This window comes from Leptonotus elevatus, chromosome 19 (assembly GCF_054856555.1).
Source record: "Leptonotus elevatus isolate MCC_2025b chromosome 19, RoL_Lele_1.0, whole genome shotgun sequence".
NCBI classification, from domain to species: domain Eukaryota; kingdom Metazoa; phylum Chordata; class Actinopteri; order Syngnathiformes; family Syngnathidae; genus Leptonotus; species Leptonotus elevatus.
In genome coordinates, this window is record NC_141257.1 from 869,777 (window position 1) to 934,947 (window position 65,171).

Here is a 65,171-nt window from a genome sequence, read left to right on the forward strand (position 1 = left end):
AAAATATATTTTCTAATAGAAATACTGCATTTCCCTTACAAAAGAAATACCCTTTTGGAAAAAATACTGACTTCTTTATAATAAGAAAATGGTCAATTTCCTGCATAAAATACAAAATTTCTAAACTTTATTTATAGGGCACTTTAAAAATAACTGCAGTTAATTCTCATGAGTGTATTTGTTACTTTTTCTTATCCAACTGGACCCTTGAAGTAGTTTGTTCAAACTCAAATATTTCATGAAGATTGAAGGTCATCAAAAGTTTTTTGCTTTTTTGCTAGCTCAGCGCTTGCCCAAGACGGAGCCCGAGTGGGCGGGCACCAGCAACGGAGGGCGTAACCGCGGCGTGGACCTGACCTGACGTGGTGTGGCGTATGTGACTTGGCCACCAGGGGGCAGTAGAAGACAGACATTCAGGAGACACCACACAACCTAGTTTCGTCCGCCCATCTAAGCTGTTTTGATTTGTGTGTTAGCATTAAGCTAGCAGACACTGTAAGACTAAAGTTTTGTGGTTTGGTTCAAAGAGGGTTAGGGTTTTGAAGATGTTGGCTTCCACTCAAATATTTAATCTCAAGACGAAAACCGTAAAAAAAACAACAACTTGTAAGTCAAGGTACCACAACTTTCAAGCTTGTTTGCGCTACAGTCAAATTTAGCACACGTGACTCATAAATGAGCATTGGTTGCCCCCTGGTGGCTCCACGATGCACCTGCAAGGGCCCCCTTCCCTCCCCCAAAAGATGCTTGATTTACAAGATTCTTTTGAGTGTGTCTTTTGCGCTGCCGTCTTGGCTTGTTTGCAGACTTGCGGGCGGTGTGCAAAGTTTTGCCGAGCGCCAACTGGAAGCCACGACAACTTGCGATATCCTTAAAGCCATCAAAAGTCGTCGCTTGTCATTTGTGGCTTGGCCAACGTCAGAGGTGCCCAGTTTAGTTTGTCCCATATTTGTATGTGTATTTGAACCCACAATTTTTTCCCTCTCACTTTTTACACGCCTTGTTTGCACTAATGACTCACAAGCATTTCACCGTGTCCTAATAACAGCTCATGCCGTATAAATATATAAACACAATACTGTAAATAGCCTGTTGTCGACGTAGCAGTTGTGTAACTAAAACACAACAAAAATGTAATAACGATATGCGGGCGTGTCTCCTCATTGGCGGTCTTAAAAAGTGGATGTGGTGTTTATCAGCCTTCCTGTTTCAAAGTCATTGTCAGCCTTTGCTCAATAAGTGTCATCAGCTGATTTGCAAAATACTGCATTGGCACTTTTTTGCTTCAAACGATGCGGCATATGCCGCGGAGGAGGCGGGACTTCCGACTTCCTGCTTCAAACGATGCGGCATATGCCGCGGAGGAGGCGGGACTTCCGACTTCCTGGTTTCACACATCCGCTTTGTTTTCAATTCCAGTTTGCGCCGCGGGGGCCGCGTCCCATTTGTTGCGCTTCCGCCTTTTGTGCCCCTCGGTTGCGCCTTCCCATCGACGGGTGCGAGCGTGTCGTGCGTCGATCTCAGTTGTACGAAGCGTTTCAGAAAGTTTCGATGGGCGTGAGCGTTATAACCTCATTGTATATTATCATTTAAGTCCAACTATAATATCATAGTCACACCTTTTTTCCCTAAAAATACCAACCTAATTCATAACCCCCCCCCCCTCTTTTTCCTTCTTCTAAATGCTAACTTTTTCAAATAAAAATATTGAACTGTATTTCTCCTGGAAAAATGACTTTGTCCTTTCTTAAGTCATGTTGAGAAAAAGTCGTATTTTTGTCTTTAACCTGTTCTGTACTAAACCACTGTTTCTCGAACCCCTATCCAGCTTGTTTTCCATGTCTCTCCAGCCAACACAGCTGAAGATCGTTATCAGGCTTCATGCAGAGCTTGCTGATTAGCTGATGGTTTGAAACACCTGTGTTGGCCGTGGGAGACATGGAAAACATTCTGGATCGGGAGACTCGAGGACCGCTGGACTAAACTAATAAATACTGGAATACAATCATGTCATTTGAATGCAGTGAATGATCGTTCCAATGCTTTTATTGTTAAAAGTATACAATTCTAGGGTGGGGAAAATGTCTTGAAAAGCATCTGACTTACTTTTTGTTTTATTATTAAATGTCATTACACAATATGTGTATCTATATATATTAGATACATCTACATAACCCTTTTGAAGCATTTTTTAAATGTATTTATGTTCCTTATGGAAAATACTTTGTAAAGGAGATGACGTGTGTGAGCCAGTTTGACCTTGAGCCGTTTTGTCCAAAGCAAGCGAGGCAAGCGGCCTCATCGGTTGCCTGGCTGCACATTCGGCCTGCTCGCCGCGGCGCCCCCCAGCGGCGGGAAATGGCAACGCGCTCCTCCTGACATGGAAAAGAATGACGAGCGCCATGTCTGATCCTCCGCTGGCGGACTAGCGCGGACGGCGGCGACAAGACGCGCTCGGTCCCCGGTGGACGTCGACCGCCGCCAGCACCGGGGAGGGGCGGGCGGCGGGAAGGAGAGGGGGGGGGGGAGTAGGGGAGGTGTGTGCGTGGGGGGGGGGGGGGGTCGCTTCCCCCTCCGCCGGGATTGCGAGGCGCCATGGCCGACAGCGCGGGGATTCAGCAGGGCTCGCCGGCCATCGGCGCCGCGGGTTCGGCTCCGGCCGCTCCGGGCCCCGGCGGCGCCGAGAGCTCCGGCGCCGCCGGGGGCTCCGCGCGGATCGGCGTCAAGAAGGCGCAGCTTCGCTCGTCGCCTCGCCACAAGAAGCTGGAGAAGCTCGGGCTCTATTCGTCCTGCAAGGTGGGATCCGTGTTATGATGATGGTGATTGTGATTATTATGATCGCGAAGCCTCCCCCAAGGCGACTTGTCTTTGCGTTTGGCGCATTTTGTTGCCCGAACTCGTCGCTGCAAATGGATGGAAGCCATTACGCTTGCGCAACAGCGTAACAAACAAACAAACAAACATTTGAATGGTTTGGACTTCTCAACGCGGGCCTTCCTTCTTCGACTGCATTCTTCGTTGTTCAACGGGGGGGTGTAAACATTGGCAAGACGGGTTTGGGGGCGCTTCCCAACTGGACTGCGTTCCCGCGTCTCCGTTTATTACTCGCAAATAAGGAATAATATGCCCTTGAGTCGTCAGGAGTTTGATTAGTAGGCGCTTTTTTTTTTTTGCAGAAGCGGCCTTTGTTTTGACAGGCTGACAGCTGCTGGCGAGGCGAGGGAGGGGGCGGAGTTTGTTGTTGTTTCTACGAGCATGCGCACAACGTATCTCTGGCCTGACACTGACAGGCCGCAACATGTTGCGCAGCCACAAAATACAAACTTACTCAACTTGCTAATATCATGGCTGCTTGCATCGAGAAATAGTCAACTTACGAGAGTGTTTAGATTTAAAAATAAATAAAATAAAGTAGTAGTTTTTTGGGGGGAGTTTGTACTGGGATGTAAAAGTTGTTTTTATAAGGACAGAAAATTGCAATCAAGGAAACATTTGAGTGTAAATATGTCCTGGCCAATTATTATTAATTTTAGTACAAAAAAAGAGTGTATTTTTCAAAGGGGAAAAAAGTTACTTAAGACATGTAACATTTCTATGAGGAAATAGTTGCATGCAATTAAAAAAAAAAAATTGGAAGGAGGAAAAGTTGGAACAATGACAATAAAAAGAAAGTGTATTTATTAGCTAGGGGAAATGTTATTTGAGTAAAATAATCTGACAAGAACAATGTATATTTTTTTGCAGAGAATTTGTATATATTTTATTATTCAAGAAAAAGAAATCTAAGGATTTGGAGTAGTTTTTATTTTAGAGAGAGAAAAAACAAAACAAAAAAAAGTCCATTGACATTTTTTTGCATTTATCCCAAAACGTTGCAACGTGACTAGAATAGTCATTTTATTTTTATTTTTCCAGAAGAATTGACAAATGAATGAAGTGCTTATCCAAGAAAAAGAAAGTCTGAAAATTTTGCTTCATTTATTCAAGAAAAAAAAAGTCATCCTGTCGTTGATGCCCATTGAAATGCATGTTTTTGTTTTTACCCAAAAAATTCTTCAAAAAAACACCAATAAACCTTCAATATGTTTTCCACAAAATATGGGAGTATCTAGAGAATAAAAATCCGAGAATAAAACGTCCCCCAAAAATATAGCACAACTAATATCTGTGAACAGGAGTATCGTTCGCCGCCCAAGCGCGAGTATGCGGGGGTTCGACTGCAACTGCTCGTAGATTCCATTAGTGTGTCATGTTGTGTTTTTGCCAGCAGGCGGAGGGCACGTGCAAGTGCAACGGCTGGAAGAGTCTGAACCCGCCGGCCACGCCTCCGCGCAGTGAGCAGCAGCAGCAGCCCGTCGCCAGCAACCTCCGCCAGCCCTGCCGCAGCTGCTCGCACGCTTTGGGTGCGAGCAGCCTGACCCGACGCGTGGATGTGTCGCGTGGCTGCATTTGACGGGTTTGCTTCGCTCGGCAGGGGATCACGTGAGCCATCTGGAGCGCGTCCCCGAGGACGAGATCGACCGGCTGCTGGGCGTGGCGCTGGACGTGGAGTACCTGTACACGTGCGTGCACAAGGAGGAGGACGCCGACACCAAGCAGGTCTACTTCTCGCTCTTCAAAGTAAGACTCCGTTTGTCGTTAGAAGCGCTTGATGTGCGTCAGTGTTGTTGGGGCAGACATGTTTCATTTGTGTCATTTTTTTCAATTCCTTTACATTGGCCTCAATTCCATGCAGAGTTTCAGCCCAGTCCGCAAATAGACAGCAGCAGTTGTGCTACCCCCCCCCCCCAAAAAAAGTGAATTTTTCCAAAGAAAACAAACTGCATTTGAGGGAATTTTAAAATAAATTATATATAAATATTATTTTATTATTATTTCTAAAAATATATATTTTCATTGATTTTTTTTGCATAGAAATCTTAGCTATGTAATGAGAAAGTATGATTTAGTCAGACTTCTTCTTGTTGCTGTTAAAGTTTGTAATATTCATTCAAGAAAAACAAGGCAAAAAGACTTCATTCATTGAAAATTTGTTGACAGGAGAAAAAGCCATAAAACAAATATTTGTTTTATCTGAGGGGAAAAATGCAGATTTTCCAAGAATGATTATTTAAGTCATAAACGGACAATATAGAATTTTTTTTTTCTTGCTTAAAATGTGCCGGTATTTTATGAAAAGAGTCACATTTTTTTTAAATGTGATTAGAAATGCTTTTGAGCGTGTTTGTCTGCCAGCTCCTGCGGAAATGCATCCTCCAGATGGGCAAGCCGGCGCTGGAAGCACAGGAGAGCCCGCCTTTCGAGAGGCCCAGCATCGAGCAGGTAGCCGCCCGCCGATCGCCCGCCGATCGCCCGCCGATCGCCCGCCGATCGCCCTCCCCGCCCCGCCCCGCTTATTTTTGGTGCGCGCGTTGTGGCCGGCCGGCCGTCAGGGCGTCAACAGCTTTGTGCAGTACAAATTCAGCCACCTGCCGTCCAAAGAGCATCAGACCATCGCGGAGCTGGCCAAGATGTTCCTCAGCCAGATCAACTTCTGGCAGCTGGAGACGCCGTCGCAGAGACGCCAGCGGCTCGCCAGCGACGACGTGCAAGGCTACAAGGCCAACTACACCAGGTAGCCGCCGCCCGCCCGCGCCCGCCCGCGCTCGCGACCGGCTTGGCGGCAGAGCCCAAAAGTGCTGCTTTTGCAGGTGGCTGTGCTACTGCAACGTGCCTCAGTTCTGCGACAGCCTGCCGCGCCACCGCACCACGCAGATCTTCGGCCGCACGCTGCTGCGCTCCGTCTTCGCCGTCCTGCGCAAGCAGCTGCTGGAGCAGGCCAGGCAGGAGAAGGACAAGCTGCCGCCCGACAAGCGGACGCTCATCCTCACGCACTTTCCCAAGTCAGAGACACAAACCAGCAAAATGGCGCCGGCCCGCTTCCGCGTCCGTTTGGCCAACGTGGGTGGGCGTGTTGCGTTGTCAGGTTCTTGTCCATGCTGGAGGAGGAAGTCTACAGCCACGGCTCGCCCATCTGGAAACAAGACTTGCCGGCAGGGCCGCCCGGGGGGGAAATGGCCGCCCATACCGGTGAGTCGCTCAACGCTACGAAGATGTCGGGCAGCACCGCCGCCTCGCGCACGTCACGCAATTCAGTACATCCGCAACATGAAAAACACTCATAGAACACATTCCTTCAATCTTAATGGATTTTAAGCAATGTAACAAACCCAACAATGAAAAATGTCATTTATTCAAAAATAATAGTTGTGCAAAAAGTTCAGACGACAATAATGCATACCAAATCTAAATACATTTCAACATTCACAACTTGTGTACATTAAAAAAATATATTATTATTGGGTTGGGGAGGAGTTCTGGTGGGGGGTGTCGGGTCGGTGCTGGATTTCACCTTCCTTGGTTTTCTTTGGTCCTTCCTCGGGTCTCCTGGTGTTCGGTTTAGGTGAACGGTATGAGATTTTTTCTAATAGGTTTTTTGGTGAGCTAACAAATACACGCACGCACGCACGCACGCACGCACGCACATACATGGCCCTTGCCCACACACACACACAAAAATAAATAAAAAATAAATAAATAAAGAGCGATGATGATGACATTTCCGAATGAACAATACTGAGCTCTTAAAAAAAAATAATAATAATAATAAAAAATATATATATTTTTTTAATATTATGAATGCATATATTATTGAAATATTTATTCTAATCAATATTGCAGTCCACATTTATAGTATGGATATGCAACTCATTTTGCAAAATGAGTTAATGAAATTCATTTGATGTATTGCTCAGCCCTAATTTTAACAGCCTGCAATTGTCAAGCTGACATGTGACCTTGTCAACTTTTGTAGTAGCCTCAATCACCCTTGCAACATTCAAGACCAACAAGGATCACATTAAAAAAGAAAGATCAGCCAAAATGCTAACACAAAAGATTTATGGCGGCGCCACTTGCTGCCTTTGTTTGCGACAAGTTGGGCAAATTTCAACATTTAGCATCAATCAAAACAACGCTTGTCGTAAAACATACAAAGTTTTCCCCAGCAAACTGTTTTGTTAACCAGCCTGCGTGCGAGAATGCCCAATGGCCACCAGGTGGCGTAATAGCTTATTTCAAAATGAGTTTCAAGCTAAATTATTGCTACCGCCGTCATTTTGAAAAATATTGCTATAATGTAAGCTAGTCAGTACCTCATGATGGCACAATTTGCGAGAATGTTGTTAGCATTTAGCCTCCGAGCTGGAACGAACTTGCAAATACGCGACGACCTGCCCTACTTTATTCTCTTAGTCGTCAGAGCGCCCCCGGTGGCCAGGCCCTTATACTACAGCATCAGCCCAGCATCGTGCGTAGACCTCCCGAGCGGCGCCGCCAGTCCAGCCAGCAAACCGCCAACAGTTCTCGAGCCAAGTCCCGGTACGCTATCGAATTGCGCACCCTGAAGTCTTTTGGCCGGCGTTTCCTTCATTTTTCTTTTTCTGGCGGCAGCTGAGAAGCGCAAGCCCTCGGAGCCCCTCCCCCAAGAGGAGATGAAGAGGCCCAGGGTGATGGGCGACATCCCCATGGAGCTCATCAACGAGGTGATGGCCACCATGGCGGACCCCGCCGCCATCCCGGAGGTGAGCAGCAGCAAGAATCCTTTTGCAACAACGTTATTGCGATTTGGACTAGAAATCCCATTGACGGCGTTCAAGTGTTGTTGTTTTTTAAAATCATTTCTGCCGAAATTGCAACTCGTCTAGCATCGAATGCATTTTGTCGTTTGCGGATCAGACCAGCCTGCTGTCGGCGCGCGACGAGGCGGCGCGTCTGGAGGAGCGCCGGGGCGTGATCGAGTTCCACGTGATCGGCAACTCGTTGAACCAGAAGCCCAACAAGAGGATCCTCATGTGGCTGGTGGGCCTCCAGAACGTGTTCTCGCACCAGCTGCCGCGCATGCCCAAGGAGTACATCACGCGGCTCGTCTTCGACCCGTAAGCCGCCGCCGCCGCCGCCGCCGCCGCCGCCGCCGCCGCCGCCGCCGCCGCCGCCGCCGCCGCCGCCGCCTTCTCGCCGGATGTGTTGAGCGTTGCTTTTATTCGGACAGGAAGCACAAGACGCTGTCGCTGATCAAGGACGGCCGCGTGATCGGCGGAATCTGCTTCCGGATGTTCCCTTCTCAAGGCTTCACTGAAATCGTCTTCTGCGCCGTGACGTCCAACGAGCAAGTCAAGGTGAGACCACGCGCGCGCACGCGCGGACTCGCTCGCGCACGCACGCCATACTTGGATGCGCTGATTGCAGGGTTACGGCACCCACCTGATGAACCACCTGAAGGAATATCACATCAAGCACCGCATCCTCAACTTCCTCACCTACGCCGACGAGTACGCCATCGGCTACTTCAAGAAGCAGGTAGCCTAGCGACCGGCGCTCAGCGTGCTTCGTAACCAAGGGTCTCGCTAACGCGCCGGGACCTCTGCCAGGGTTTCTCCAAGGACATCAAGGTGGCCAAGGCCAAGTATGTGGGCTACATCAAGGACTACGAGGGCGCCACGCTCATGGGGTGCGAGCTCAACCCCAGCATTCCCTACACCGAGTTGTCCGTCATCATCAAGAAGCAAAAAGAGGTGCGTACAAGCAAGCGCGAGAGAGAGAGAGAGTGTGAGTTTCAAAGCAAAGTTAGCATTTAGTTTATAGCGAGCATTTTTGTCATTGGTGACGAGCATTTTTTGTACAACTGCTGGTCATATGACACGGACGCCATCTTGTTACCCTGCCGAAGCACAGTAGGCCAAATTCTCAGTTCTGGGCTAACAAAAAAATAATAATAATAAATAAAAAAAAAGGAGGAAAGCTATGTATAAAAATAAAAACACAGCTAAACGAAGCAAAGTGACGTCATTTTTTTTTTTTTAGAATCGTTACCTACAATGTCCTTTACGTGTGTAGTTGGCGGTTGGGGCGTTTTCCGGCCGGAAATACATTCCGGATAGTCTTCAGGCGCCGCACTGTCGCCATCTCCTGGTCAGTGTGCGAAATGCTTTCAGTGAGAAAATCGTGGCCATCCAAAACGAATACAACATACGCGAACACTCCGGGTGGCCAAACGGTCAGGCATGCCTCGTGATATGTTCTCTTCATTTAAAAGAAAAGAAAACATTGACAATCAAGCTGTGATTACTTTTTTAGCGATATTAAAAATCCTAGCTGTATTTCAATTTTGGTGTTCCATACGTTTGGCCTTTTCATCACTTTGGTCCAGATTCGTCTTGTCCTCATCAGACAAGCTTTGTTCCTAAACTATTGTGTCTCATTTCTGTACTTGTTTGCAAAAATAACAATAAATAGAAACATAATCTGGCCTTCCACTTTTTCTTTTTGCATCTTGTGATGTCATGTACATTTGTCACCTCTGCTGGTCGCAGCCAAAAAAGTGCACGGGTTTTAAATGGGGTAGGATTTCAAACTCTAATTTATTTATAATTTGGATTTCAAAATATGCTTCGTTTCAAATGAGCGTTTTAAACGGCGGTTAGGGTTTTCATTTAGGATCTTAAAAGTGTGCGCATTTGAGATGACAAAGAATTTGCGTGTGGCGCCGGTTCAGATCATCAAGAAGCTGATGGAGAGGCAGCAGGTCCAGATCCGCAAAGTCTACCCGGGCCTCTCGTGCTTCAAGGACGGCGTCAGGCAGATTCCCGTCCAAAGCATCCCCGGCATCCGTGCGTGCGTCCGTCCTTTGGCCCCCCCGCTTGCCGCCGTCCCCGGTTTGACTTCTCTCGTGTGCGCGTCCGCAGGTGAAACCGCATGGAAGCCGCTGGCCAAAGGGTGAGTAAGCGCATCTCGGGCGCCATTTGTGACCTCGGGATCGACCTTGCCGCCTCTCCTGCAGGAAGGACGTCCGAGACCCCGAGCAGCTGCACGGCGCGCTCAAGAACATCCTGCAGCACGTCAAGGTGACTCGCGTGCGTGTTGCTCACGTGTTACTCGCCGCTTGACTCGGCGCGGTCTCGTCTGTCAGGGTCACCAGAACGCTTGGCCCTTCATGGAACCCGTGAAGAAGACCGAGGCGCCGGGATACTACCAAGTTATCCGCTTCCCCATGGGTGAGTCAAATCCACGTTTAAAATAGCAACAGAAGTCCATCGTGGGAAAAAGAACAACAGCGCGTGCAGGAAGGCTTTAAAAAAGTTGAAGGAAAAAAACACACAAATCTTTTTTTATTCCAATGAAGTAAAGTCTAAAAAATGACCCTTTTTTTTCCCATGTAGGCATTAACTGTAAAAACAGGCCGTATAACAATGCAGAGACAAACAAATAACGTGTAGGCATTAAAAAACATGAGCCCCCCCCCAAATGATGTATAGTACGGCGTTTTTTTCTAAACATGGATTTTGTATTTTACAAATATGCTATACAGTAATATACTGGGAAAAAATATGTAGTCAGGCATGTAAAATAAAACCTCTTTTTTTTTATACACAAAATCATGTTTAAAAAATGTATTTTCAGAAATAATTACAGTAGGTTAAGATTTTTAAAAACAATGCGGTATTTTTAATTTGCATTTCTACATGGAATTATTTAGGGTAAGGCTCTTTTAATCAACTTGTGTAATGAGTTTTTAGATATACTTTTAAAAAACAGGACATTTGAAAGCAGAACATTTGAAGGAGCAACATGCATAGTACAAATTCGTTTTGCAAAAACAACATGCATGCGTGCTCGTTTTTACAAACGATTATCGCCGGCTAAATAAGCGCACAGAAAAGCATTTCATGTGCGCTTGGCGTTTTGTTGCCGTTTTGTTGCCTTGCCATAAACGTGTTCCCAACGCTCGCCAGACCTGAAGACGATGAGCGAGCGCCTGAAGAGCCGCTACTACGCCACCCGCAAGCTCTTCATGGCCGACATGCAGCGCGTCTTCACCAACTGCCGCGAGTACAACCCGCCCGAGAGCGAGTACTACAAGTGCGCCAACCTACTCGAGAAGTTCTTCTACACCAAGATCAAAGAGGCGGGCCTCGTCGACAAGTAGCGGCGCCATCCTGCCAATCAGGCGGCGGCGGCAGCAATGGCGGCGGCAACGGCGGCAACGGCGCCGCCCTCCCTTGCTCGACGCCAATGAAAAATGTACATATTTTCTTCCATGTCGGGCGCGACTATCAAAATTTGCACTTTTGCTTCTATGAGCTTTTTTCTTTCCCGACAACTCGACTGCTGTTTAACCAATTCAGTCTTAATTTATTTTTCTCTTACGATATAATTTGTGCTGCAGATAGAGATTGACAACTTTACACTTTGTGCAATACTGTGTCGTTTTTCCGTTTTGTATTAAGACAAAAAAAAAGCATTTTTGTAAGAGGCTCCTCTTTGTACAGTTGCTTTTAACGACGCAGTATTTAGTCGCTTTTATAGACGGAATAAAATGAAACGGCTCGCCGGGAACGCGCGTCTCTCCACTTTCTTTGAGACAAAAGCATTTTTTGTGTCGTCGTGAAGAAACCAGACGCTTTTTTCTCAAAAACAAAAGATTGCCAAAATAATTGATGGAATAATGGAGAGCAAATTCCGTTGGAAACGGATTTACTCATTTTGTTTTTAACTCTTTGACTGCCAGACGTTTTCAGAAAAGGGATCAGCCGATTTAAGCATTTTGACTGATCTTTCAAGGTCCACAGAAAATGTTCTGTTTGGACTATGGAAACACACAAGATTGGACTTTCATCTTTCATCAGAAAAAAAGAGTTTGTTTCTACCTTATTCCGTTCTTTAGTAATCAACAATAGAAAATGGTTAGTTTGACCCAATTTCGCCTGTTTTGGACCAAAATACGGAGAAATCAAGCTTTTAGTGAAACGATATTATTTCATGCATTCTAGTGAATTTGACACTTCTTTTTGTCCATGAATGATGCCACAAACACCTAAATAGTGCTTTACTTCTATAAAACACTACCACCAAGAATGAAAAAGTGTTTTTTGATAGCAAAATACGTTTATTTACATTCAACAGTGTAACAATTTGACAACAATTTGGCAAACTATTTACAAATGTGTGCAACTGTGGTGCTATTTACAAATATGTGGATGTTTCAACGACAGTTTTTCTTTGTGTAACACTCTCCTGCGTGCAAGAAGACGCAACAGCATTTGCATGATCCATTTTATCCACTCCATTCATGGTGGCATCGTAGTCCAGAAACAGTGTCTTCTCCGTGATCAGACTGTACCCGCTCCTCCGATGAATATGCATTGGACTCGGGATACTCTTCATTGTCCGATCGAATGTCCGCTTGTGCAGCTCCGGCGTTAGCAGCGGTAGCCGCGCTTAGCCGGTGAGGCTTACTACGTGTTCATAAACAGTCGCGTCAAGGCTTCCAACTTTGGCGTAGAGCTCGGAGTCATCATCATCGTTGACATCAATGCGCTTTTTAGTATTGATTGATGCTTTCCGTCTTTGAAAAAAATGCTCAAGCGTGAGCTGCTTGTAACCGGTTGCTTGGTCAAGCCATTGTGGCTTGGATCAGCCATTGTCTCCTCAACACTCTAGCTCCGCCTCACATCTTCTACTGACGCCCACGGTGGGCGGCCCATCCAACCTTGTGCAAAGAGAGTCATCGCTGCCCTCTAGGGGCCAAAACGAGTCTTTGACTAATCATATCTGCCTGATACTTTCAGCACAGCTGCCCAAGGCTTTCCTGCACCCGTTTTTGAAAAAAAAAACAAAAAAACATAGGGGACGTCTTTTAACGTCCTCGGCGCCCTTCCCTAGGTTTATGCTAAACGTTTTATAACGTTTATGGCAGTCAAAGAGTTAAAAGCCACTTATCTTAAATAAATAAAAAGATACAGTCATTTTAAAATGTTTTTAATTACGAATGAAAACAAAGCTGAAAAACGAGGACAAGAGAACTTTGGCCTCATTTTGGTGCTCAGAGTTGAATCCGAAGGAGGAAGAAAAATTTGGTAATCATTTCTACAGGTTTTACTAACAATTGACGACGAATAACATTCAGAGAAAAAGATTCAAAGAAAGCGACTTTGTGGCTAAAACTATCAACGACATCCGACAAACGGCTCGTTATATTGATCCAGTTTGTCGTCGGACGCTCGAGACCTCCTGCCCGACAACTTGCTCTTGAAAATGGCCGAGCCTGGCGGGAGGAATTTCAAGTCGGTGAATCTGTCCCCGCGCCGCAGCTTCCTGTTTGAGAAGAGAAGAGAATTTCAATGACGGTACGAAAAACACAACCGGCCGACGTTCAATTGGAAAATCAATTCCTTTGACTGACGGCACTTTTCGTGAAACGGGGCCAACGTACACATTCAACGACGGCTCCTTGTAGTCCACCGCTTGGGTGCGACGGCGCGTCCTCTTCAGCGCCGGCGTGGGCGCGCGCGCCGTTTGTGGGAGGCTGCGGCGGGCTGTGGGCGACAGATTGGTCAGGTCGCTCGGACCGCAGCCGCGGTGCCCGCCTGGAGACGCGTCGGCGGTGCGAGGAGAAGAAGAAGGAGACGTGCACAAAACACGGTGATTCCCGGGAGAAGATGAGGACAGCGCTAATGCTAAGCTAGCACCCAGTGCACAAATGAGGACGTACGTTTGTGGCGCACGGACACGTGTTGGAGCGTGCGGCCGGCTCGCGGCGGCGGAGGAGGAAGCGCCGACCGACGTTGACGGGCGGCGTCCCCGAAACGAGAGACGACCTCATCGAAGGTCATGTCAACTTCTGCCCGGATGCCGACGCCGTCCATCGCGTCCTGCCTCAGAGGTTCTGTTGAGACAAAATATTCTAAAATGGTGCCCGCCAAACTTCATGTCAACGCTGACGCGTATTATCGACACGCGTTTACACAATGATGAGAACGCGCGAGTATCTGCTGACCTTCTCGACGCGTTGTCGTCGGGCGAGAACCGTTTGAGAAACTCGACTGGCCAGCATCAACTTCCTGGTCGGGTTGCGCAACCTTCTGCCGCCGCTCGTGCGCCGCCAACACTGTTGAGGGTCGACGCACGCATACTTATTGAAATGATAACGCAAATGATGCGTCAAAATGCGGATGCTGACCAGAAAAGGGCGGGCTGGCGTTGCTGCTGGGGGGCCGGCCCCTTCGCGTGACGATGACCTTGGAGGTCGCGGGGGCCGCGTGCCCCCTTGCGCTCTTCTTATTGGGCAGGTACAGGCCGTCTTCCGACGCGGAGGACGGCGACGAAGGCGAGCCGGGGTCCGAAGCGGCGGGGTCTTGGGCGGGGCTTGTAGGGGGGTCTTCCGGCTTGGCCTTGAAGGGCGTGAGGTGCACGGCCTCCTCGCAGTCAAAATCAAAGGTGTCATTGAAACCCAGCGAGGTGTTGAGATGCTGGGGGGCCGGCGCGCGGCGCTCCCGGCGCTCCCGGCTCTTGGACGGCGCCTTTCGCTTGGGGTTCTCCCAGGGTTTCTTGAGGGGGGCTCGCTCGGGCTTGCGTCCTCGCTCGGGGGGCTTCCGCGCAGGCACCTCCGCCTTGGGCCGTTGGCGGCCATGTTTGCGAGTGTTGGCGGGCGGCTCGGGGTCTGGCGCGCGGACGCCGTTGTCCGCGAGCGCCTTGGAAATCTTCTGGGGTTCCTGCCGCCACTCGGGCGATCCCGCCGCGCGCGCTCCCGACATCACCTCGCTGAAGGAGCGCACGCGGTCGGACCGCCTCCTGCTCTTCTGTTCTCTGTCGCTGCGTCTTTGCCTCGCCATCACCGCCATTTGGACATATTCAGGCTGGACGTCCATTTTAGGAGACTCTGGCAACACAAGGTCAAAGGTTGTTATTTGCACCCGGGATGTAACGATAACGACAATATCGCAATATTAAAAGTAGCACATCTGTTAGAAAAGTCTGGTTGATTTCCATTTGTGCAGTTCTAGCACCCTCTGGTGGCTAGTTTTTTTTTTTGCAGTTTAATTTTCACAAGGCATGTTTTGGCCCTTCTATGTTCAACAGTCACGTTAATGGTCAGATGAAGAGGAACGCCATATGCTTGTGAAGCGAGTCAATACGTGCATTAGCAAGTAAGAGCCTCAATTAAGCGTTATTAGAGATTGTAAATGGTTTATTTGCATTGCCGTTACAGACAAAAGCACAAAATTGTGTTTTGCTCTTAGTATGAGCTCTTTCTCTTCTTTTTTTTTAAATTATAATATTGTGACCTTTTTTTATATCGCCAACCTCCCGACAATATCGTGATCGTATCGCGAGCTTCATATCGTGATATCTGGATAACGTCACACCCCTAATTTGCACACAGATGTATTAACTGACATGGATCAACGAAACCAATTTGCATAAATCTGAATAATATCTTATAACGTGTACCTGCACAAATCGGGGAGACCGGGCACGTCTTGCCTTCGCTGATTCTTTCTCTCCTACACAATTCCAAGCAGGCTTAGTTAGAAAATGGACATCGTTTACTCAAATGAAAATGAAAGCTGAAGGAAACCCGCACCTTGGCGACGCGACGTCCACGTCCGCGGGCAGCGCCGACGCTTGAACCTGAATCAGAAGAGCACATGGACAGACGCTCCGACGCAAACGTTCTTTTGGATGCGCCGATGACGACGGCGGTTACCCGCGGGGAGGAAGTGGCGAGCGCCTGCTGCTCCTGGAGCTTCCTCTTAAGCAGCAGGAGGTGCAAGAGGAGGGCCTGCCGCTCCATCCTCAGCCGGCCGACGATGGCGTTGGCTTGGCCCACCTTCAGCTTCTCCGCCTGCAGTGCCAATGCCAGCGCCCGGTTGTTCTGCACGGTGGTCAGGATGCCGCCTGCCGCCACGCTGCCTGAAGCACCGTTTGGTTTTATTCCCTTGTCTAAACTGTACAACCGACCGCACAGCAAGATATGACCATTTGATGACATCATCGATTCGATGAAGGACTTTAGGCTGTACGAGATTCAATGGTTGCGATGCAGGCAAGTGGTTCTTTTGCCGACCAGCGTTCCCATGAGGGCGGTGACGTCACGTGCAAAAGGTCAACAGAATTCATTGATTGTTCCATACCTGACCTATTGCATTGAAGTGTGTGTGTGGGGGGGGGGGGGGGTGCTATGGAGGACCAAAAGTGCCAACATTTAAATAAATATATACGCCATTAAATAAACGTGTCATGAAATAATTAAATATGGAACGAAATCAACCAATAATTAAATGCCAATCTACCGTAATAACGGCTAAAGTTCACGCCAGACTGTCGTTCTGGCTGGCGATTGACCAAACAAGAAAATGGTTACATTTCAATAAAAAGGTGAAGGTAATGCAAAAGAAGGCGGTGACGTTACTGGCATGTTTGTGGGCGGGTCTCGACGTCGTCCTGCTTTGGGCCGCCGCCCGGGACAGCCGCTGGTGGCGCATCACCTTCATTTTGTCCTTAATCTCTTCCAGAACGGGCTGGGTGCTCCTGACTCGTTCCTTCGCCATGACTCTTCGGCAGCAACAAAAGACAACTTTTAAATCATCCCAATGGCTCCAACGACCAACAAAACTCAGTTTAGGCCCAAAAATGGCCGAAGGAACAGCAGCTAGCTCGTCTTACGGTAACGACAAATGGGCTTCAATTGAGGCAAAAACAAAAAAATACCAAAAGTTGTTTGTATCCACGTAATTCGATGCTTGCTTGAACAAAAAAACGGTGTGTTTTATCCAGTCAACAAGAAAAACGTTCAATTGTTTGTCGCGTAAACGAGCGTTGGAAGCCAGCTCCGCTCTTTCCGTAACAAACGTTCGAAATGAGTCCCGCGAGCGCCGATTGGCCACAAAAGGGATGTACGTCACTTCCGGAGCGAACTGCAAGGGAGAGGGCGCCCTCGAAAACTGCGATGACAACTCACTTAAAATAACTTTTTAATTTAGTATTATAGTATTTAAAATTTTTGACATTATTTTGATATGCTGCTTTTTTTTAAAACTTTGATTATTCATGTTTAATCTAAATGTTTTTACATAAATTCAATAATTTATACGCATCTTGCAAATTACTAATTTCAAAATACTTACATACGTTATTTATATTATGTAAACACCCTGACAGAGTACATGTATATTTTCAAACATGTTCAAATTGTTCAAACTTACAAATAAAAACACCCTTTAAAAAAATTGACAGCTCAATATTATTTCCATTTTAAAGCAGTTAACAGTAAAAACAAATATTATTTTTAATGAATTCAAATACAAAAATGTAAATCAAAAAATACATGTCAATTCACAAAACGGAGCTTTACAAGGTGCAAATCACAAACAGCGCACACGAGACAAAAAAAACCACAACTTTCTTCAGTAGTGAGGAAACACAAGCTGTGGATGAACGAGCGCGCGTGGCAGGGGCGGCGCATGGAAAAGGGCTGGGCCGGCGTTGGTGGCAGGATGGACGGGGAAGGACGCCAGCAAGGACACGGTGGTCGCCAGCTGGGCATGCAGGAGAGCTGAGGTCGCCGGCGCCGGTTTGAGCCGGTCGTGGTTTTTCTGGAAAAGTACGGGAATTGGATTTGCAAGGTTTCGTTGCCATTACACACGGGCAGCAGAGGGACATTTCAAACAGGAAGTCAAAAATAAAAGTTCACCATCCAATAATATTTTGAACATTTCTTGGATTTGTGAAAAAAAATAAGCATGCAAGGTCCAATTTACAGGCTGGAAGGCGTGCCGCCGCCGCCGCCCTGGCGCGTACGGATTGAATTTGGGCTTGATCCTTTTCCCCGCCGCTCGGTCCTTGTGCCTCCGGCTGCTGATGTGCTGCAAGCACAACCACCAGCGAAGTCTACTTTGAAACCCGGACTCTCAAATTAGAAATTGCAGCGGGCGAGAGGACCTGTTTGAGTTGCGTGTCCGAGTTGACGTGCACATCGCAAATGTGGCAGCGGAAGGTTTTGTCGCGGAGGCCGCCGGCTGGCTCGGACGACGGCGACTTGACCTTTTTGACGCCGACTCTGGGGAAGGACTCGATGGCGCCGGCGCCGCTCTTCGCCTCCAGCATGGTCTTGTGCTTGGCGCCTCAACATGAACATAATGAACAGCTGAACTTCATTTGGTTGCTCATCAGAGGCGCTTTGAATGTTGCCAGTTGTGACCTGTATCCAGTTCCAACAGGGTGTGCACACTTTTGCAATCACATTATTTCACTTTGTTTTTGCTTACCCTCTCAAAAGGTCACATAGCTGGTCAATTTTTTTAAAAGTCATTTATCCCCAAAAGTTTCCATTTTCAAGGGGTGTGTAGACTTTTTACACACGTGGTTGCGTTTTGAGCGTCTCACCCACCGCTGCTGTGAGCTTGCAATTGCGAGGCCGAATTGACGGCCACTTTGCAGAGCGAGCAGTAGAGCAGACGCTTGGCTTCGTCCTCATCTTGTGGCTCTTTTTCAGTCACTCTTGCCGCCCAAGCCTCACACGGCTCTAAAGCAGGAAGTCAAAATATTCAAATGAACCCCGAGAAGGAAGTCACTGCAGGACTTGGTGAACGTGCGTTCACATTTGCACGGCAACGAGTCAAAACAAAACAAAAAAGATTTTCGTGCGGAAAGATGACAATAAGTGAAAAAGATCATTTATTTTTGGTTTGTGCTTTTAAATTATATTATACTTCAGGATTTTCATTTTAAATCAATTAATTAAATTGGGGGCTGTAATAAGCATGCCAGGCCTTTAGTTGGCGATGTTTGCATTTTGAATACAAAATAAACAATTCCAAATATTACAAGACTAAATAAATTCATATTTTTCATTAGACTTTTTAAAATATAAATATACATATATATAACATAAAATATATATATATATATATAGGGGTGCGGAAGGAAACTAACATAACTGTGAAGTTCATTTTCATATCCAAAGCGGTTAAAGTGATTTGAGCCATGGTAACAACATACATACACACACGTCACCATGGCAACACAACAGGTGACTGCTTTTCATTTTGTAGGCGAAAAGTGAATATTATTTTGTAGTTTGTACTCACCCAAATTCATGCTGGTGTGCCGTGTCCACGTGTTTGCGTCCTCACTGCTTGCATTGGCGCTGCTTCCTCATCTGCATCATCATCATCCTCCTCCTCATCATCATCATCATCTCCTGGCGTGTCACCAACAAGCCCGCCTGCCCTTCTTCCCTCCCACGAATGTGCTTTTTTGTAACGCAATAGTAGTCCGGCTCGCTCAAATCACCCTCAAAGTGGATCGAGTGTCGCTCCTTAGAAGACATGTTGCAATTCAGAGGACACAAAAACTTGAAATGGAAATATACTAAATGAATACAAAAAAACACAACAGAAGCTGAAAAAAATATAAATAAAAAGTGTGATTGTATTTTTTAAAAATGTCAATAAATAAAAAGAAATATAACTGAAACTAAATTTAAAACATACATCAAAATCATTTAATTCGAATTTAAAAGCAATTTAAAATTACAATTAAAATAAAATCAATTCAAAATAAATGAAAAAAAAAGAATAGCTTTTTAAGTTTTAGCCACAATGTATTTTTTAGGTAAAAATGTTAATTTAAATACCGTAATTTAAAATTCATATCGACACTAAACTAAATAAATTACAATAAAGCAAAAATACAAATAAAATACAAAATACCTATTTGACATTTAAAGTGATGTGAAAAATACAATTATAGATATATTTTTAAACCTAATTCAAAATTAAAATGTAGACTTAAATTAAAACACAGAAATACAAATTGAAAATAAAAAGACGTAATACAAATAAAATCCTCAAATTAAAAGTTCAAATTAAACTAAAAGTTTAAGTACAATGTAAATGAAAAATAAGTGCATGTAAAAATATGGAATTTTACATAAAGGACTTAAATGGAAAATAAAAGAAATGCTTAAATTAAGCATTTGTCGGCCACCGCGTGCTTCCCTCAACCTAATGTAATTAAGCTAGACGTGTGAGTCCTAATGAATTAGTCTGGGGGGGGGGGGGGGTCGTATTGCCACTTGCGGGCTGCAAGGCGATCTCCCTGAGGCGACCTCACGCCTCGTCTTCCTCTTGCGGCGTCACCTGAGCTCACCTGCAGTTGCCACAGCAACCCCGCAAGTGGCCCGGTGGTTTGACCGGATGCGTGGCGCGATACGCTACGGCGCCGTTTCAACAAAAAGCTGGCCTGCATTACAAAGGGAACGCCACAAGCGCTTTGAAGAAAGCACGCACACACACACACATTGCTGCTAATGATTGGTCGCCATGACACTGCGATGGTCATCGACGAGTATCGATTGGGAAAACATTTTGCTTGATGTGAAAGTCTTTTACAATGAAAACCTTTTTTGCAGTAACATTTTGTGAAACTGATAACATTTTCTTCCCCCAAAAATTGCAATGACAATCTCATAAAACTATACATGATCTTATTTTCCTCCTATTATTGTTTCTTTAAAGGTGAGGTCTTTAGTTATCACTCAGAAATAAACACTTGATGTATACACGTGTAATCCTTCTCAATCAACACCTCCGGGCTTCCGTTAATGTGTGCTGCTGATTTTGTCACCATCCGCCGCCCCAGCCTGTATTTTGCCATTTTGCTGTGTTTTGCCATGAGAGGGACCTTTGTGGGCGGAAAGTCTATGTTTACCCCTCCAGCCAATCACAGTGCGGGGGAGGGGGGGGCGTGTCGCTGAAGGCAGGCGCAATGTTGACGAGAAGAGTGGGGCTTGAACCATGGGACGAATCCGTTTTGAATTGGTTGTTTACAAACACAAACAAATAAAAATAAAGACCCCACCTTTAATTCTGTAAGATAACGGCTTCTTTCTTGACAATTCTGACTTGAGTCACTTAGTGCAACTTTTCTTCCTATGTTGAATTTTTCACAACAAAAAAGAAAGACAATTTGTGAGTGTTGCCTCAAAAATTGCTAACTTTATTCTTGTATTGTTAAGTCTTTATTCTTGGAAATTGTGACTTTTGTCTTTTTTTCCAGAACTTTTAATTATTTGTATTATATTTTTCTCATGACTTTACTTATTAAGTTTTGTTTTTGGTCTTTTTTTTTACTCACCCCCCCCCCCCCAAAAAAAAAATTTAGCCTCAATTTGTATTTTCTCAAAATATTGCAATTTTATACTGTCTGACTGTCACACATTGACTTTATCTTTAAGAAAAACGTATTTTTTACAAATATTTCCTAACGTGTGAATTTACTATGGGAAATGACCGACTACAAGACTTAAGTCATAATTTGAGAAAAAAAACTTGCAGGAAAAAAATCCAATCTTTTTTCCTACTATTTGACCAAAAAAAAAAAATATATATATATATATATATATATAATATATATATATATATATATATAAATTATATATTATATATAATATATATATATAAATTATATATAATATATATATATAAATTATATATAATATATATATAAATTATATATAATATATATATATATATATATAAATTATATATAATATATATATATATATATAAATTATATATAATATATATATATAAATTATATATAATATATATATATATATATAAATTATATATAATATATATATATATATATAAATTATATATAATATATATATATATATATATAAATTATATATAATATATATATATATATATAAATTATATATAATATATATATATATATAAATTATATATAATATATATATATATATAAATTATATATAATATATATATATATATAAATTATATATAATATATATATATAATATTTATATATATATATATTATATATATATATATATATATATTATATATATATAATATTATATATATATATATAATATTTATATATATATATATTATATATATATAATATTATATATATATATAATATTATATATTTATATATATATATATTATATATATATATATAATATTATATATATATAATATATATATATATATATCACAAGACTATTTGTAATTTTAACCCTCCCAAAAATGTTGAAAACAGTATTACACTGTGAAATATGACCTGGAAGGATATAAAATTAGCCATTCACAATACTACTTGCATTGTCATTGAATGGACGTCATTAAAAGCTTTGAAGATAATTTCTTCTGCGTCACCAACATGACCTCGGCCAATTACAATTATTAGTCATCATTGTCATTATAATATGCACACACAAAACAAGCTAATTCACTCCCAATCAAACAAATTGTTCCCAATGTGCAGTCATTCACAAGTTTGGAGGCGTTGGAGGTTGTTACCATGGCGACCGCATTTCATATTCATATAATGAGCAAAACAGCTGCACTTATACTGTACTTACTGTACCGTATACAGTATTTCGTTTCAAGATGTGACAATACTGCCACCTAATGGCTGACAGCAGATACAACATCCAACCTGTGTGACTGATGATAACTTTCAGCCAACGCAAATTACAAATAACCCCGCGCAGCAGATTTATAACAAGTATGAGACAGTTAGTAAAATGTTGTTGTTTTTTAATCGTAACGTGATGACAATTGTGCATTTTACAAAAAATATTTCATTAAAGTTGCAATACTAAAGAAAAAATATTTGGAATATTATGAGACCCAGATTCTAAATCCTGAGTCAAAATTAGACCACTGAAAAACACCAAGTCATATTACAAAATTAAAGTTGTAATTTCTCGAGGCAGAATCTTACACAATTTAAGTGCAGAAAGTAAAAAAATAAATACAAATCAGCAACATAAACCCACAAGATTGAAGTCATAATTTTGTGAGTGAAAATTTGTACTGTAATGAAGTCATTTTGAAGAAAATGATTGATCATTTGTCACTTCCTGTGTCCACACTTGAATAATTACATATTATACATTTTGACCTGTGGGAAGAAAAAAAATATCTTGCTGTGAACTTAAATAATTTATTCCAAATGACTGCCAATGTTTGGTTTCACAACATTACAATTCAAAAATTAAGAGCGGATTTTTTTAAAAACATGTCATACGTGTACGCTGCATCAGTTTGTTGACATGCTAGCCGTTGCGCTGACAATTTTTTTTCTGTCAAGTTGCGAGCAAAAAATTGAGATTGCGAGCTCTGATGGAAGCCAACTTTACAAAAAAGCAGCAGTTTGGCAGATAGTTAGCAATTCACTTAACGCTAACACACAATGTAAAATGCCATAGACGGGCTAACGAAACTAGCATCGATGTCACGGTAATTAATACAAACTTTCAATGACTGCTATTTGAACACAAGCATACAAACAACACTCTCAGGCATATATTCTTTATCCCCTGTGAAAAATGACTAATATTATTGACTGCAGTTTAGTGAGCATCTTTTTCCTGTTCATTCTATATGTATTATGCTGCCCCCTAATGGCCAAGACACACTGGAACTGATTCATAGTAAGACAGTTTGTAATACAAGGTGTTTTAAATTGTGAGTGTGGCCAAGGAAGGATTTAAACTCGCAAGTCAAGGCACCACGGTATCATGAAAAACAAACGTAAGCATGTAAGATTTTTTGGGGGGGGTTTACGAGCTGTTGCAGCACCGCCTTCGCTCCTCCTGGGTCTCGCTGGTGGCTCGGACCGTCTCCGACAGCGTCACGGCGCTGATGGAGCCCCGCGTCACCTGTCGGCTGGCAACCTTGTCATGGATTGCTGCGGGAAAAACAAACAAAATAGAGAAGACGTTTTGAAGGGCTGCAAGCAAGAGGTGAGGTGCCAAGATGAGCGTACCCGTCAGGACGTCGATGAAGGCCGCCTCCACGTTGAAGGAGTCCAACGCCGACGTCTCCATGAACATCAGGCCCATGTTCTCTGGTGGAATGGGGAGATCATGTGATCAAAAAGATGCCCTGTGATTGGACCACAGGAACTACAAACTCAAGTCATGTTGTTTTGACGGAAAGTTGTTCCATTTGGAAAGAGAAAAAATGGTAACACTACAATGTTACTGAAATAAGTCTACGAACATTATGGAGGGAAAAAAAATCTATTCATTGTCCCAAATTTAGGAGTCTGAAATTGAGTTGTAATATGGAGGGGTGAAAAAAGTAACATGATGAAAAACAATAATACAAGCAAGAAAAATGAAAAAAGAGACAAAAAAAAGAATGCAATTATGGACTCGATAATTAAATATTACAATGTGGCTGCAGGTGAAAGTGCGCGTACATTATTTGAGTGGTGTATTGTTAGAGGCCATCCTGGGGAGTTATCCATTAATTTGGGGTTAAAGTCCATTTGCATCCAAACAAAGGGGATATACAGAAAATACAGAAAATTATTTATGATACAAGACTTAAGTTGCTACAAGGAAATGTGAGAATAAAGTTGTAAAATATATTTTGAAATGTTGAATTTTTTTAACATTATGAAACTAAAATAATTTAAGGGGGAAAAAATAAATCTTTGAAAATAGTCATAATGCTACAATCGCAATAATAATAATAATAATAATAATAATAATAAATTTGCCATCCAGAGAAAGAATAAAATTGCAACACAAGAAAAGTAGGAATATTACACAACAAGTTACAATTTCAGAGGAAAAAATCCTCAAATTTCGACAGGACTAGATTTGTAAATCGCAATTTTATGAAACCAAGACAAAAGTGGTAACGTAACAAGAATAACGTGGCCAAAGATGTAATATGGAAAAAAATATAGTACCATAATAATAAAAAAAAAAAAGAAAGGAGCAGAAAAAGCATTCATGTTAAAAAGTTTTGCCGATGTGCACCTGCAAAGGCCTTTGCCTCCTCAGCAGGGACGGTGCGAAGGTCCTCCAGGTCCCTCTTGTTGCCCACCAGCATGACCACGATGTGCGGGTCGGCGTGGTCGTACAGTTCTTTGAGCCAGCGCTCGGCGCTCTCGTACGTCAGGTGCTTGCTGATGTCGTATACCAGCAGCGCGCCCACTGCGCCGCGGTAGTACCTGGAAACACAAATTCAACAAGACTTCAATATTAAAAAAAAATCTTGGTATATTAACATCGCTTCGCAATATTACGCAATCTTTTATTATAATATTCCAACTTGCTCTTTTAGATTTTTTTTACTTCTGTCTTGTCCAAAATCCTTTTTTTATTGTAAGGCTTTTTCCTCGTGAAGCGTACTCACGCTGAGGTAATGGCCCGGTATCGCTCGAGACCGGCGGTGTCCCACACTTGCATCTTGATGGTGCAGTTGTCCAGCTGAACGGTGCGCGTGCTGAACTCCACGCCGATGGTGGTGCGGCTGTCTTTGTTGAACTCATTCTTGGTGAAGCGCGTCAGCAGGTTGCTCTTGCCCACGCCGGACTCGCCGATCAAAACCACTGGAAAACACAACAGGCAATCCAAATGTGGTTCAACCTCACTGCAGTTACACATTTGACACACAGGGGGTGCTGCTCACACCGTCGACAAACAGATTCTGATTCTTTCAGAGTCTCTTGGCTCATTTAAATTGTGCATTTTACAAAAAATATTTCATTAAATTAATGGCTATCTTTTCTTATTTGTCTCACTTTTAACGTTTTTTTTTATATGCTTATCACTGGCATTTTGTGATTGACGAGATTGAAATAAGAAAATTTTGGTTTTTTTACATTTACAAAAAAAAAAAGGGGGGAGATGCTTACTTTTTGTTAGACTGCAAAAATGAACCTTTTCACAATATTTTATGAACAAATTCTGCAGTGTTTTAGACACGTTAGTTTTTGCTGTGACTTTTCGTTAGCATTGCAACTTTCTTTGTACGCCTCGGAAAAATGATGCCATGTTAAGACTTTTTTTCTCTCTTTAAAAATAATTCTTACAGCATGAAATTATTTTGGAGAAATTAAACGATAGCCATCAGTGAAAAAAGCTGCAAGCAATGTTACATGATTGCAATGATTTCAAATGTACCATTTTGGGGTTAAAACTGAAGCGCTTAGTATGCTAGTCCTAACAAAATTATTATTTCCTTGCAGGCACATTGCAAATGTTTCTCTTGTGGGTGTTCAACCACACTTGACAAGCACTTTTGATGCCAATCATGCCATCTGAGCTCTTTTCCTTTCACACACATTTCAACGTCATTTGCCACGTCAACGGAATCGAATCCAGTTCAATCACAGCCATTCAAAGTGTAAACGGGGACTCACCTTTAAAGACAAAATTGTACGTGTCGTTCGAACCCATGCTGGAATCGCTCGCTCAGGTTTCCTTCCCGACGTTCCACATCAGAAGCCCCCCAGAGAGAGTAAAATATACATCCAGTCCCCTCGCTTCTCCCGCCACGCCAGGAGAGTGCTGAGGTGGAAGAGAGAACCGGTCCGACCACATCCGTACACTTCCTTCTTTATCTTGGGCTGCTGGTGGTTGGGGGGGGGGGGGGGTCAGCCCATCCCTCGTCAGCTGACAGGTGCAACCGGTGGAACCACTCGAAAAGCTGGCCTGACAGGTGGACGCACCTCCATTGATGAGGACGACCATGGCAGCCATGTTGGCTCAATGCTGGATTTGCACTGTTGATTGCTTTTCTCTGCTCTCTAATAACATGTTTTTCATCCATTTCATAAAAAAGATACTTCATTAATAGAGCAGATATAGTTGTAGCTGCACATCCCAGCCACACGGGGGCGCTAGCTTTGGTTGAGTCTCTTGGCTCTCAGAAGCAGCTATTCCAGTCAAAACTACTTATATATAAAAAATAAATAAAAAATCTCTATCTAAAATAACATTTTGGAGGATAATGTGGAAAATAAGTTGTCATTTTCTGTTAATTTTAAATAGACAATAGAAAAGTTCAAATGTAACATATTTAGCAGAATGTATTTTTTAATTGTGAAAAATTGCCCCAAATTTTTGTGATAACTCAAAAAAAATTCCACAAATAACAGTAAGCAAAAAAAAGCTGTAGTTATGTCGGAGAAGCAAATTGCTAATTTGTGAGGAAAAATGTAAAGCATAAATAAAAAGTTGTTTGTTTTAGACACAAATGAAGTTCAACCGTGCGTGACACAAAATTTGGACAATTTGCCGCATGGGACAAATGTCCTGCTCCACTTGCTTTCTTAGCGCCACTGTGACGTTAAGCCGGCTTTACAGGTAACACGTTGTCTGAATCAACTAAGACAGGGCGCAGACACTTTTTGACCACGTTTCATTTTTATTTTTTCTTTAGTACAGTACTGTTAAAAGTTAGTTCCAACATGTTCAATTGGGAGATGGATTTTTTTTTCCTGTTTTGTTTTCAGCCGAGATCAACAAACAAAGCAAAGCCGGAGAAGCAGTTGCCATGGTTACCACAACTACAATACCGAGATTTCCAAAAGAAAAAAAAAAGGAAAGAAAAAAGATATACGATGACCTAGCGCTCGATTTTTTTGTTTTTCTTGAGAAATGTATGGAAGGCCCACCATAGAATTGTTTCGTAAATCCAACCGATTCAACTGATTTTCATTGTTTAATTTAAATGCACCTCAAAAAAAAAAGAAAAAAAGTCAATCATCAGATTAAAAGGAAAAGAAAGCTCATTTTGCTTCATTCATGACGGCGACGTCAACTACGCCAACTCTTTGCTTCTGATAAGTAAAAGTCCTGTGACATGCGGATGCGTGGATTTAAGTCGGGACCACCTTCCTCCTCCTCCTCCTTTTTCCCACCCCACATACACAGACACACACACGTGGAGGTCTCACTTTGAAGGGGAGGACACAAAAGGCACAGCAGCGGTGCCTCAGACACACAAAGACACTTTTTTTTTTTTCTTCTCTTGAACCTGGAATGACAAACTACAAATGCGGAGGGCATCATGTGGAACGCCGCAATGGTGGAGGAAACGTTGCTTTTCTCAACAACGGAACGCAGGAAGTCGTACGAACAAATGAAAACCTTGGTTTGCTGGCGCACGTCGGCCAACCACAGCCAATCGCGCCGCGGCGCTTTGAGCTCAAGAACTGAGAGGCCGTCCCACCATTGTCGCTCAATGGATGAGACCACCCGTCGAGACGCAGAGCGAATGACGCCAACAAAAGAGGGGAAATATTGGAATGGATCCGACAACACGATGGAGGTGTCAGATCGTGCCCAAAAGTGTCTTTGTAAAGCTTGGGGAGCGATTTGCGATACTTTTAGTCTGTAGATGTGGCGTGGTGTGTGCGTGTGTAAGGAGGGCGCCAGTATGTACCGCGTGTGTGCGCGTCATTGTGTGTGTGCGTGTGTGTGTGTGTGTTTACGAGGGCTGCGAGCCCAACAGTCTCTCGATGGCGGCGTTGATGTCCCCTCCGGTGGCGATGAGGGCCTGCAGGTTGGCCTCGCGGTTGATGAAGCCCATGGCGTTCAGCTGGTCCAGCTGCGACTGGAAGCGGACCTCGGGGGTCTGGTTCTGCCCACGGGGAGAGCCGACAAACAGGCATTTGATTTTTACAAATTGGACGCCACTTTGAAAAAAAATGCTTCTCTTTGTTGTGAAGTACATCCACAAAAAGCCATTTCAGAAAGAAAGAAAAATTGACATTGTGACGTGGCCATTTTAAGGTCAATCTGGCCATTTCTTTCAAAGACAAACTCATCAAAATTTAAATAAAAAATGAGCAATGGTGAAAATGCAACAAATGACAATTTTCACCTCTTTACAACCTATATATTGTATATATATATATATATATATATATATATATATATACATATATATACTGTATATATATATACATATATAAATATATATATTTATATATATATATATGTATATATAGCATATACATACATACATACTGTATATATATATACATATATATAGAAAAAAATCAACTCTGCAATATATCGCGATATTACAGTGCGCAATTCTCGAATTGATTCGATATGCGGCCGAATCAATTTTTTATGGGAATATTCAACAACGTCTTACTTAGAGTTAGCATTCACACATTAAGAATGGAAGAATGTTATATTAATGGAACATTAAGCCTTCATATTTGATTTCACTGCCGTTCAAACGTGAAACCGACTGCAACCTGTTTGTTAAATGCAGTGGCTCAGTTCTAAGCCTGAAGTTTCAGATAAATAAATACATTTTCATACAAATCTTGCAGTGTAATGTACAAGTTTACTGATTGGTATTTTCTAAATGTGAGTTTTTAAAAAAATCGCAATAATCAATTTATAGATTTGTATCATGATTCATCGGCATCAAATCGAATCGTGACCTATGAATCGTGATACGAATCGAATCGCCAGGTACTAGGCAATTCACGCCCCTAGTGTGTGTGTGTGTGTATATATATATATATATATCTTGAAATGCTGCTGTGCATAACTATTTGAAACAATGCATTTGAACAAAAACATTTTAGTTTGAAAAAAAAAACATCATTGGAAGGTTTGTTTAAAAATATTGAAATATTATTGCATAGACAATAAAAATCTAAGAAAAACTTCATTTGCATAATAATTTGGATCATGTTTGGACTTGAAATTTTCTAAGATAAAAACTAAATAATACAAAATTGTAGAACAATCAAATGTTCTGCCTATTGTTCACATCTTTGTTGTAAGTGGAAGAACATTTTTTGACAATAATATGTTATATGTGACCTCACTAGTCTAAACATGACATTGTGATTAATTACTACATTTGTGGAATAGGAGCGATGAAGCAAAAAGCTGCCGTTTTTATCCATCTCAATCACAGCTCACCAGCTTTCTGAAGCTGAGCTGTGATTGGCTGTTACCTAAGACCTGAGCAACATTGATGTCATCTTCAGTCGCCAGCAAGTGGCAAAATGGCCGCCCCGTGAGATGGATAAAAACGGCTGGATTTTGCTGCTGAACTCATTCCACTAATGCAATATTAAACAGAATAACATATTTAGACTTGTGAGGCTGCATAGAACATATTATTGTCCCACAAATGTTTTTTTTAGGTTGACTTCCCCTTTAAGGGCCAATTGTTTACCAAATTTTTTTCCCTGCCAAATATCACAAATGGCATCGCCCTACCGAGGAACTTTGATTGACGTATGAATTCAAAAGAACAATTTATGCCGTGAAACGTGCATGTAATTGGACATTTTTACAATAAAAGTGAGCGGCGTGAGAGAAAGTGTGTGTGCGTGTGTACCGCTGCGCCTGCTCCCGCGCCTCCTCCCGCGCCTGCTCCGGCAAACATTTGGAGCATCTGCTGCATGAGCTGCTGCTGAGCGGCATTTGGCGGCGTCCCGGCGCTGCTGGGTGATGACGCGGGGTTCTCGGTGGGCGCGCTGCCGCCCGCCGGAATGCCGCCTGCGGGGATGCCGGTCGCGGGCATGCCGGCCGCGGGCATGCCGGCCGCGGGCATGCCGGCGGGAAGACCTCCGGGAAGACCTCCGGGAAGGCCTCCGGGAAGACCTCCGGGAAGGCCTCCGGGAAGGCCGCCGGGAAGGCCGCCGGGAAGGCCGCTTGACATTAAACTGTGGCAAAAAAAGAGCCGCACGGATGTCATTAAAAAAAATATTTTACACAACTGTTGAAAACGTTGATTGTGCTTGTGGGACTTACCTGGGCATGAGGCCGGGTGCTTCCGTTTGCAGCGTCTGTAGTCCCTGTTGGATCTGCATGAGCGCTTGCATGGCGCGCGGGTTCGTCATCACTGACAACGCCTCTGGGTTCTGCATCTGAAAACAAACAAACAATCAAAATGACCTAAACTACACAAACAACAGGTTTGCTCATCAACTTTTTTGGAAAAACAGGAAAATGTCCGCAGTACCTGCTGCAGAAAGACGGGAAGCTGAGACCGGAACTGTTCCTGCAGCTGTGGGTTTCCGGCAAACAACGGATTATTCATCATAACCTGGGAAGAGATGGACGCACGGGTAAGCGTCACCAAAGAGTCTTCGGGGTGACATTTTGATACATCAGCAGTTTATCATCTCGAAACGGTCAAACGGGGAAAAAAATGCTGTGCGTCTGCTCATGATAAAGTATCAACCTGGGAGGCCAACTCCGGATTCTGGGACAGCGACTGCATCATGCTGCGCATGTAGGGAGCAGACAGCATATTCTGCATGAGCTGAGGGTTTTCCGAGATCTGCTGCAGGAGGCTCTGCATGCCCGGACTGTTGAACATTCCTGGCAAATCAAAGGCTCGGTTAGCCAGCAGCTTGACTTACGTCAAAGCCCGTCGTCTCCGTCCTACCGTTTCCCAGACTGCTGGGGTTGATGCCCAGCGGGTTGGAAACGGTGGGATTGGTGCCAGCGGCGGGGGCGGGGGCGGCGCCTCCCGCCGGGCTCCCGCCACCGCCGTTCTCCGGAGGGTTCGAGGCGTTGGGTGGACCCCAGGGATTGGGAAGGGGCTCGCGGTTCTCCGTCCGCGACGGCTGGACGCCCGACTCGGATCCGCCGCCGAGGGCCGAGAAGGGATTGTTGCCAAACTGCCAACGAAAGAGGTTTGATCCCGACCGACTCTTTCAATCTCACCAATGTCAAGCATTTCAAATCGCAATTGCCGAGGACGTGGAGCACAATTGGTGGGAAATGATTTACAAAATGTAGGAGGTTACGATTTTTGACGGGAAGAAAAAGATATTAATATATATATATATATATTGTAAATTATCTCATGGAAAATGAGGACTTCAACAAGTATTTTTTCATGATAAACAATTCAAAGGTAAATTATTTTGATTGAATTGAAAGATGCTGAATTTTGGTTAAAAATCTGCAAAAAATTCTACATTCATACAAATGGTTCTGTGTTTTGTGCATTGGAAATATGGGGGGGGGGGGGGAGTGCCGAATTTGAGGAGAAATTGTTGAATGTTCTGTTAATGTGTCAATCTTCAAATGTGAATTTCTTCCCCATTTCCTTTATTTCTGTGCTTCCTAAATACATTTTTGGAATGTTGAACATTTGGAAGTTTGCATAAACTGGGGAATTTACAGTAAATTCGTCAAATTCCATCTATTAATTTGAATGATTTTTTCAAGAAAATTTGGGGGTTGTGGAAAATTAGTTTTCTCCCAGGAAATGTGAATTTCCTCTCACAATAGTAATGTTTGGATTGTTTTATGTTTCACGGTTGGAATGATTTCAACGTTTTTTCCTACATTCATATTTTATGACTTGTTTTCATTTAGGCCTTACTGTTACATTGGCGTGCACGGTTTGTTACAAGAAGCCAAGCCATTAAAGTCGCTCTTTCGTTAAAAGAAAAGATTCCAGCTGTGCTCCGGTGACGCTGACCTGCTCTCTGGCCGCGCTGAACATGGGCTCCTGGATGTCGGTGTACATCCTGCGCAAGGCGTTGTAGCCGCCCGGGATGCTTTCCAAGTTGCTCAGCGCCCGATCCTGGTTGCGCATCATCTCCTGCATCATGGCCGGGTTGCGAGCCAGCTCCATGGTCTGCATGGGACGGACAAAACCGAGTGCGTCAAGTCTTCTGGGTGGACGGGCTTGTTCCTGGACAGTGGCTCCCACCTGTCTCATGAGCTCGGGGTTGTTGAGCATGTGCGAGATCTCCGGATTGCGCTCCATCAACTGCTGCATCTGCGGGTTGGACACGATCATGTGCCGCATCAGGTCCGGGTTGGACATCATGTTCTGCACCAGCGGGTTCTCCATAATCTGTGAGAGCATCTCCGGGTTGGACATGAGCTGCCGCTGCATCTGCTGCTGCAGCTCCATGAAGTTGGCCGAGCCCATGCCCAGGCCCGCCAGGTTGGACAGCTCGCCAAAACCGCCTGCAGGAAACCGAAGCGGACGCGGGCGCGGGTGAAGATTACAGAGCGTTTCTTCGGAAACGGTCGTGGGAAAATCGGCCAACTCACTCAGTAGGTTGGGCGTCTGTGTGGGTGGAGGGGCGGAGCCGGTGGCGGACCCAGCAGGAGAGGAAGGCGTGGTGCTCGCATTGGAGACGCCGGCGTTTCCTGCCGGGGAGGACGCCGAGTTTGAGGCCGAGGTGCTGCCTCCGTCTGAGGCCCTGCACGCGAGATGGCAACAGAAGTAGTTTTAAGGTGAGTGCAACTTGTGCTTTATTTACCACAAAGCAGAAATCAATACATTTCACTCTAAGGCTGCAAGTCAGTTTCATTAACTGGAGGCGTTCCTCAGGGATCAATCTTGAGTCCATTTGTTTTCTATTTAAACTGATTGTTCTATTCAATTTTATGCTGATTATACTGAAATGCAGACCTCAAAGGCCGCCTCTTCACAAATCCAAGAATTCTGACATAATTTTTTACTTTGAGAAAAAATTCACATACCGATGGTAGAGTTCTTTCGAAAGTCAGTAAGTTAGAAGCATAATATATGGGTGTTTTGAAACGAGGTTTTTTCTTTTGCCTGACTATGCAGACAATATTGGCCACAGTGAAAAATGGTTTTAAAACGCCATTACATATCGTCTGACACACTTGGGTGGCTTTTATTGTGCAGGACCCCCTCGCAAATGAGATGTTGCATAAATCATTTTTTAAATGTTTCTTACCTACAAATAAATGACATAAAATGACAGTAAAATCCATATAAAGACCACAGGAAGTGGGGGAATTGACTGTAGATGGATTTATTCACCCAAACGTATTTCTTGGTGTAATATTTATCACAAACGATACAATTAATTATAAACATTCCGTGGCTCTATTATTGGGCGAGTGCGCTGCCTTACTTCTGTGCCGTCTTGATGACCAGGTGCACCGTCAGGCCATCCTTGATGCCGTGCTGGCTGAGGCTGTCCCCATCTTTCAGGATCTTGCCGGCGAAAATCAACACCAACTGGTCCTGCTTGGCTTTGAAGCGCCTGGAGATCTCCTCCTTGAACTAAAAGACGAAAACGTGAAGATGTTTTTGGTTATGCAGTCCCCGCATTGCCTGGTACAGATGCCATAATTGTAACAAACACAAAACCGGAGTTTTATTAACACACACGGGTGGGTCTGTTGCCGAAGTGACAGAAAAAGACGGCTAGTGAATCACAGGGCACTCGGATTTACACATATGGACAATTTTGACTAATTCAAGAATTTTGGGGACGTGGGACAAAGCACAAGCACAGATAACCAAGATTCAAACCTCTGCCAGGACAAAACAGTCAATAACAACCACGTTGACCCCTGCCCCAAGTTAATGATTTACAACAGTTTATGCTGCGTTGTAGTCCTTGAAATGCGAGATTAAAAAACATTTCTTCCCTTATCCTTGAGTAAGTAGGGTGGACGTTAACTGCCGATCAGACGATACATAAGATACAGTGCCCAAACTAAAGGGAGCCGTTTTACGGCGAACACCGGCTTATTCGCGGGTTGCTATTCACGAATTCCCCAACTGTATTGTTGTTATTCTGGCGATCAATAGCTATTAATAGCTATTCTGTTTATTGTGACTCCATTTGAAGTTTCCTGTAAAACCAAACACACGACACAAGTGGATTCTGACATAGTATGTACCAAACCAGTAACTCAACCATGTCAGTTTGAAATAGTTCTAAAACATTTTATTGTACTACAACACATTTTCCATCTAAATTTCACGACGACTTGTCCAGATATTTGGTATCTGTGCAGTCCTGGTCTAAACTATCATTGTATGCATTTTTGTAATTTTCGTAATTGGGGTCTTTTCTTTTTCTCAGCCTTCCTGCAGTGTATGGACAATATGAAACCCCCAGCCCAGCTGCACCGTTGATGCTTGTATGCAAGCAAATGATTACATCTGCTCGTTGACATGACTAACTTCCAGATGCGGCGTTACTGCGCTTGGGAGACGTCGCCAAGCCAACGGCCGCTGCGGGGCTTGAGCGACAATTCCCAGGGAGGCTGAACGAGCAATGACTCAGTCAGTCGGTGGCGGTGACAGTGGAGAATGTTCTAGACTAGGCAACACACCGAGATTAGCTTGGCCAACCAAAACGTGGAGCGATACTGCGGCAATTGACCAAGCCCCAAAAACACACTCGAGGGCAGCCCCGCTGATGTTTATGACCATCGGGCACAGTTTGAAACGCAGGCGTCAGCTGACACACCATTGACGACACAGCTAGCGTTGAGTTAGCCTAGCTAGCTTAGCGTCTAACCGGTTAGCCACAGCGCACATTTAAAAGCGACTATCTCCGTCTGTTTAGTACGATTAATAATAATAACGCTATATGTTTGTTGAAACGATAGGTTGTATTCCATGTATATATTTTTAAAAATCCAACAATGTCACACTGCCGGTAAGCGCGGCATCGATGCTAACCAAACTAGCTGGTTAGCTGAAGTTGTGGGCATGACGCTCGCTTCTCTTCCCCTCCCCGCACACGCACACACGCACGCACCAACCAACCAAGCCCCCGCCCGACGCCGGCCCTCGGAAAGCCGCCACAAACCTGCGTGACGGACGAATCTTCAGCGATGGCGATTTCCTCTTTGTCCTTCGGGGTCTTAACAGTGACCTTAATGATGGTTCCTTCCGCGGCGTCATCTTTATTGTTGTTATTAGCAGGATCTGCGGCGCCCTGGTCAGCCATCTTTACTCCACCGATGGGAAACAGCTCGCGACTGGAGTCTGCTTCCGGGTCGGCGTGGGGTCAAATCCTACCCGCCGGAAGTTGGAAGAATAAGAGCGTCCGCCCCTCCCCCTTTTAATACATATTAATTTGAGCACAGAATCCGAAATTTGAGTACGTAACTACGAATAATTAGCTATTTTAGTTTTTAAAACTAATAAAATCATAAAAGTCTTTTTTGTCATTCTTTAAAAAAAGTTAGTTTCATTTCAACATAAAATGTATCTTGAAATTACTATTAGCACCAAATAGGTTTGCTTTTATTGAAGAATAATGCTTGTACAAACACACACTATCATACTCACGTTTTACCCAAGAGGAGACTGCGGGCAGCAAGAAAATGAAGTAACACAGAAACTGTGGCCTCTAACATTAGTATTTCATGTCATTTTAAACTTTGGATCCTCAAATGTTACAGTGACTTAATTATCTTCTCGACACATGACACCATGAAGTTTGTCCGACAGGAGACTATGGGCAAAGGGAATACAGAACACTGCAGCAAAGTGGAGCAAATGTGATCATTTGGTCATTTTCTAGCTGTGCATTCTCCCATGTTAAGAGTGGAGTGACACATTTGATTCAAGATGCAGTGATTTATCCAAGCGGAGACTATGGGGCTAACGTTAGCAGTATAAAAATGTTGTAAATCAACTTTGATATCGATTGCTACTGTCGTCTTTCATTGTGTATAGCCTGACGCACACATGCTATACAATGCTAACAATGCTCACGCTGAAATGAAAATGTGCCTTTCAGCACATTGCATTGACGAGGGCAACACCCACCTCAAAACACACACATGCCCCAGCTACACACTTTTTTTGTTGTTGGGGGGGGGGGGGGGTGCTGGTCCCGCAAATGGCCCCGCATATCCATGCGTGCACTTGTGGAGGTCTCTTCTTTCTAGCACATCCCCGCTCTCTCTCGAAAAGGATTCTGCTGCCGTTGACAGGAAAAAAGGGGACACATTTTGAATTGGACGAGCAGGAGAGAGCTTGTTTTTCACAAATAAGGTAAGGGATCCTTTTTTTTTGGGGGGGGGGGGGGGTAATAGTCATTATATATCAATACAAAGTAATTGTATACATATTAGGGGTGCACATCTCTCCCAAAAATTCGATCTGATTCTCGATACTTGAGGTATGATACCATTCAAGGATTTTAAAATGTAAAGGTTTGGATTGAGTGGGATTCGGATTCCATTGGTTGCGGTGCGGCTGGAGCTTTGTTTAATATGAAACATGTCAAAGCTGTCCAAAGTCCAAAACGGTTCTTGTATGGTGTACATCTCTGATAGATATTTCGATAAATGGTGTGTGATATGATTTAAAGATGCAATGATTGTAAAATGGAAAATACGATTTAAATCGCTTCCAAAATTGTTTCAAATGTTTTTTTGTTACACCCCTAATTATATATATATATATATATATATATATATATATATATATACACACACACACGCATACATACATAATGTGTGATTGTAGTAGTAGTGGCTCCGTATCGCAGGCTGAAGATGTACAGTTTCATGGGCGGGGGTCTGTTCTGCGCCATCGTGGGCAACATCCTGCTGGTGGTCTCCACCGCCACCGACTACTGGATGCAGTACCGCGTGTCGGGCAACTACGCCCACCAAGGCCTGTGGAGGTACTGCCTGGCCAACAAGTGCCACGCGCAGACGGACAGCATCGGTGAGGCCTTTTACTTTGAAAAGATGCAAGGCGGAGGAGCTTGCCGATGGTGACTTCCTGTTTGCTGGCAGCCTATTGGACGGCCACCAAGGCCTTCATGATCCTGTCCGGTGCGACCTGCTTGGCGGGCGTGGTCGCCGGCGCGTCCTCCTTCGCCCGCTTCTCCTCCTTCGGAAGGTTCAACCGCTCCTTCGCTGCGGGAATTATTTTCTTTGTCTCCAGTGAGTTCTTCGGTTTCACCTTGCACAGTGGAAATATCCACAATTAGGAATAAACACAAGGGTAAAAAATAAATAAAATAAAAAGTTGACTGTATGTATGGTCAAGCATGAGCAAATGTGCGCCAAAGGTGCCTCAAACCAGTTGTTTATTAAAACCACTAAATTGCACATTAGAAATCATCACAACACCTTGAAATCATCTGCAAAGTCCTAAAAGTCCAATATACGAAGCATATGCACAGTGTATCTTGTTATAATTAATGCAATCACTCCTTTCACTAGTTTTCACAACAGCTACCTTGCACAATAGAAATCAACAGATCAGTGAGAAATAATCCACAAAGTTGCCAGTCATTCCCGTTAACAGACACCTTGCACATCAGAAATCAACAGCAGGACTGGAAATAATCTACAAAATCAAAACAAAACATGGCATGATGGCTCCAGTTATTTATGATAATGCCACCTTGCACAATAGCAATCAACATACCGGCTAGAAATAATCCACAAAGTAAAGTAAGTCCCCGCCGAAATGTCTCCTCTTGCCAGTTATAACTGCCAGCAAGAACCTTAGAAATCAACTGAATGACTTGAAATGATCCACAAAATGGCATGTCACAATGGCTCCCCTCAATATTTGACTAAAATGGTCACTATGCACAATAGAAATACACCAAATCCAAAAAAGTCCAAAAAGTGAATGGCACAGAAGCCTCTCTTGCCTCGCCAGTTATTCACAATAACCACAATCGTGCACAACAGAAATGATGAGAGTCCCTTGAAATAACCCACAAAGCTATTCGTAATAACGACCACCTCGCAAACATTAGAAGCCAAATAGTAAGAAATGATCCACAAAAGTAAAAAATAAAAAATAAAAATAAAAAATATATATCCATGGAACAATGGCTTCTCTGTAACGTAATGTAAACACACAACAGGCACAAATTCATCTCATGGCGAGTAACACCCATTCAACCCGGCGACTGGAAATAATCCACGAAGTCGCGAAAGAAGTTGGCAGTAGGAAGTTTGGCGTCCTAACTCGCGCGTTTCCACCCAGCTCTGTTGGCGCTGCTGGCCATGGGCGTGTACACGGCGGCCACGCTCAACTTCCTGGGCCGGCGCTTCGGCGACTGGCGCTTCTCGTGGTCGTACATCCTGGCCTGGGTGGCCACGCTCATGACCTTCTTTGCAGGTGACGCGCACGCGCACACGCAACACGCAACAACATGCTACATGCTACATGCTCAACACAACAGCAAGCGTTTTCATGGTGGTTGCCTTTTGTCTTGCAGGCGTTTTCTACATCTGCGCTTACAGGATGTGCGAATGCAGGAGAGTCAACGCGCCGCAATAGAACACCAGATTGAGAAAATAGACATGGAATGTCTTGCGTTACGATGAGACTATTCATTATTGTTCATTAAAACACGCAATGTATTGTACTGTTTATATCGACCCGAGATGTTGTTGTTTTTTTTGCCTGCATTTACTACAAATGACCACAAGATGACAGCACTGGACATGTTTTGTGGTTGAGAGCGCAAGTTGAAGCAGACGAACTCGCGCGCGCGTGTTGAGTTGTTATGCTCAATTAAATGAAGAATTATTATTATAAAATATACAATTATTAAAAAAATAATAATAATTTAAAACTCAAAAACATTTCAAGAAAAAAATACATTAAATTGAATATAATTGTGTTAAATGAATTAAAAAAATATATATATATATCAAATTGAATCAATGAAAGTAAACTATATAAAATTAAACAGTATAAAATACAGGACATTAAAAACAAAAATAAAATAAAACTAAATAAAGTCAAGTGAAATAAAATAAAGGTATAAAAAAAGTAAGTAAGTAAAGTTATTAAAACAATACAATCAAATTAAATCTAATTGGCTCCAAGTTTTAAACAAAGCTAGAAAAAAAACACTAAATAGCATCAAATTAACTAAAGAAAGTTAAATAAAATTGAGAATTTTTTTTTTTGCAAGGCAAGTTTATTTCATACACAAATGGGGGGGGGGGGGGTCAATTATTTAGCATCTTTTATTTTTCCTAAATGTGGCAATTGAGCATCAATGGAAAAAAGAAAGTCTCCTTTTCGGTGGGAATGCAAGTTTGTCTGCAACATATGAATATTAAGAGTCCACATAGCAGACATATATGACGATGTCGTGTGGACGCTCCCAGCACTTCCTCCGCAAGTGAAATATTTGCCTTTGATGCCGCCTGTAATCCTTTTGCACACGTTTGAGTTGTTTGTGCCAGGGTGGGGCCCGCACCGATTGTCCCGCTTTCCTGGTCCGAGCGAGTGAGCACTCGCCGCTGAGGTAACGGCTGCTTTGTCGGCCGGCTGACGCGCAAACAATGAGAGAAATGTAAACAACGCGTCCAACTTTCCGTACTTGACATTCGTGTGAGGCTGCTACCACCAGATAAGCTTTTTTTATTACGGAATGACATGAGGAGAGGCTCATGCAAGCACAGATTTGATCCATAAAAGCCGACAGTGGGAAAACGGAGCGATGCAGCAAAATGGACACCGTGGGGCACATTTGGCTATTTTTGTCCTTTCTAGCGATGTATCTTCAAATGTTGCACGCACAAATTTGTGGCGTGGCAGTGGTAGCAGATTTTATCCAAGTGGACACTACGGGCAGCAAGAAAACAGGGTGCTGGAGAAAAGTAGAGACTTTGTCAATATTTTAATCAATCATTTTAATCATTCAGAAAAAGGAGCACTGCATCAAAGTGGAGACTGTGGAGAAAACATTGGAATTGTCACCCTTTCTAGCCATGTGACCTCAAGTGTCGCTGTAGTGAATATGCTCAACTAATGAGTGACCACACATTTTATCATGAAGGAGACTGCGGGCAGCCAAAAAACAGAGTGATGCAGCAAAGGTCAGGCTGCGGAGCTAAAAGGAGCATTTTGGTCATTTTTAGAGTATACTCAAATGTTAATCATTAGGCAAAACATACTATCCAAGACGAGACTGTGGGCAGACAGAAAAGGTCACAATGCAGCAAGGCGGAGACTGTGGGGCCAGCACTAACAATTATGTAATATCTAGTAACGTATCCTCAAATGTTGAGAGGGATCCGACAAATTTTATCCGAGAGGAGATTGTGGGCAGACAGAAAATTGCGCAATGCAGCAAAAAAAATAATTCTCCTTTAACAAAAACATTGCAATGGAGACAGAAAGGTGGTGGAAAGATTTTTATTGTGCGGCACGAGTGGACACTCGCATTACATGAAGTGCGCACCGTTCGGCCGTTAGCATAACATTGCACCGATACGAGAGGAATAACGTACAGTTTAGCATAATTTACTTATCATAAATAAATGTCGACACACGAGTGAATGTGGCGTTCACACACACACACACAGACACACACACAGACACACACACGCACGCACACACAAACACAACATTGTGGAGTGGATGTTGCCATTCTTTGGTTGAAACAAGCACGTCGCTATCTGGCCATCAGGATGACAACAAGATGGAGGACGGCGGGCAGATTGCGCTGCATGTTGCCTGTCCAATGGCGTGTGTTTGCCTTTGAATTCTGAAGGAAGAAGCGACGGCGCGAAAGATCATGAGGCAGGATTACGGCATTTGAAGTGGCGCATAATTGAAGGCCAGCGGTAATAACAAGCGCAGCTCACTTTCAAGTGAGAGCTGGAAATCCCTGCTTGGGGGAGGCGGACCACCTCAAAAAAAAACCAGACTCCCACCCACAGACGCCACCCTAACATTCCCCTCCCCCCGCCACGTAAAGACGCTGCACACTTTCTGTAAGAATTAACGTGGCTTGAAAAAAATATATACTCACTATTTGTCAGGCCAAATACTTGATTTCAAAATTTGAGCTATTTGACTGGGATCACTATTTGGCAGGCGAAGTAGGTGCTTCAGGAAGTGGAGTGCTACAAGAGTTTATTAAAGAATCACTCCTAAAAGTGGGATCACTATTTGTCAAGTGAGATGGTTCTATAAGGAAGTACAATGCTATACTGGGCTCGCTATTTGGCATGTGAAAGTTGCTTTCGGATTCTCAGCTATCAAGTGGGCCCACAATTTGGTTCGAGAGTTTCTTATAAAAACACTGCTAAAAGCGGGGGTCATTATTTGTCAAGGGAAATGGTTACGTAAGGAATTACAGCTACAAGTGGGCTCGCTATTTGGCCGGTCAAATAGTTGCTTAATGCTGTTTAAGGAAAGATAGCTACAAGTGGGCTCGCTATCTGGCAGGTCATGTCATTGCTTTCAGGAATTTGAGCTAAAATGGGATCATTATTTGTCAAGTCAAGTGAAATAGTTGCATTAAGTGCAGCGACAAGTCGGCTCACTATTCGGCAGGTAAAAGAGTTGCTTTATGCTGGTTAAGGAAGTGAGTTTGTCCATTACTGCTGGGGAAGGAAGTTGCGTTTTTCTTTTACGTTCTCCAGAAGCATCCAACACAACCAAAGTAGAAAAATAAGTTACATGAGTGTTGAGTTTGTAATGATTGATCCCGAAATATAAATCATCATATAAAGTACACGGGTAGCAAAATCAAATCTTACAATGACACGGCAACGCCAACATTTACGTTAGCGTTAAGACTACTTTGCACAAATATATCATAATAACAAATAATCACTTGTATCGATCTTTAAGGCATTTTGGCCCAGGCAACACGTGTGTTTATTCTGAGGGGGAGAGGTCAGAGGGCAAAATTGTGGGCGTCGGTCTGCTGCTTGTTTTCGGGGTTTGTGCCTCTCAGATTTCATCTTTTCCCAAAAAAACGATTCGTCGACGTCTCGTTATACAAAAAGGTCAACTTCAAAAGGTTTTTCTTTTCATCATCGCGTTCCTTTTGATCTGAAGCCGAGGAATTCCGGGATATGTGGTGTCCGCAACAATACCTGAGGGGCCTGGCGCGCTTCGTCGGACGCCCGCCCGAGCAACCACAACCAGCTTCGATGCGGTTGGCCACCTGCCGGCGTGGGTGGCTGCGAGGGGGGGGGGGCGTCGGCCTGAGGTTCGGGGCGGCTCTAAACATGGCGGCGGCGGTGGGGATGGTGGTGCATATCCTCCATGGTGACCCTGCCCCACACGCCGACCACGAAGGTCTCGATCTCGCACTCGTTGTCGCCGCGGGCGATGCGGAAGTGGCCGCCCTCGCCCCACTTCTTGCCCCAGGAGTTGCCGGCCAGCTTTGAAGGGGGGGGGGGGAATGATCACATGTTGAAGATCATGTCATGTGGTTGAAGAGGGCAGGAAGTGGCCTTCGTCTTACCCAGTACTTCTTGGGGGTGCCGTCGTCGTCCCGCTGTTCGCCCCACCTGAAGAAAGCGGAGGAGGCGGTTATTGTTGTTGCAATAAAAAATGAAACGGTGTCATTCAGATCAGCCCCGAAATGGCTGCTTCAAACCAAAATGGCTGCTTCGATTTCATATATGGGCATGCATTTTTGGTAGGTTGACCTACCAAATGTCATGTTACTTGCTAATTTGTTAGCTATTGGGCAAAACTTCGAGGGCAATGTGGCTTTGGCAGGACCAATGAAGACAAATGAAAACTGCCAAATAAGTGATACAATCAAAATGGCAGACTTCCTGTGTCCTATTTCATGTCTTTTTAAGACTTTTTTTTTTTTTTTTTTGTAGGTCCACTCATGATGGACTTGTATGCCAAATCTGCTCACCGGTGACGATACAGAAAGAAGGCTGGACCGAAACAGAAAGCCAAGTTACAGACGGAGAGAGAAAGTAACGAGGCATGCCAATGAAGTTGATGGAATTTAAAAAATCCCAGCATGACTGCGCTCAACAGGAAGTGAAGGTCAACAACGTCCTGGAAAGATGAGTACTTTTAGCCAACTTTGCAACATCAACCTGAACTTCAAAAAGCACAGAATAGCCTTTTCCCTCTCGGGATTTATAACAGGAAGTAGACGACAGATTGTGAGGAGGAAATTATTATTATTATTTTTTTAAATACAAAAAGGTCTTCCTCGCCGCGCCGTCTTCTTTGCCAATGTTTGTGTTCTCGTGACAACTTGGCAAGGTTCCATCAGAATTCCCATCGTGCCTCGCTCTTGCCAACTTGTACAAAAGACTCGCCCTCCCTGCGCCAATTTCCATCCTGTTTTTTTGCGATCTGGAACTTTCCGCTTCCCCCTGGGAAACTCCTGCTGGCCGACGCCGTTTTATCTTAAAAGAGGAGGGCAAGAAATTCCGGGAAATGGACGGATTCGGATATCGTCGCCTGTCAGTCGCAGCTTGTTACACTGACGATGTTCCTTCCGAGGCGCCGCACAAACAACTCGAGCCGGCAGATTGTGGAATTGGGACGCGCCACAAAGTGGACAGGGTTTCCCAAACAATATGTAACTGTCACGTTTCGGTTCTGTGGGATTGGGTTTTTGTTCGATTTTGGGTGTTCGTGTTCCTTTTTGTCTGTGTTCAGTTTTGTTTCGTCTCGTTAGGTGTAACTCCGCCCGCCTGGGTGTCAACCTATCAGTGGCCTCAGCCACTTGGGTTTCCCCAGGGGTGTCTCATTCGTGTTGGTGTATTTATAGTCTGTTGTGTTTGTCCAGTCGGTGTGGGTGCATTGTCGACGACGTGCGCAGGTTCAAAAGTCAAGTCTTCGTCACAGCCAAGTCGTCTCAATCACAGCCAGAGCCAAGTTGTCTTCGTCACAGCCAAGTCGTCCTGGTCCCAGCCAAGTCGTCCTGGTCACAGTCACGTCGTCTTCCCCACAGCCAAGTCGTCTTCGTCACAGCCAAGTCGTCCTTGTCACAGCCAAGTCGTCCTGGTCACAGTCAAGACGTCTTCGTCATAGCCAAGTCGTCCTGGTCACAGTCAAGTCGTCTTCACCACAGCCAAGTCATCTTCGTCACAGCCAAGTCGTCCTGGTTACAGCCCAGTCGTCCTCGTCACAGCCAAGTCGTCCTGGTCACAGTCAAGTCGTCTTCGTCACAGCCAAGTCATCCTCACCACAGCCAAGCCAAGTCATGTCGAGGCAAATCAGGTCCTGTCACGTCACGCTCGTTCCAGTCACGGCGACCAGTCCAGTCACGACACCAAGTCACGGTTGTCTGCTCACCTTTTTCCCTTTGTTTCATTTAAGTACCACGCATTGCTACTTGATTCCTGTTCCACTTCCTTATTCTCCCGCATTTGGGTCCGCCATCCTGCAATCACTCACGTCCCATACGACAATAATTGGCTATCAGGAGGTTTGTGTTGCAAAAGCAGCAAAAAATTCCCACAATTTGAAATGAAATTCAATTTTTCCGAGCGCGCACAAACCCAGACGGAATGTTCCCGCTGCTGAGGTGCAATCTGACCTCCAATCAGCTCGCTTGAGAAAACCCACCTTAGCCCCGTACGCCCCTCGGCCCACCCCTGACCTCTCGTGTGGGTGGACTGATCCCCCGTTCTTCTATCCGGTGTGCTCGGGATCAGCACCCCAGACAATGCCCTTTCCACCACAGTGGACCTCAATGCTCGTTCCGCAAACTTTCCCAGGCTGCCGGCTTAAAGGGACGAGGAGCGCTATCACAACACTCGAACGGCCGCGGGCTGGGCGGCTTCGGTGCCCCGAAATGACCCTTTCTGCTCTCTGGCGCGTCCGCGTCGTCACCTCGGAGCGCTAGCGACGGTCGCCTCGTCTTTCGTAAGCAATTCATCGTGACACGGTCTGAACGTTCATATGCGACGTGGATACGTCACAACATGAAAGACACGCAAAGAAAATCCTTGCTAATGGCCGCTCGTTTGTCCACGCAAAAGCAAAGCTATTTTTAAAACATGCCTTTGCCTTTTCGTCTTTTTTCCAGTTTTGACTTTCTTCAAGCTTCTGATTGGCTAAGAGGACCTTATAGTTAAGGGCGAAGACATAGAATTGTGTTAAGTATGTGGTTGAAATTTGGGGCAAAATCTAGAGCACAAAAAGTGCCTAAAATGGCTGCTTCAAAACAAAATGGCGGCTTTCCTGTATCTGTTTCAGACAGCTTTTTGTTGGCATGGTTACCAATGAGACTGAAAATGAAAAGAATGTCTTTTTCTTGACTGGCTTTCTTCAGGCTTGTGATTGGCTTATCGTGTCACCTGTTGCTTCTGTTTGTAAAAGCAATTTCATCGGACCACCACTAGGAGGAAAAATGCTTAAAAATATGCGGCCGCTTGGCCTGAGGACGTTTGTCAATCGTTCCAAATTGAGACCGCAACGCTTCAAAACCCGATGAATGAGTCCTGCAAAACTAAATGAGTTGACTTTGTTTTTTGTCTTATTTGGTCTTTTCTGGTGATGACTGGATTCTGATTGGCTAATATTGTTTTCGAGCATAGTGCCTGTAAATGTGTTTTCACATTGTTTTCTTTTCAAATGTGTTTTGGGATAAACATTTTTTATTACCCTTCAGTAGGCAGAAAAATGCTTACAAATAACTTCAAATGAAGCAAATATTATTATTTATTTTTTTGGTGCCTTTTTCATTGATGACTTTCTTCAGGCTTTTGATTGGTTAAGATGGCCTGACTGTATTTACGCCTCCTGATGTGATGGTGGCAATAGCGCCACCTGTTGCTGTGGCATGCAAAGTTGACCATCCGTAAAGGCATTTTTGAGTTTTTTTTCAACCAAATGAATGAGTCTCATCTATTTTTTTTTATTCTATTATTGTGCCTTTTCTTTTCACGACTTTCTACAGGCTGACGATGTTTTTTTTTATAGCATAGTGCTTTTATTGCGCCGTTTTTGGTCGTGACTTTCCTCAGGCTTCTGATTGGCTAAAATGGCCTGATGGTTGTGGGTTATAGCACCACCTGTTGCTTTGGCATGTGCTTGAGCACCTGAATATGTATTTATTTATTTTTTCGGGTTAGGGGTGTCCCAATGTTTTTCCTACATCCTTTTGCCTCGTAAAAGGACCAATCAGGAAAAAGCTACACATTTTCCTAATTGGGAAACCATCGTGTCACTGACACCAGAGCGGCGAGTGCAATATTTGACAAGGAAAAGTGGCATTTATGACGTTTTACAAGTCGAACCCTCCCGCACACATTCCGTAAAAAAAGAGCCCCAAAGCGGCAGATCGTCTGGAGATAGTCTCAAAGTTATCGGGTGTGTTTTGTCCTGGATGTGGTGAGGAGAGAAGAAAAAAAAAAAAAGCATTCATGAGTGGCAGACGTCTGGCCGCCCAGTGATGACTGAGACGCGAGTCAGGTAGACCAGGTGTGTCACACATCTGCATATTTGCGGTCTGCAGACTTACGAGATAATAATGGGGGGGGGGTAGGAAAACGGGGGCCAGACAGGGGGGGGTTGGGGGGGGGGCGTGTCTTTATCCCGGATTGATGTTTCCAGCGTGTAGCGACAATATCAGGCGAGCTGCGTTTACGCACCCTGTGATCCTGACCGAGTGCGTGCCGTGCTTGCGGTAGTGCGGCGGCTTGGTGAAGCTGACGTCCGTGTGCTTGTAGATGCCGCTCTTGTACACAAAGAAGTCCTCGTGGACCTCCATGATGGCTGCCAGGGCACCAAAAAAATAAGAATTATATTGATCAAGTCAAATAGTTTATTTTCATTCATGAAATATACAACTGCAAAATAACAATGACTTAATGACAGTATAACATTGATATATAACGTCCATCGAGCCAGTGGTACTGATGCAATAGAGTAATGTGTTATTCACGCGTAATAAGCATGATATAGATCTTAATGTGAAAAGAAAAATGCACTGAGTTGCCACCAATGTCTTACAAATGCAATTATGCCAACTGGTGGCAGAAAAATGACCTCAACACAAATCAATATCACACTCGTTTTTGCAGTACAGTAAATCTTTTAAATTTTAACTCCATTTCATGAATTATGAAATTACTGTATCAATAATTATGAGATGCAGTCATATTTCTATTAGTTTAACATGTTTTTCACTTTTATGCTAAAAGAGTATGAAATTTAGAAAAAATATTTTATTGCACATTTAGAACAGATATACAATTTGCGATTAACCGTGAGTTAACTATTTAAGTCATGCGATTAATTACGATTAAAAAATAATCGCATGACACCCCTAAAGAAAATGCATATATTTTCTAATTTCATCTCTACTATCATATCTGCCCCTACAGTCGAGAAGTGCTAATGCTTCAGTAATTTTGTTGTGTAATTTCAATGTCATTGTATTTAGTGTGAGGGATGCACGTCTATTATAATGCGACTTTCATATCATCAGAAATTCCGTTCCAGAAATTTCCAAACAATCAGCTTGAGAAACAGGCACGCACGCACGCACACACACGCACGCACACGCACACGCACGTTTGTAATATGGCATTAAGCAGTGAACCAGCTGTTTTCCTGATTCCACACCAAGGACAAACGCCACTTTTCCCACGAGTGCCATCATTCCAGGGCGCATGTTGCACACCTATTATACAAGAGAGACTTTCATATTCCGCCAAAACTAATCATTTGCACAGAATTTCTTACACAGACAATAGGTAATTAGACGCGCATACACACAGCGCACATGCCTTTGTTTGCACAATCCGAAGGAAACTTGTCATGAAGCCAACATGTCTTCCTGGCGTTGTGAACAATCAGACACACGCGCACACACACACACACACAAATGCACACACACACGTGCCTCGCCTATTCAAGGAGAACTTGACAGCGGTCCAGATGGGCACCAGACTGTGAGGCGGGCACATTGACGGAAGCGGACCGGGGGTCAAAGCCGGACAACAAAAACCCTCCAGCGGCAGGGCAGACATGATGACATCATGCGGGCACATTTGGATTCATTTGTGTCTTTGTTTTGTTTTTTGTTTTTTTTAAACATATAAATGGTTTTAGGTCCTGAGTACATGAAGGAAGTGTTAATTGAAAATAAACCAAGTCAGGCTCTGAGGTCTGGTAGTAGAGCCCAGAGTTCAAAGCAAACATGGTGAAGCAGCATTTAGCCGTTATGCTGCCAGGTCCAGAAAGTAAAAACCCTGCCACAGCTTAGGGGCTTGCTAGCTAGTAGCTCGATGACACTAGGGTTTTTAACTTTCTGGACCTGGATTTGTCCCACAGTTGGATACACCTTTCAATTTATTACAATTATTATAGTTATGATATGTACAATAAATTCATATAATAAATATTTTTTTCATTAAAACTGTTCTCATTTCGCTGAACCAGCATTAGCATTAGCAGTTTTGTTGACTCAGATGACCTTCAAGGGAAAAGTAGTCACATGACATGCAGTTGGAGGAGGTTGACATTTGCATTTAATCAAAAAAGAGTAAATAAAACTTTAGTCTTGTTTTACACTTTAGCTAATACTACGTGAATAGCAAAGGTCAACTATATTTTTTGGAAACATCTAAAGGACACAACGGGAAATAAATGAAAATACACGGCCTCACCTTGCACGGGTCCATTATCCATAATCTCCTTCATAATCTCCTTTTCCTACAAGAGACAACATCAACGGAGAGATCGTTACATCCCTCGAGTGCGCTACAAGTCCAAAAACAAGATTGATCTCCCCCCCCCCCCCCCCCCCCCCAGGTCCTTAATGCCTGACTTATTGACTTCACAAGCCGGCTCGGATGGCTGAAGGAGGCATCAGATGTCGTTTAGTATCGCCGGGTCAATGCAAGCCGACGTAAGGTGATGCTTTGCCCAAATAAGGAAGCCAAGGGCTACTTTTCCGCATGATTGGACGGGAAGATGGGTCCGACGCGGCCGGCGCTGTGCTTACGTCGGACGACAGCCTGTAGGGCGGCGTGGACTGGTAGATGTCGTTGTGCTGGTCGTTGTGCACGTTGGGGCAGCGCTGCGTGGCCTGGCGCTTTCCGCGGCCCACCGAGCGGCTCTGCATCATGCAGCGGGCCACCTCGGCCGCCGTGTGCTGCGGGGCCGAGTACGGGTAGCAGTCTTCCGTCACCACCCTGAAATGACAAAAACAAAATGGTCATCAGCGTGCGATATTTCGGGGAACGGACCTGTTGCAAGAAGCGGCGAGTTAGCTTAGCTCGCTATGCTACGTTAAAATGTTGGCGAACCAGCTGACAACAAATGACCATTATTCATACGGATGCGACGAGAAAATTGCTTAACTTGGAGCAAATGAAGTATGACTGAATTTTTAAAGGATTGAAATGCCTAGTAGCATAACATTAGCATTAGCAGGTTAAAAAGCTAACACAAGCAGACTGTTACTTTATAGATTAAGCAAATACGTTGTTTTCCTTGGAGCAAAGTGTGTGACAATTGATTTTTGAGGTGTTCAGTTGACTTTTGAAACAATCGCATGGCTTTTAGGTCTCCTATTAGCTCTGAAAATGTAGCATTTTGGGGGAAAAAAGCTAACAAAAGCATAGCCTACCACTATAAACGGGTTCTATAGCTTTTTTAAGCACACCAATAAACTATAAATATCGCAAAACACATCCAAGACTCATTAATTTATTTAAAAAATAATAATTGAGCACTGAACGTAGCTTGCCTGGCTAAGTTTGCTCTGGCCATGAATAGTAATTGTTTTATGTTAGTACTTTTTGATTATTAAGTTGTTATGTTATTATTAAATACTGTTATGTTACCAGAAAAAGGTACACAGTGCAGACTAGCTTTATCTTTAGTTAGCTTTATCGAGTTAGCTTCACTTAGCAATGTTTGTCCCTAGTGCAAAAATAATGGCAAAACTTCAAAAGAGGGTATCTTTGACTTAACCCCCCCCCCCCCAAAACAAAACAAAAACAAAAAACAGAAGAGCGCTTGATTTGAGTTGTGTGCCGTGATTGGTCAGTTGGCATTCTGAGGGGCGTGGCTCCGTACTCACCCTCTGCGGCGGAGATACCACCAGGCCCCGTCAACGCGGCCCCCGGCGCAGCCGCCCTGGTTCCTGGTGTCGCAGGATATGAGGTTCTGCGGAGACAGCTGAGGCGTCATGTGACCCATGGAGTGGATGGAGATTCGGTCTGATGCCACGGCTGAAGAAACATCCAGAGAACATCTTTTGAGGCCTCTGCCTCCTTTCCGAGGAAAGCCAATCAAATATCGCTCTCTACCTGCTGTTGAGAAGGCCCAGGAGGCGGCACAGTTGCCCTGGTCCAGAGGTTCGTGGATCTTGCCAGGCCACTTGTCAGCCGAGTTGAAAGTGGCGGGCAAGGCGTCGCCTTCAGGATCCATGTTCATCTAAGACAACGGCTAACGTTAGCGCGTGGATCGGCTCGAGTGGTCTTTCACAAAAGGTCTTTTTATTTATTTATTTATTTTTATATTTTTTAATATATATATATATATATATATATATATATATATATATATATATATACAAAAGGTCTTTGATGGCGACCACAGGTGCAGGTAGCGACACGCCGGCAATGACAAAAGCGTGAGCAGGAAGCGCTGTGAAGATTTGCGAGCGGAAGAAGCTTGGAATGGAATGCCGGGGCGAGGTCCGAGGAGAGCAAAGTCGCGGCGCATCCCCTCCATGTTTTGCTTGGGGTCTTATGCAACGCAGTGGGCCGGAGTGCAAACAATGGGCCTGGCGAGCCTCTGGCCGCGGCCGCATACCGACCCGCCAGCATCATTCCACGTTTTGGTCTCTGGACCACATAACAAGCCCCGGCGTGCGCTGCAGGTTCCCGTTTACCTGGATCTCGTTCATGTTCATGATGGTTTTGGAGGGTCTCTGCGTGCCCAGTCGGTAGCGGACGCCCTCGTCCAGCGTCATGCCGTACAACTGGCTGTAGTTGGCGGCCCTCCACCTGGTTTCAACCACTTGATTAGGGACCGCCGTAGACTCCACCACAATGTTAGCTAACGTGACGTTTTTTTATTTCATTTCATCTGCGCTCAAATGAGATCATTCTCCACAGTGGGTGGTTGGAGCACATGTCTTACCCATAATTCCCTCTGTTGACAGCCTGGATCATGTTGCTGTCCATCAGACAGGCGTTCTGCTCACACTCCCAGCGACCTGTGGTGCCGCATGTGCTACAAAGCAAACAAACAAAAAATAATAATTTCAATGCACATTTCAATGCTAAAAGCTGGATTTTTGCTTTGTTGCTAGGCAGAGTTCACAAAGCTTGAGTCAATGAAAAACTTGGTATACGACCATCAAGCTTGTCTAAATAGAAATAAATGTATAGACAAGATTTTTTATTTAAATTGTGTCACTTTTCTGTATTAATTACAAAAAAAATACATAATAGGAATTTGTCCAATCTGAGATGATTTATTATAAAATGTCACAACAATGAAAAGTAGCCAGATGAAGAGAGATCGACAGCCTTGACGTTCATTCTTGCTCTTCATTTGTCACAAAACAATTGCATCTATCCAGCTCAATCATTGCTCTGTATTAAATATAAAAAGACATGGCAGGCATTCTGCAGCATTTGCTGGATCGAATGCAATTCCTTGTAAAACTTTACCACTAACATTTTAAGATTCAACACTTGTTGCTCGGCAGAGTTCACATAATTTGAATTGAAATGGAACAACTACGTTATTTGTAATATATCAATTTAAATGCTGCACTTTATTAAACATAAAATATGACAGAAATCCGGTGCCATTTCCCTGGATCTGCACATTCTTGTTCCTGTTTTGTCATTTGTTGCTAGGCGGAGTTCACAGGGCGGAATTGTAACTGCCCTGAATAAACGGGGGGAGATAAAAAAGTGGTTTAAATGAATGAAAATCAACGCAGGAAGGCGCCGATAAGAGCGTGCGTGGGCTCAACAGCTGCTAACGAAGAGGGAGGAGCGGAAGTCCTGATTCAGGCGTGCGCGCGTTTGGGAAATGATCGCCAGAGCGAGTGGGAGTTGTCGATTCTTGGAGAGCGCCAACACCAACAAGGCGTCTTTTGTTGCTGGAGAACATACGTGACGTTTTCTGGCTATTTTTAGCACTCGCCGTGTGTGCGTGTTTGCTCGGCTGCTGTTATCCATCAACTTTCATTCTTACTTCTCTGGAGCGTTCCTATCCGAATTCCCCAGGAACGCCTTGATAAGCGGCAAAGTCGGAGCCGATCACGTTGGCGTTTCCGACGGCGCACAGCAGCGAGCTTTTCAGCAGATAACGTGACGCTTATGTTGAAATGAGTGAGTTGCTACGTTTTTGGGGGTTTACATACCACAAGTTGCAGTTGTCCTTGTACGTTTGTCCTGAGCGGAATTTGATCCCGTTTCTTTCACAGGAGCCTAAAAAGAGACCAAAAATATTCACATGTGAAGTCTGAAGAATGCGTCACACAAGTGGCCGCCATTTGCAATCACAATAGTGCGATGTGTTCGTGCTGCGTTTAAGGCAGAGAAGAAGGTGAAGGAGCGCTGAGCTCCGGTAATCCGGCGCAGGAATGTGCTGTTTCGCTTCTCTTACGCTTCCCGGTGACGATCTTGTCGGCTTCTTATCTTGCTTTCTCTCGCAAAGAACCGAGTCCATCGCTAAAAGTGCCGTTTTTGGTTGCATCTGGCTAAAAGCGCGTCAAACGACAACACATCAAACTGCTCAGAAAAAAATGCTTTATAGACTTCTCCACATGCTGGTCACAGTAAGGGGACCGTTTTTTATCCAAAAGGAGACTGAGGGCGGTCTGCAGCAAACTGAAGACTTCGGAGTATTACACGACAGCGTCAAGCCTCGGTATGCTGAACTTAGTTTATTTTTGTTACTTCGTGACATAGTGGAGGAAAGGACTTTAATCTTGGAGGAGACTACGTCAACAGAGCGCTGCTGCAAAGTGGAGACTGTGGAGTATAGTCCTACATTGTCCGGTGCTTAGAGTCGCATGGATATTGGAAACGCAGAGTCCGGCCGGATCTCTTAGATTGACTTCCATCTTGGTCATGGAGAGGAGAACAATTTAAGTCAAGTGGAGACTGTGGAGCATAGTACTGAAAAGTCCGGAGCTTCTCGCCTCATGTCCCGAAAGTGTAAGAGGGACAGAGCCTCAGAGCAATTTTATATGAGACTGTGGACAGCTAAAAAACACACTACAGTACTGCAATAAAGCGGAGACTGTGGAGTATAATACTGCAGCTTCAAAGTAAGCCAACATCAGCATGCATGTTTGCTTCAGTTACTTCAAGATATACTGTAGGTAAAGATGTAGGGAAAGGACTTTTATCCAGGAGGAGACTAAGGGCAGCTAGACAAAAGAGGACTTTAGCAAAGTAGAAACTGTAGCGCATACGAATGCAACGACCAGAAGTTCAAGGTTTTTTGAAACCACAGTAAGGAGATTAATTGTATCCAAGAGGAGACTGTGGGCAGCAAGAATGCAAAGCACTGCAGCAAAAAAGAGACTATGTAGCATAGTGCTGCAGCAACCAGAGCCTCTAGCCATGCATGGATCTTTAAATGCTTGGAATGACGGGACAAAGACCATTTTATCCAAGGGGAGAATTAGGGCAGCAGAGCGCTGCAGAAAAAAAGGAGACTGTGGAGCTTAGTACTGCAGTGTCCACAGCTTCTAGCCGGGCATCCTCAAAATCTTTGAACCATGGTAAAAAGATCAATTGTATCTGAGAGGAGAATGTGGGCAGGAAGAAATCGGAGCTCTGCAGCAAAGTGGAGACTGTGGAGTAGCGCAAGTAACCCTTGAAAGCCTGAACCAAAGTATCCCTCATAATCCCCCATGGGAATGTTTGTGACATTCTTTTGTGGGGGATGTTGCTGATTACGCTTTGAGTTTGAAATGGAAGACGTCGCTTTACCGTAAAAAAGTGGAATTCTCAGAAGGAGCTGGCGGGCAATTTACGAGGTGCGCAGGTTTCCTCGTCAGGTGCGAGGGGATTTCGCAACGAGGCCTCTTCCGAGTTTGTGACTGTGGAAGCCGGAATTCCACAAAGGTAAGTGAAGGCAGCCGCTTGTGTCATTAGTTGCACATTTGGAACACTGCGGACACGGAAAATTCACGGAATCTTCCGGAAACCAGCGTTAGAAAATGATTGACTGCGATGGCATCAATACAGAAGGAGCCTTTCTTACAACTTCTGTCCTGCAACCCCCGTGGCCTGTCTGCACTGCCCCCCCCCCCCCCCCCACACATAGTCTACATTCTTTGTCCCGACCTCCCACCTTCCCGCCGTTCTGTTCTCAGGTGGACTTCTGGTGATCAGGGCACATTTTTACGAATCTCCTTTAAGAAAGCTCTGAGGGAGGCTAACGTTAAAATAAACAAAAAAGAAAGAAAATGGCAACCACAGAAATTTGGAGGGACAGCAAGTTTTAGTTGGAAGTCCAAGTTTGACGAGCAAAAACTGGAGATTATAATGAAAGCGATTATGAATAAAGCAATAAAAACTGCAGTTCATAATTGAGGAGGGAAATTGAGAGCAGACAGGAAAAAAAAATCCACCCCCCCAAAAATATTATTTTTCAAATAAATGAATACATAAAATTGTGAATCCGTGGGGGTTGATTGTATTGTAAAATTTTTGGCCATTTGCTGAATATTTCAAATCAAATTGTATTGTAATGTATATATCAACAAGTTGAAAGTTGAAAAACTATAATTAAAGATATTGACTATCTGATCTTAAAAATACTAGTTGCCTAATTATATGCCTGAATAACTATCATACATTCTTCATATTAAATTAAGACAACGCCCCCCCCCCCTTCCCCCTCCACAGTCCATACGTACCAATGAACGGGGGCTTCACGCCCAGACAGTGCCCCCAGAAGTCGGGGCAGCAGTCGGACACGGTGCGGTTGCAGAAGAGGTCACAGTAGCAGATGGTGTCCAAATAGGGCACGGTGCAAAGGTCGTCTCGTCCCGGGCAGCAGCCGCCTCGCCGCTGGCAGTACGAGCCCAGCGGGTCACGGATGCCGCTTGTGTGGAGCGGGGCGGCCAGCTCCCTCTTGGACCTCCTCCACTGGCTTCTCCCCGCATTTCCGTCCGCCGCCACTAGGAGCAGCGCGCCCAACAGGAAGAGCTTCATGATGAGTCTGCGAGCGAGGGGGGGGGGGGGGGGGGGGGAATGGAATTAAATTAAGCTGCCAAGACAAACAGCAGCTAAATGCGACGCTCCGTTTAGCAGGAGGTGATGGAAAAGTTCTCCAAATGAAGAGTGACGCGTCACGGGGGAGGTCATGGAGAAAGGCCGCTTCCCAGGGTTAGAGGCATTGCTCGCATTTTTCCACCTCGTAAATGTCCTTATTTAGCATCTTTTGTGTTGCGTTCGGATTTGGATGCAAGTATTGCTTCCTTTACAAGTATTTGTGCATAAAAAAACAACCGTTCCATAGTCTAGCTTAATGCTAACACACAATGCAAAAGGCCATAGACAGGCTAACAAAACTAGCATTTACTGTTATGTCAATATCGCAAATGAACACACGCTAACATTCTTTGTAATTTAATAACTAATGTTACAAACTTTTTAAGCCATGAAACAGTATGAGTAGTCGTCGTTAGTGTCCTTAACCAATGAGGCGCAAATGGATACGGTCCACCAATTCTGCCTAGCAACACGAGGAAGTTCAAAACGACAACTCAATAGTAATAATAATAATAATACATTTTGTACCACACTTTGAGTATCACTGCATGTCATTATTGTTGTAAATGACCCCCAACATGTCCGCCATTGAGGTGTCATCGATGAAAAACGCGCACATTGAGTTAAGTGTTCATTTCCCGTGTACAGTGAGTTCCCATGTGCCCCCCGCCCATCCCCAAAAGTGACAATGTATGGCACACTTGGCCTGCTGCTTACATAAATAGCATCATTAATTATCCAATCAGATCATAGGACACAATGGGAGGCCCCACCCCCCGAGTGAAGCGAAGCTCCGGAAAAGATCTTTGCTGCGCTGTTTTCTGCATGACTGCGCCTTTTGTTGTCGTTTGTACGCGCGCGCACACGCACACGCACACACACATATTTGGTATTATGGGATGGGAAGGGCCACTCTTTCTTTACACAAATGTTTTGTTGCAGCAGCAGCAGCGGTGCAATAAAACACCCACCGAAGTGTTCAATTCACAAGTGCCATGGTGAGAGAGAAAAAAACATGAGAAACTCTTATCCTAGCAAATGATCGAAAAACCTGAAAGTTAAATAAAATAGTGGCAACAAAATATGCAAATTTGCCTCGATATGCTGCCAGATCAAATATGAAAAATAAATAAAAAAACGAGTCAATGTTATTATAATAAACGGTATACTCTTGCTTATATTGAATGCAATTCCACTATAGATCACTAGATGGCGGCACACTTAAAGATGGTGCACATTTGAAAGAATGGAAACAGGAAGTATTTCAGCACAGCCTAGTTTTTGTTGAAAAGGATTGGACGCCATCCTCTGTAATCCTGCTTTTTACGCCTACAGAAAGTGGCAGCCGTATGTTCATGACGTGCATCCGTACAAGCCTGCTGCCTCGTCAGTGTGTACATTGTTCCTGGAAGTATTTGGGGCAGAGCAATTAGCTTTTATAGCGCCAATACATTCTTCTATGTTACCTCTGACCCCAATGCATGGACTTTGAGTCACAACGTACAGTACACGTGATGACGCAGACATGCTTACATAGAACGAGCGTCTTGTTTGAAAAAAAAAAATGCCACTTAACTACAAAATGCATTGTATTGTTGTCAGGTACAAAGAAATGTTACACACACACACACACACACACACACACACAGTGGACTCAGAACGCTCTTGGATGGGGAAAAAAAAAACATCATCATGTAACTTAAAACAAAGGAATACAAATTGAAAGTGTAACTGCAGTAGATGCGTTGGTTATAAAAAGCCGGTTGAAGCACAGTCAAGGTCATCTGGCAAATTTTTCCTTGCACCTGACAGCTGTGATAAAGAATTCAGGAAAACAAGTTCAAAAGCTTGACTTTTTAAAATATTTGTATAAAAAAAATAATAATAATTAGAGTGAAAACAAGTAATTTAGTTCACCTATTTCTGGTCAGCTGGTCCCACAAAGGCAAAGACAAAAATATGTCAAATCAAATGTTCAATTACTCTTATTAAATACTAAAGATAATTACAAACTTTGGTGTTTTAGCCTTATTTTAAAGGGAAATGTGAATTTAGTGGACATTTGAGTTTTTTTTTTAAGGACATTAAATTTGAGGAAATCATGTTTTGAACATGCTAATTGTGATATTTCATGTGATTTTGTTTGACGACCGCAAGCAGTCAGACAGCAAACTTGAAATCACTTGATCCCAAACCCAACACACCTCTCGAAGCATTTTAAGTCCTGCAAGTGGTCAACCTGATCTTATGTAACAATTGAAAGTGTCTCTCAATTCACAAACCTTAATACCAAACAGTCAATAAAAAGTTAATCAGTGCAACATGTCAAGAAAGACAAAATATACATCCCGCACTAGTCACGTTACCTTATCGCAGAAATCAAACTTCTTTCTTTGTAATCCGAAAATAAAAGTATGGAGAAACTTCTGGTCTTTGCTCTTTTTCTGCGTGCGTGTATCTCAGAGGATGTTTGGAGCTGCACTTGAGTGTTCTCTATATACAGGCAGGCAGGCAGGCAGGCAGGCAGGCAGCAGGCAGCAGGGATAACCACGCCCCCATGACCCCCCTCGCACTCCACTGCGGCCCTGCTTCACCGCCTGCCTAATCTTTTGCCGCGGACGTGCACTTTCGCTTTTTCTCTTTCTCTGTTTCCCTTCGCTGCCACAGCTTTGCTATCACTTGTCCTTAAACGAGACTGCACGTGTTTGTTTGTTTTGAAGTCACTCGGCTAGAAAACAGCAGCAGCAGCAGCGTTCCGTCTGCTCTCACTTGGAAGGTCAAACGGTAAACGAGAGAACGTGTGGCAGAAACGGCACCATCTGGTGGCCTAAATCTGTATTACGTCACCAGGAAACATCTAGAAAATTCTCCTATTAAGAATTTCTTTTGTGTCCGAAAATCTTCGCATATCCTGATTAAGGCTTACATTAATGTATGGACGAACAAATCCAGTGCTAAAATGGATTCCAAGTCCACATTAAAAAGAAAAGAAAAGGGAAGGGCAGGAGAATAATGTAATAAAACAAGATTGAATAAAAGTCAATGTAACAAATAAGTGTAAATGTACAACAATAAAAACATTTTAAAGTGCATACCCACTTTTCGCCCTCGAATTCAAGGTAGTATTCCAAAAAGGCCGAAGCTAGGTGGCTAATCGACAACCACTGTGCCTAATGCTAAATTAGCTTGGCTATGTAGCCATCTAACTTCACATAATATTCAACACGCTGATACATTTCCTCTCATCTGATTGCTTTTAGTCTTTTTGGCCATGCTGTCACCCTGTAAACTTTCTATGGCCAACATTATCGGCATTTTGAAATGCAGCTAGCAGATTAGCATTAGTTAGCTCAGTCAGTTAACACCTATTTGCGGGCTTTGCTTTGAGTTAAAAGACAGAACTGTGCCTAAAAACAACATGATTGGTGAAAAAGGCCATTACCATCATAAATGTTATGCACTTACCAGTCATATTTCACATCATTTGCTTTGTGGCATTGTTCTGCTGCTTACTGAGCATTTCAAAATCCATTTTATGACTCGCAACAAATAGCATACAGTATATTATAGGAGGTGACAGAAAGGTTAACATGGTGGTGCCCCCGCCCCCGCCCGCCCCAGCTGTTGTGTGGACCCACGAGGAACCCCCTCGATCAATAAGCTGAAGGTTGGATCAATAATTGGGGCACAGCAGGAGGGTTACTGGGGCGAAGGATGGGGGGAGTCCTCGAATGTTGTGGGGACAAAAGAAAGCATTAAAAAATAGTCAGCAAAAAGGCAAAGTGAAGCCAGTTGACTAAGCTAACTAACCTCGCTAGCGCCTAACAACAGCATTATTATTTATTTTGACGTATAATACATATAGATTGTTTACCTGAGAGCAGACAACAATTGTGGCTGGTGACTTAAATAATTATGTTTATGGATGTATAACTTTTAGTCCTCACAGCAGTAGAATAATGTTAGCATTTTGAGCTAATAATAGCATACATTGTTTTTACAGCGGAATACGATTTTACCAACAACAACAAGAGTGTTTTTGACAGATTCCACACTCGAACCTTTATCCAAAGCCTGGATTTATATTATTATGGTCATTTTGTAAACAGAACACACACACACAAAAAATGATTTAATTATAATAAATAATACAATTATACTATAATAAAATAAGTAAAAAGGCCCATGGGGTGGGGGCTAACAAGTTCAGATTTCAAACAACACTAAAATTTCACCCATCCCGTCGCCGTCCATGATAATTATACCCGTCGTTAACCTTCCCGTTAGCCGGGTAACATTTCGCATATGATTCTATACTGACGGTAATTGCACAAGCGTGTGATTGTGCGCATGAGTAAGAAGCCTCGGGTGAGAGACCCCCGCGCCCTCCCCGTCCGTCCGCCCGTCTCCCATCAAACGAGGCGGCTGATGAACGGCTGACTCACGAGCCAATTGAGAGTGGAAGTGAATCACCCAAGTTTTCACAAGAAGCGCAGGCGAAGGAGTGTCGTAAGACATTCCATACGCTGACTCGCGTGAAAACAAACAATGAAATTAAACATCAGCATTTGGTGCCGATGGTCATTTCCCAGAATTGTGTTAAAATATGACACACGGGTCAGGTATGCAGCGTGTTCCAACATACAGCATTGTTAGCCAAATAATGGCCTATGTCAATTTTAAATTACTGTCACATTAAAAATTAAAATAATTGTTATCCTCAAAATTGAAATTGTTGTTGTTGAATTTTTAATTTTTTTCAGAAAATTAAAATATGACATATGCGACGCTATTAGGCTAACGATTTTAGTCGTATTTAATTGTTGTCTCCCGTGGCAGTTTATGGAAAGCTTTATAGTTCGTTTGCCTGATAACATAATTGCCCGTCTTTTTTAAAATATATTTTTTAACGTTTTTGGACAATTCCCATCACCTTGATGACTGATCATCGACATTCATTTTTTTATTACCCTGGCAAGAATAAAAAATAGTCTGACTGTTAACTTAAAATATAAACTAACAATGATATTTACATTGGCCGTATTTTTATGCATTTACTTAAATTTTAAATGTATTTCTATAAAAGGCCACATGCCAGAAAGCATAGGTGGAAAAGTTTTTATGTAATAATGAAAAAAATACTCAATGTGCTATATATATATATATATATATATAATTGGTTTTTTTTATTTTTATTCTATACTGCATGCTGAATTAAGTAAAAAATATATATTTTGTCGGGTATTTTTTTGTATGTAATTTTAGTATTTCATTTTTTACCGCGTTTCAATCACTGTTTTATTTTTTATTTATTTCCATTGTTCCCAGTAGCGGTTTGTGATGACATCATCAATGATGATGATGATGATGATGATGACAAAACTTATTCCTAACAGATTTTTCAAAGAGATTATTTTGGCTAGTTTTGAAAATGGTACTGTCCAAAAATCAAAGAGCAGAAGTGAAGTAATAAAGAGTTTTGGGCCTTGGCAGAGGTCCATGTCAGCATGTAAGCATGGAGCAACGACGCATGTCACTCCGCGTGGGCCGCACGAGCGCACGATTGCTGCGGAACAATCCTTCCTTTCATCAATACTCCCATGAAGCTTTGAGGGCGGGGGGGGGGGGGGGGGGGGGGTGGTGGTTTGGATCCTCGCTCCCGTTTCCGAGGAACGGCGTTCCAAGGACATTGTGATAGCGAGAGCGACGACAACAACAGGCTTCCTCCGTGTTTATCGCTTCTCTGGCGACCGATCAAAAACAACTGCATGTCAAAGAAGAACACGATCCTCCAGAGGCGGGAATCAGAGTCACTTGCAAAACCATAGTAACATCACAGTATCGTGATACCGTTGTTGTAGATTGATGATTCAATATGTATTGATACTGTATCTAAACGATACATGTCAATATCACTATTTTCCCCCACATGAGCAGTGGAAATTACCCTCACTTGTGAGACAATGCTAACCCCACAGTATCGTGATACTGTCCATACCAAACAGTCTTATATTAACGCTGCTGATATTATCCCGATGGTATCCTGATAGCTTGAATGCATCTAGGACATTTGCAATATCAATATTTCATTCTATACCAAATTATGATATATTAGTGCTACAGTATCATGATAACAGTTATTGCAGATTGATGAAACAGTGTGTGATTTTTGTATTGATACTGCATATAAAACGATACGTGGCAGTATCATAATTTGTCCCATCTGTACAAGCTGTAGAAATTATGTTTATTTGCGATATAATGCAAGTACCACAGTATCATGATACTGTCTATACTAAACGATACCAAACAGGGTGATCGTGATATATTGTTTCTGATATTAGCAAAATAGTATCTCAATACGATTATCATACTATGAATGCATCTACAACGTTACATTATCGATATCAATATTTTATGATATTAGCACCACAGTGTTGTCCGTACAGATTTAAAAATAGACGAGTATGTGAATCCATCGATACAAATACTGTACCTAAAACAATACATGGTGATGAGTGCTATTTGGCCCCCACCTGTACCAGTAAAGGGAGTCACTGGCACACACGATATCATATTACAAAGATAGTATCATGATACAATATAGTATAGACCGAATATGCGATGCGTGTTTTTATATCGACACTGTATCTTTAAAGAAAATGATATGATACAAGGCAATAGAGTTACTCTGTAACGCCAGTGCCACCGTATCATGATATTGTTTTGATACTACAACGTTCCAGAAAATATGACATGATGATGATATCTCCGAGACAAAACGCCTTCTGCCACCACTGCCCTTATGTTCACGCTTGCTGGAAAAGATGGCGGAAGATGTTCCCACACCACAAAAATGTGTCTCGCTAGCTTTGCTTCGTCTTGACTTGATTTGTCGCCATTTGACTGGACGCCTGTCTGTCACCTTTGATTCCTATGGATTGTGAAAGCTCCAATTTCACAATCCATATGGTTGCCGACAACAGACGCGACAGATTCGTCATCATCGGTCATTGAAATTTTGTCTGAAAAGCACAAAAATAAAAAATAAAGTTGCTTGTCAGCACATTGATTTGGACAAAAGTCAGTGTGGCGTCGCAACAAGGTGACACATTAATCTAGAAAGTTGATTGAAATGGTTAACAGGCCACTTCCTGGTTCACGTGGAGGATGAGTCATTTTTGAATCTATGGCAGGAGAACAAAAAGACAAAATAGAAATTGTCTTTTAAAAAGTGTAAAAAACAACAACAAAAACAAAAAAAGACATTTCAAATTTGAATGAGTAAAGAAATGGATCCCGCTCAGACAACGATCAATAGACCTCAGGTGGTGTTTTCGCCACTCCTCCAATGTCGGCCCCTTCATCCGTCCAATGTGGCGTCCCACAGGGAGGGACGCAGCGGGGGGTGGGGGGGTCTTAAGACCCGCACTCGATACCTGCCAACCGCCACTGGCTTTATGACCCAACACGTTTTCTCAAGGACGAACCCTAGCCAGGACGTCGACAAACTCTCGCTAACACCTCAAATTGAAATGCAAATATGAATAAAAACTGATCATGGCCAATAAGGATGTCCGATGACTTTTTTCAGATCGGTACCGGTACGAATATTTTCACTGGAGTACACGCCGATACCATTTCAAATTTGACGACTTTTCATGGGTCAAACTACCGAATTGAAAGCCAAGCTACTGGTGAGCAGGATTTACTTGACAGATGTTGTTCTCCCTATGTATCGGTGACTGGTATCGGCAGTCTTCCAAAGTACCCAATACCATGAAATAAGTTCAATATTGACCAGATGCCGATACCAGGAATCGCTACTCGCCCATCCCGAGCAAATACATAACAGAAGTATCTTTCGAACATATATCAAGATGTGATTGGCAGACATTTTATGCAAAAACGGTGATCGGTTGTAATATCAATTTGCAGATCGATCCATTTGGGGCATTTAATTGTTATTGAATGCATTTTAAAGGGCGTCAATTATATGTGAATTTTGGCTGCTGGTGAATAAACAAGTTGTTTAATGAAATCTGATCAGATCTGCGATGGTTGTTTTTCTGAACCTTGTTGATCGGCGATCGGCTTTTTTTCAACACCTCTTTGATTGTTCTTGAACCCAAATGTTGCGTTCCACTCATGTGACTTGTTACTCAGTGACTTGTAGTCAAACGTTACCAAGTGAGAAGCTGCTCGGGCCCATTTTTTCCGGCAGACGAAGCGCTTTTTATGTCATTTGGCGTCTTGCCGTCTTAAGTATAAAAACACGCCGGTGCTGTCAGAAGACATCCGCTAGGTTCGTTTGTCCTTTCGGCTGGCCAAGCGTTGGAATTCCTGAGGAGACGTCGGCTGTCACGTGACCGAGACCGTCACCGTGGCGACGGGACAAACGGTTCACATCTGAAGGAGGAGGCGGAAATGTCAAGAGTTGAATGGAAAGTGTTGCTAAGGATGAATTTATGTGAATAAAATGGCGATTGTGTCGCAGGCTTTTATATTTGCTAAGCCCCCCTCCGCCCCCCCTCCCCCAAGTAGACCAGCCAATCGTAGCAGGGCAAACGATTGGCTCTTTTATTTGTACTATTTTTTGAAAATGTATGATGGTTTTTTTTTCCTTCTTCCACGTAATCATTTTTCAACAACAGGCACGTCTTTGTCTGCTCAAAGGTAAGGAATGCACGAGTATCATCCGTCGAAGCAAAGGCTCTTCCCTCTCGCCCTTGCGTGTCGCCGCTCGCATTCCCGGAATACTTGAGATACGCTATCGGCGCGTGTGCGGAAGGCAGCAAAGGCAAAATAAACAAAGATTTGGAGGGAGACACAACAAAATGAAGGGGATTCTTCAGACCTTAAACACTTTTGATGTTACGCTTCGGAGGGAGCAGAGACCAGGTTTTGTTGTTGTATGCCGTACACCTGAACTGGACACGAACCTTCAAGGGAATGTCAGTGAAAATGTCAAGTACCTGCACACTTTATGCCTCATTTGCTGCTCACTTGCGTCAGAAGACTGAAAAATAAATCAATTGGAAACTTGACCTCACATTTCAACTTTCTTTTGTGGGCAGTTATTTTTCATTCACGCTCCTCCAGAAATGAAAATTAAGTCAAAATGTAAAAAAAATAAAATAAACACTTTAAGTCCCAAAAACCCTCCTGTTATGTTGTGGTTCAAATTGACACAAATTAATCCAACAAAAACAAATTAACGGAAATTTTGCTGTGAAACTAATAATAAACAATAAATGTGTTTATATATTTTTCTTTTTGGTTTTAACTTTGGGATAATTCACGTAGCCTGGCTCAAATGGACCCATTTCAAAGTAAGAAAATAGTAATCAAGTAATTTTGGGGTATGAAACCATTTCAAATTGTTAGTAATGGACACAATTATTCATATGGGATTTTTTCCCGTCTCATTTGGAATATTTTGGGATAATTATACAAACACAACAGAGACCATTACCGCTGTTGCAGACAAAGAGCAGACTCGGATGGAATCAAATCTGATTGGCTGCTTAGCAGGCCACATGATCATTTCAGGTGATGACATCATGTTCATAATAGCCATTCAAATTCAATCTAAAAAAAGTTTTTTTTTCTTCCAGCGTTTAGCCACGTGATCATTTCAAGTAACATCTGAGAGCGATGCAACGGAAAACCAAACGGATGGCTCACAAACCGGATCGACCCACCTGGCGGCTGCAATAAAGCGGCCAATGGCGCCCTCTGGTGGTCAGCCTCGTAATCAGCCACTACCGGT

General features: G+C 43.6%; 7 protein-coding genes across 21 annotated transcripts in view; 2 read left to right on the plus strand and 5 right to left on the minus strand.

Moving 5' to 3' along the window:
* The window catches only part of kat2b (K(lysine) acetyltransferase 2B), a 14,191-nt gene extending 2,758 nt beyond the window's left edge, over window positions 1-11,433 (plus strand). For 2 of the 9 annotated variants that reach the window (XM_086062687.1, XM_086062689.1), the window contains 16 exons: window positions 4,268-4,403; window positions 4,475-4,620; window positions 5,236-5,322; window positions 5,433-5,614; window positions 5,691-5,882; window positions 5,966-6,069; window positions 7,294-7,419; window positions 7,492-7,622; window positions 7,777-7,976; window positions 8,090-8,216; window positions 8,287-8,397; window positions 8,469-8,612; window positions 9,593-9,813; window positions 9,878-9,941; window positions 10,007-10,091; window positions 10,830-11,433. In XM_086062687.1, coding sequence (XP_085918813.1) covers window positions 4,268-4,403; window positions 4,475-4,620; window positions 5,236-5,322; window positions 5,433-5,614; window positions 5,691-5,882; window positions 5,966-6,069; window positions 7,294-7,419; window positions 7,492-7,622; window positions 7,777-7,976; window positions 8,090-8,216; window positions 8,287-8,397; window positions 8,469-8,612; window positions 9,593-9,813; window positions 9,878-9,941; window positions 10,007-10,091; window positions 10,830-11,023 — 2,250 coding nt within the window. In that variant the 3' untranslated portion in view covers window positions 11,024-11,433. Of the gene's footprint in view, window positions 1-281; window positions 925-2,555; window positions 2,797-4,267; window positions 4,404-4,474; window positions 4,621-5,235; window positions 5,323-5,432; window positions 5,615-5,690; window positions 5,883-5,965; window positions 6,070-7,293; window positions 7,420-7,491; window positions 7,623-7,776; window positions 7,977-8,089; window positions 8,217-8,286; window positions 8,398-8,468; window positions 8,613-9,592; window positions 9,814-9,877; window positions 9,942-10,006; window positions 10,092-10,829 lie in introns of those variants that run through there. The other 7 variants (XM_086062686.1, XM_086062688.1, XM_086062681.1 and 4 more) reach the window with 7 other exon arrangements.
* A 1,406-nt stretch (window positions 11,434-12,839) lies between these two features.
* On the minus strand, window positions 12,840-16,849 carry sgo1 (shugoshin 1). 3 transcript variants are annotated; one of them, XM_086061941.1, is made up of 9 exons: window positions 16,289-16,828; window positions 15,584-15,789; window positions 15,461-15,507; window positions 15,328-15,380; window positions 14,057-14,755; window positions 13,874-13,984; window positions 13,589-13,762; window positions 13,280-13,463; window positions 12,840-13,191 (listed from the first exon to the last, which is right to left on the minus strand). In XM_086061941.1, the coding sequence occupies exons 1-9, from the start codon at window positions 16,425-16,427 to the stop codon at window positions 13,044-13,046; spliced, it is 1,761 nt and encodes a 586-aa protein (XP_085918067.1). In that variant the 5' UTR covers window positions 16,428-16,828; the 3' UTR covers window positions 12,840-13,043. The 3 variants fall into 3 exon arrangements, with proteins under 3 accessions (XP_085918067.1, XP_085918068.1, XP_085918066.1); XM_086061942.1 differs by having other exon boundaries at window positions 13,310-13,463; window positions 16,289-16,816; XM_086061940.1 differs by having other exon boundaries at window positions 12,840-13,463; window positions 16,289-16,849.
* Window positions 16,850-17,089: 240 nt separating this feature from the next.
* LOC147157360 (zinc finger protein 385D-like) lies at window positions 17,090-19,059 on the minus strand. The gene is made up of 5 exons (XM_086061947.1): window positions 18,966-19,059; window positions 18,266-18,400; window positions 17,818-17,999; window positions 17,637-17,741; window positions 17,090-17,471 (listed from the first exon to the last, which is right to left on the minus strand). Exons 1-5 carry the CDS (start codon window positions 18,973-18,975, stop codon window positions 17,283-17,285), a joined length of 621 nt encoding a protein of 206 aa, XP_085918073.1. The 5' UTR covers window positions 18,976-19,059; the 3' UTR covers window positions 17,090-17,282.
* Window positions 19,060-22,434: 3,375 nt separating this feature from the next.
* On the minus strand, window positions 22,435-26,276 carry LOC147157361 (ras-related protein Rab-25-like). The gene is made up of 5 exons (XM_086061946.1): window positions 26,080-26,276; window positions 25,071-25,266; window positions 24,692-24,885; window positions 23,686-23,766; window positions 22,435-23,607 (listed from the first exon to the last, which is right to left on the minus strand). The coding sequence occupies exons 1-5, from the start codon at window positions 26,114-26,116 to the stop codon at window positions 23,480-23,482; spliced, it is 636 nt and encodes a 211-aa protein (XP_085918072.1). The 5' UTR covers window positions 26,117-26,276; the 3' UTR covers window positions 22,435-23,479.
* A 787-nt stretch (window positions 26,277-27,063) lies between these two features.
* Window positions 27,064-35,468, minus strand: ubqln4 (ubiquilin 4). Its single transcript, XM_086061939.1, has 11 exons — window positions 35,263-35,468; window positions 33,565-33,716; window positions 32,726-32,877; window positions 32,376-32,638; window positions 32,142-32,300; window positions 31,095-31,329; window positions 30,888-31,027; window positions 30,666-30,749; window positions 30,455-30,570; window positions 30,039-30,366; window positions 27,064-28,304 (listed from the first exon to the last, which is right to left on the minus strand). The coding sequence occupies exons 1-11, from the start codon at window positions 35,401-35,403 to the stop codon at window positions 28,152-28,154; spliced, it is 1,923 nt and encodes a 640-aa protein (XP_085918065.1). The 5' UTR covers window positions 35,404-35,468; the 3' UTR covers window positions 27,064-28,151.
* Window positions 35,469-36,283: 815 nt separating this feature from the next.
* LOC147157363 (lens fiber membrane intrinsic protein-like) lies at window positions 36,284-38,813 on the plus strand. Of its 3 annotated transcripts, none has more exons than XM_086061944.1 (5): window positions 36,284-36,458; window positions 36,936-37,139; window positions 37,211-37,360; window positions 38,424-38,558; window positions 38,659-38,813. In XM_086061944.1, the coding sequence occupies exons 2-5, from the start codon at window positions 36,965-36,967 to the stop codon at window positions 38,718-38,720; spliced, it is 522 nt and encodes a 173-aa protein (XP_085918070.1). In that variant the 5' UTR covers window positions 36,284-36,458; window positions 36,936-36,964; the 3' UTR covers window positions 38,721-38,813. The 3 variants fall into 3 exon arrangements, with proteins under 3 accessions (XP_085918070.1, XP_085918071.1, XP_085918069.1); XM_086061945.1 differs by having other exon boundaries at window positions 36,939-37,139; XM_086061943.1 differs by having other exon boundaries at window positions 36,286-36,458; window positions 36,958-37,139.
* A 1,766-nt stretch (window positions 38,814-40,579) lies between these two features.
* Window positions 40,580-58,983, minus strand: tinagl1 (tubulointerstitial nephritis antigen-like 1). 3 transcript variants are annotated; one of them, XR_015091358.1, is made up of 13 exons: window positions 57,766-57,913; window positions 55,042-55,346; window positions 52,528-52,594; window positions 51,288-51,380; window positions 51,037-51,151; window positions 50,450-50,576; window positions 50,221-50,371; window positions 49,138-49,327; window positions 48,800-48,845; window positions 46,778-46,901; window positions 42,664-42,709; window positions 42,290-42,580; window positions 40,580-40,947 (listed from the first exon to the last, which is right to left on the minus strand). XR_015091358.1 is itself a non-coding variant. In XM_086063077.1 (12 exons), exons 2-12 carry the CDS (start codon window positions 55,337-55,339, stop codon window positions 42,419-42,421), a joined length of 1,419 nt encoding a protein of 472 aa, XP_085919203.1. In that variant the 5' UTR covers window positions 55,340-55,346; window positions 58,865-58,983; the 3' UTR covers window positions 40,580-42,418. The 3 variants fall into 3 exon arrangements, 2 of the variants coding, with proteins under 2 accessions (XP_085919203.1, XP_085919202.1); XM_086063077.1 differs by lacking the exon at window positions 57,766-57,913 and adding an exon at window positions 58,865-58,983 and having other exon boundaries at window positions 40,580-42,580; XM_086063076.1 differs by having other exon boundaries at window positions 40,580-42,580.
* Window positions 58,984-65,171: the final 6,188 nt, after the last annotated feature.

What these genes read in the sequence shown, in the direction of transcription:
- sgo1 (XM_086061940.1), bottom strand. Translation starts at nt 16,427, where the DNA reads ATGGCGAAGGAACGAGTCAGGAGCACCCAGCCCGTTCTGGAAGAGATT. An exon ending in GGTCTCCCCGATTTGTGCAG is followed by an intron (nt 14,756 to 15,327) that starts GTACACGTTATA and finishes TTGTGTTGCCAG; the next exon opens with AGTCTCCTAAAATGGACGTC. An exon ending in CGCCAGCCCGCCCTTTTCTG is followed by an intron (nt 13,985 to 14,056) that starts GTCAGCATCCGC and finishes GACCCTCAACAG; the next exon opens with TGTTGGCGGCGCACGAGCGG.
- LOC147157363 (XM_086061943.1), top strand. Translation starts at nt 36,304, where the DNA reads ATGGCCCCGCATATCCATGCGTGCACTTGTGGAGGTCTCTTCTTTCTA. An exon ending in AATTATTTTCTTTGTCTCCA is followed by an intron (nt 37,361 to 38,423) that starts GTGAGTTCTTCG and finishes GTTTCCACCCAG; the next exon opens with CTCTGTTGGCGCTGCTGGCC. An exon ending in GCTCATGACCTTCTTTGCAG is followed by an intron (nt 38,559 to 38,658) that starts GTGACGCGCACG and finishes TTTGTCTTGCAG; the next exon opens with GCGTTTTCTACATCTGCGCT.
- ubqln4 (XM_086061939.1), bottom strand. Translation starts at nt 35,403, where the DNA reads ATGGCTGACCAGGGCGCCGCAGATCCTGCTAATAACAACAATAAAGAT. An exon ending in ACAGACGCCCAACCTACTGA is followed by an intron (nt 32,639 to 32,725) that starts GTGAGTTGGCCG and finishes GGTTTCCTGCAG; the next exon opens with GCGGTTTTGGCGAGCTGTCC. An exon ending in CCCCAGCAGTCTGGGAAACG is followed by an intron (nt 31,028 to 31,094) that starts GTAGGACGGAGA and finishes TTGATTTGCCAG; the next exon opens with GAATGTTCAACAGTCCGGGC.
- LOC147157360 (XM_086061947.1), bottom strand. An exon ending in CGGACACGCAACTCAAACAG is followed by an intron (nt 17,742 to 17,817) that starts GTCCTCTCGCCC and finishes TTGTGCTTGCAG; the next exon opens with CACATCAGCAGCCGGAGGCA. An exon ending in GGCGGCACGCCTTCCAGCCT is followed by an intron (nt 17,472 to 17,636) that starts GTAAATTGGACC and finishes GTACTTTTCCAG; the next exon opens with AAAAACCACGACCGGCTCAA.
- tinagl1 (XM_086063077.1), bottom strand. Translation starts at nt 55,339, where the DNA reads ATGAAGCTCTTCCTGTTGGGCGCGCTGCTCCTAGTGGCGGCGGACGGA. An exon ending in GTCAACAGAGGGAATTATGG is followed by an intron (nt 51,152 to 51,287) that starts GTAAGACATGTG and finishes GGTTGAAACCAG; the next exon opens with GTGGAGGGCCGCCAACTACA. An exon ending in CACTCGGTCAGGATCACAGG is followed by an intron (nt 42,710 to 46,777) that starts GTGCGTAAACGC and finishes CGCTTTCTTCAG; the next exon opens with GTGGGGCGAACAGCGGGACG.
- LOC147157361 (XM_086061946.1), bottom strand. Translation starts at nt 26,116, where the DNA reads ATGGGTTCGAACGACACGTACAATTTTGTCTTTAAAG. An exon ending in GTACAATTTTGTCTTTAAAG is followed by an intron (nt 25,267 to 26,079) that starts GTGAGTCCCCGT and finishes TGTGTTTTCCAG; the next exon opens with TGGTTTTGATCGGCGAGTCC. An exon ending in TACCGGGCCATTACCTCAGC is followed by an intron (nt 24,886 to 25,070) that starts GTGAGTACGCTT and finishes TTGTGTTTCCAG; the next exon opens with GTACTACCGCGGCGCAGTGG.